This window comes from Coptis chinensis, chromosome 3 (assembly GCF_015680905.1).
Source record: "Coptis chinensis isolate HL-2020 chromosome 3, ASM1568090v1, whole genome shotgun sequence".
NCBI classification, from domain to species: Eukaryota; Viridiplantae; Streptophyta; class Magnoliopsida; order Ranunculales; family Ranunculaceae; genus Coptis; species Coptis chinensis.
Genome location: NC_141458.1, coordinates 89,613,662 through 89,685,750, shown reverse-complemented (window position 1 = coordinate 89,685,750; position 72,089 = coordinate 89,613,662). Strand labels below are relative to the sequence as shown.

At 36.9% G+C, this 72,089-nt stretch overlaps 2 protein-coding genes, 1 long non-coding RNA gene and 2 pseudogenes across 9 annotated transcripts; 3 read left to right on the top strand and 2 right to left on the bottom strand.

Annotated features, from left to right (window-relative positions):
• Positions 1–14,170: 14,170 nt before the first annotated feature.
• LOC147511522 (V-type proton ATPase subunit d2-like) lies at positions 14,171–14,956 on the bottom strand (annotated as a pseudogene).
• A 5,833-nt stretch (positions 14,957–20,789) lies between these two features.
• On the top strand, positions 20,790–32,595 carry LOC147511521 (uncharacterized; annotated as a pseudogene).
• Positions 32,594–34,688, top strand: LOC147511520 (uncharacterized). The gene is made up of 3 exons (XR_015219427.1): positions 32,594–32,656; positions 33,680–33,760; positions 34,452–34,688. It is a non-coding gene; the product is annotated as an uncharacterized LOC147511520 (long non-coding RNA).
• A 4,563-nt stretch (positions 34,689–39,251) lies between these two features.
• Positions 39,252–45,328, top strand: LOC147511519 (uncharacterized). Of its 7 annotated transcripts, none has more exons than XR_015219424.1 (7): positions 39,252–39,450; positions 40,131–41,782; positions 41,876–41,962; positions 42,727–42,808; positions 42,954–43,001; positions 43,938–44,635; positions 45,008–45,328. XR_015219424.1 is itself a non-coding variant. In XM_086603209.1 (6 exons), the coding sequence occupies exons 2-6, from the start codon at positions 41,898–41,900 to the stop codon at positions 45,057–45,059; spliced, it is 273 nt and encodes a 90-aa protein (XP_086459335.1). In that variant the 5' UTR covers positions 40,031–41,782; positions 41,876–41,897; the 3' UTR covers positions 45,060–45,328. The 7 variants fall into 7 exon arrangements, 4 of the variants coding, with proteins under 4 accessions (XP_086459335.1, XP_086459334.1, XP_086459332.1 ...); XR_015219425.1 differs by lacking the exon at positions 39,252–39,450 and having other exon boundaries at positions 40,031–40,317; positions 40,866–41,782; XR_015219426.1 differs by lacking the exon at positions 39,252–39,450 and having other exon boundaries at positions 40,031–41,782; positions 43,938–44,011; positions 44,528–44,635.
• A 17,655-nt stretch (positions 45,329–62,983) lies between these two features.
• Positions 62,984–66,224, bottom strand: LOC147511518 (uncharacterized). Its single transcript, XM_086603204.1, has 3 exons — positions 65,634–66,224; positions 64,672–65,087; positions 62,984–64,221 (listed from the first exon to the last, which is right to left on the bottom strand). Exons 1-3 carry the CDS (start codon positions 66,193–66,195, stop codon positions 63,292–63,294), a joined length of 1,908 nt encoding a protein of 635 aa, XP_086459330.1. The 5' UTR covers positions 66,196–66,224; the 3' UTR covers positions 62,984–63,291.
• Between the last annotated feature and the right edge of the window lie 5,865 nt (positions 66,225–72,089).

Below are 72,089 nucleotides of genomic sequence, written 5' to 3'. Positions count from 1 at the left end.
GTAGCAATGTCATCATGAGAAGGTAAGTCAACCTTGTTGTCAATCTTCAATCCTGATCTGAGAGTAGTAACTGAGCTGACATGATCATGGAGGTGATCAGTACTAGAAGTTGTCCCCGGCAGCGACGCCATTTGACACTCCTCTTTTTTGTGTGTAGATGGTATATGGATGATGTAGATAGATGATGGTCGTTGAACAAATAGAAGCGTATCAAAACCTAATTATCCCTCAGTAAGTAAAGGATGAGTAGGGTATCGTTCCACTTTTAAGTGTATGTTTATATCATGAAGGATAGGACTGGAAAGGGGGTTTGAGGGATTAAAAACTATAATTGTAGAGATTTTAGATTCTAATGCTAAACTAAACTAAACTAACCAAACTTATACTAAAGCTAAGAATTGGAAATAGGGAGAGAATATGAGAGAGATAGATTCAAGAGAATCAAATCCACCAATGCTTTTGATTCAATGACTTTTTGCTTCATGTTGTTCTCCAAGTAGACTACAATCGGGCAATCGAGCGAGTGCCAATGCCTTTTTGGGTGAAACATCGTTAAACAATTAACTCTACTTAAGGTTGTTCCTATGTTCATGTTACTAGTATCTTCTTTCCTTTTATGTGAGCTTGGGCAGCTATTCAATGAATCACCATCTAAGGCAAATACAAGGAATACTTCCCTTGCTCTAAAATACTACACAATTAGAAGAAAAGTAGAGAATAATAGTATAATATTCAATTATAATAAATAAAACTCTATTATAGCATTATATTCAATTGCAATAAATAAAAGCATGTTACTAGAAAATATTCAATTGCAATAAATAAAACCCTAAACTAGCATGATATTCAATTGTAATAAATAAAAACCTTAATCTATACTTCCATCCCCGCCATTTTACAAGCCTTCTTTTTGTGTGTGAGATGTGGTATATGGATGATGTTCGTTGAACAAAAAGAAGCGTATCAAAACCTAATTATCCCTCAATAAGTAAAGGATGAGTAGGGTATCGTTCCACTTTTAAGTGTATGTTTATATGAAGGACATGACTGGAAAAGGGGTTTGAGGGATTAAAAACTATAATTGTAGAGATTTTAGATTCTAATGCTAAACTAAACTAAACTAACTAAACTTATACTAAAACTAAGAATTGGAAATAGGGAGAGAATATGAGAGAGGTAGATTCAAGAGATTCAAATCCACCAATGCTTTTGATTCAATGACTTTTTGCTTCATGTTGTTCTCCAAGTAGACTACAATCGGGCAATCGAGCGAGTGCTGATGCCCTCTTGGATGAAACATCGTTAACAATTAACTCTACTCAAGGTTGTTCCTATGTTCATGTTACTAGTATCTTCTTTCCTTTTATGTGAGTTTGGGCAGCTATTCAATGAATCACAATCTAAGGCAAACACAAGGAATACTTCCCTTGCTCTAAAATACTACACAACTAGAAGAAAAGTAGAGAATAATAGTATAATATTCAATTACAATAAATAAAACACTATTATAGCATTATATTCAATTGCAATAAATAAAAGCATGTTACTAGAAAATATTCAATTGCAATAAATAAAACCCTAAACTAGCATGATATTCAATTGTAATAAATAAAAACCTTAATCTATACTTCCATCCCCTGGTGTGGGCAATGGAACTAATAACCAAAAACATAAAAACTAATCTGATTGAAGAACATCATGAACCAGAAGAATCATTAAACCTTAAGCACTGGCTTCATCTCCTCCCTTGAAGGAGAAGATTAGCCTTCCATATAGAAGGAAGAACACGAAGAACGAGAAGAAGAAGAGTCGAAGAACATAAGACTAGAAAGACTAATTTATTAAGACTCAGCTAGTTAAAATCGATATTTTATTATTAATCTCTCTCTGCCTCAAGTTCTGGAGACAAGAATATATGTGAATTGGCCCATTACATGAGGCACTTAAGTCCTCTATTTATAGGGGTTACAATGAGCTCTAGAAGCATTCCAAACCGTCATTTGTTTCCTAATACAAATAGACTTCTTCCAGAGTCCAACTTCATCTCCAAAACTGAGAAGGAATTGGCTACAGTGTCGATTCATGCGTCTGGACGCACTATTCATGCATCCCAGACTTAATCAATGCGTCTAGACGCTCGATCCATGCGTCCCAAATGCATGGATCGCGTCTGGACGCACGATAGTCGCGTCTCAAACGCGAGACTCTATTTTTCCACCTTTGGTCTATTTTCTTTCCTCTTTTGCGGGTTTTGGTCCAAGAAACGAATCCTTTTGCCTTGGGATTCTAAATAGGCTTTAAAATAGGTCCAAGTCGCATCTTTAATAGCTTCAATTCCTTGGCCTTCTCCATTATTGTCTACGGGCTTCCCATGTGATCCTTAATGCTCCGTATTGCTCTGTTTTACCCCTTTTTCTCTAATATTCTACAAAACTCTCTTTTTCACCTGTAGAATCTTAAAACATAACTTACAAACACTATTAGTCCACTAAGATGGCTAAACAAGAGGCATAATCGAGGGTTAAATTGCACTTTTTGAGCACTTATCAATGATATGATGTGGGTGAATGGTTCTCAGCTAGAGCTCTCAAGTCTATATCATCAGAAGTCTTGATATATGCAAGACATTCCTTAATAGGTGGGTAAAAAGGATCACTGGGGTAGAGATTAAAAAATTCATCTTCCGTCTTAGCGTCAAGGGATGAATGGTTGTTGACAAGGGGGGACTCGCGAAGTGGTAAAGAAGAGGTGCAGAAGAGTTGAAGGAAATTTTCCTCTATTTCCTCTACTACCAGGGAGTCATTGTTAAAGTCGAAATTTCCGAAGGAAAGAATTTTGTGCATTGGATCCTCAGGAAACATGTTTTTGAAATAATCTTGAGCTAAGCTCTCGATCATGCTAATCTCTCCATCGACAGTCGTATCTGGAAACTGCTCCATAGGTTTAAAAATATTTACGTCAACAGAAAGATGGCCAAAAGACATGGATATCAAACCATCGCGGTAGTTTATGAGCGCGTTGGCAGTAGCCAAGAAGGGACGCCCTAAAATGATAGGTACAGAGTCGTTAGTGACTTCTGTGTCGAGGATAACAAAATCGGCTGGGTAGTAAAATTTTTAGACTTTAACCAGCATGTTTTCAACCACACCCTTAGGATACTTAATAGACCGATCAGCTAATTGCAACGTCATTTTAGTGGGTTGCATCTCTTGTAGACCTATTTGTTTGTATAGATAATATGGGAGTAAGTTAACACTCGCCCCCAGGTCTAATAATGTGGTCGTCGTGTGGGAATCTCCTAAGGTGCATTGTACAGTAGGACAACCAGGGTCCTTGTACTTAACAATTCCGTTATGTTCAGATAGAGTTGGGAATTGTTCAGTTAAGAAGGCGTCTCTTGGTATATTGGTCTTACGCCTAGTAGTACACAACTCCTTAAGAAACTTAGCATGGTGTGGTAGCTTTTTAATAGCTTCGAGAAAAGGAAGGTTTATCGTCAGATTTTTAAAACCATCCCTAATCTCTTCATAATTTGTATCCTTGGTCACATAGCTAATCTCTGGGGAAACGGTAATCTCTGGGGAAACGGTGGTTTCTCTCTATATTTTGCATATGGATCAACAGGGTGGTTCACCTTGGCTTTCTGTTTCTTTGGTTATGGTTTAACTGGTACCTCTACCGGGGTAGGATATTCAGTTACTACTTCAATATTTAGTAAAATATCTTGTGTAGGGACTACTGGTGGGGTAACTACAGGCATAGTTACTTTGTTATCAACCACTCTACCTGAACGGAGAGTGGTGATGGCATTTAGCTCACCAACGTTTTCATTTTTATTACTAGTATTACTGTTTACCTCAAAGGTGTGTTTGTTGTTTTAGGATTAGGTATCGCTTGGCACGAAACACACCTTTGGGTTAGGTTTATCTTGGGTTAATTGTTGGCTTAAATTAGTAATGGATTGTAAAAGCTGTTTGTTAGATTGAGCCATGGTTTGGAAAAGTTGTTGGCTCACTTGTATGAAGGTGTCAAGATGATCCGGTTGTGTGGGTGTAGTGGTCACGGGTGGTGTGACTGGAACTATCGCACGTTGATTATTAACAGGTGGGCTGTGATAGTTACTATTTACCGGAACGATGCCTCTATTAACATTATAATTATTATTGTTATAATTATTATAATGACCTTGTCCTTGTCTTTGTCCTTGTCTCTGGGGAGCTTGGTCGTAATTAGGCGGTGGCCTAACATTTTGATTATTATACCCTGGAGGTGTGACTTGTTGATTATTTCTCCAACCGAAGTTGGGATTTTGCCCCCAAGGGGCGTTAGGTTCGCTATTAATGGAACAAGCATGTTCATAGGCTAGAGGACAGTAGGAGTCGGGATGCTCAGGACTCAAACAGAAATTACATGGATTGGAATTGACATTCATGATGGGGGCAGGCTTTTGTTGAACAGAAATAGCCTGTACCTTTTTAGTGAGAGATTCGATTAAAGTTTTTAACTTCGGGATCGGGTTTCATCTCAAACATACCGGCAGCTTTAACGTGGAAGGCGAACTAGCGGAGCGGGGATATATCATCACTACCCCCAGTTTGTTGTTAGCTTTAGTTTGGTCTTCTAAAAATTTATAAGCCTCCGAGGCTCCTTTTACTTAGGAAACTACCCCATTCATTATGTCTAGGACTTCTTTATGGTGATGTAGAAGTCCTTTGAAAAAGGCACGAACTAACGTGTCTTTCGCAAGATAGTGGTGTGGACACTCTATAAGCAGATCGGTGAAACGATTCCAAGCCTCAGAAAATGATTCATGAAGATTCTGTCGAAAGAAATGAATCTTGGAAAGCATTTCATCCGTCTTCACGGGTGGGTAAAAATGTTCCATAAATAGTTGAACAAGTTTAGCCCACGAGTCCACGTAATTAAAGCGGCTTAGGCGCTTAACCAAGATGTCCTTATCGGCTAAAGTGAAGGGAAATACCCTCAGTTTAATTTGTTCAGCACCCACCGTAGGATGGTGGAATGTTGTAAGGACTTGTTCAATCCTACGCATGTGCTGATAAGGTTTTTCATGATCTAGACCATGAAAAACGGGCAATAAATTAAATATATTTGGGGGGATTCGGAAATCCCCCACTGGGTTTGCAAGAATGATGCAAGATTTAGGGCTATCGCTCAAGGCTTTATAAAAGTTAGAGAGAGGAGTCTCTCCTTCTTTGCCCATTATTTCAGGTGTTGTGTGTGGTATGCTAGTTAGAGGTGTAGTGAGTGGTATACTAGAGAGGCGTGTTTGTTGACGTTGCCATTTAATTACGTTAGGTGTTTTTCTTCGGCCTGACCGTAATCTCATACAAGGCTAAGACCAATCTTAACGAAACACAACAACACTCCAAACAATCCTGATATGCTAGTATAAACCACTAACAGAAGATGCGAGGAATGGAAGAAAAGAGTACCTGAATGCCTCATTGCTTCGCTTATAAATAGCGTCTTGTTTACGCGTGTTCAGTGTATATAACAAGTTAGAACACTGAAAAACTTGAAGAAATGGAAAGTTTGAAACAAACCTGAGGAAATCGGACAATTTCAGCAGAGGGCGCAGGTCGCGCTTTGTATGGGAGCAGGTGCGCTCAGTGTAACTTCGAATTACAGTGTTTTGAGCGCGGGTTGCGCTGGTTTGAAGCCGCGTGTCGCTCGGGGTTCAGTGTTTGCGCAGTCGCGCTCTGTTTGAAGCGCGAGTTAAGCTCCGTAAATTTTTCGAGGAACTTTTAAATGATGAAACGGACAACCACAGTTAGAATCCAACAAGGGTGGGTGGGTGTAATGGGACTTAGAAAAGACTAATTATACTAGGAAACAATGTTAAAAGGGAACTAAGATGGCAGCGGCGCCATTTGATAATTCGAAAAACGCTATTTGATGATACTCTAAAACGCTAGTTTTACCAATGAATAAAGCTCGCGAGAACTCTAACCGCTAGTAAAACTAAAATAAAACTGTTTGCTATTAAGTTTTATCAAAGATTTTACTCTCAATCCTATTGAGATATAGTGGAGTAGATGATTCGTTCCACTCCTAGTTCTTTAGCATGAGATGTTTCATAACCTAATCAGTCTTATCTAAAGTCTATGAGAGTGAGAGATTTACAACTTATACTACGATGCAAATACGCATAACAAGATACTAACTATAATTGATTCAAACTACAGAAATACTACGTTGATTCTATAATAAGGAATTAAGAGGGATTGATTCCACCTTAATTCAACTTAATTTACTAACGACGAATCGTCGTAATCCGAATTAAACTGCTTTGCAGAACAATTGGTTCATCCTAATCCCTAATTATACATGACATTTCTACCAATTCATAACTAGCATGTGAACGATCAAACCCATTCTCATGGTGAGCTAATCGTTTCTAGAGTGGAAAGGAATTTACGATTACTCTACGCTAATCGAGAATCAAGCTTTCATCAAGGCTTCTCAACCCCCTCTAATGGAGGTTTAGCCAAGAATCATTACACTATCCTTTCCGTATGAAATTGAATACGACATAATAGAAAGATTCTAACTTTATGCAATTTAACTAAACAATAATCCAACCCAAAATCAATAACTACGAAATGAATAACAAACAATAAATGAAATTAGATCTAACAAATTTAACTGACAAAATCGAATTTGATCAATAATAAACTATTTTATTTATCTAATAAAGCAATAACAATATTCAATACTCTAATTAAAACAAGAAGAATAACTAAGAGTAAATTTAACTTCGATATTGATGCTAAGGGTAAAACTTCGAAATGGCTACTCTAATTAAAACTAGATCTAGAAGCTATTCTAATGGCTACTTTTTATCCTAAGCTACTCTATATCCTCAGAGTTAAGTCTTCTTTGTTGATATGGAGGAAATCAGATCCAAAATCATGCATGGGCTCGGAGCCATGTTTTGGGCAGGAAAATCGGGCCCAAAACCCAATTTCTTCAGTCTAGAAAGGGCTCTTCAGCTGGATTTGGCTTCAAAAGACTTTTAGTCCACTTTTGCTCCTCTGATTGGGCCAAAGCTTGGTCCATTGGAAAGCTCTTTCCGAGCCGGTCGTTTTGACATAAGGTAGGCCCAATTCCAAGGTCTGAGTCCAAAGATACGGTATTCGGAAGTTTTACTAACTTTGTGCACTGTTTCTGCCCGCGTGGACTTTGAATTTCAACTTTTGACCGGGTTTTACAAAGGCTTTTTCTCTTTGAATCTCGGCCTTTAATCATAGAACTTCTTAGCAACCAACCCTTGCTCCTTTATCTCGCCAAAGTGGCACAGTTCTGCACATAATTGACTTTACTGCCTGAAATACATAAAAACACGTAATCAGCATTAACTCTTATTTATTACTCGAATAATTGGTCTAAAAGTATGATTGTTAAGGGTTAAAACTACAGTTTTGGGCTCTTATCACTGTCCAAGTCCCTACATCGGAATTGTAAGTAGAAAATCTTTTGCATGTTTTAACTGTAAGCATCCAATGACTGCTTTCTGACGAGCAGATAACTAAAACTCCCGCTCAAGACTGACAACCATCTTACCGTAGAAAGCTTCCGCCAAAACTTTTTGTGGTTTTGAGGGGACGGTAGCATTCACAGCCAGAGAATCAAGGTCAAAATCGGAAAGACAGAGACGCAATGCACTGGTAGCATCATCAAAGATCTCACCCATAGGCACTGGACCATAACTCCTAAGAATATGGTTTTGAAGCTCTAAAGTCTGAAAACGGGAGGCCACAAAAGCAAAAGCAGATACATTAAATGCATAATAGATACCTAACCCACCAAGGCGTAATGGAAGCATTGCTAAACGCCACTGCAAATCTCCGAAGCCAGGACCATCAGAAACTATAATATCCTGCAGAACCATGCGAAAGTGCTGATCAAAAGTCTTAGCTACATCCCTAAAAAAAGATGGTGGACAAGTACGAATCGCAAAGACCAACTTGGAGAGCCCAACATAAGCTCGTAAGAGTGCTAACTCACACTATGGATCCTCCAATATAGCTAAATGGTCCATTGAAGTCATAGCCTTTTCAACATGTTTGCGAGCAAGGCTCATGACAAAAGAAGAATCAGTGCTGACTGCCCCTCCAAGCAACCTGACCCCCATCTGAGGTCGGGATAAATCTGAAGGAAAGAGACCGGGACTGAAGCGATGTGGATCCAGTGATGGCCAAAATATCTCAGTCTTAGCCACATTAAGAACCAACCCATATGAAGGTCCTTCTTCCTGAATCATACGCAGAGTTGTCGCCACCTGTTCTGTATCCCTTATCAGAGTCCCATCATTTAAGTACCAAGCCTGGAGCACTAATTGACAACTGGACTATATCTGTAGGATCAGAGGGTGGAACACAAGTGCAAAGAGAAGGGGACCCAAAGGATCACCTTGCTAAACCCCAGAAGTAGACCAAATATAATCATCCCCCAAGTATAATCTCGCAGGCTGACAATACAAATACTCGACCCAAGGAGCAATAGCGGGGCAACGAATGCGAACCTCTTTCAACGTAGTAGTCCGATCAACCATGTTAATAACATTTTGAAAATCTACTAGCAACATAGAAAGAGATGTACTGTCACCGTTAGCATATACCATGCGATTGACAACATACAAAATCGCCTCTGCTCCACCAGGGACACCGACCCCATACTGAAAATTCTGCAAGTTCCCCACCACATCTTTGGAAACACCTTTCATTGCAATCTTGGAAACAAGGCATCGCCAAACTATACCCATGGCTATCGGACGAATGTTATTATCCGGCTTAAGGAGTGGGGTAAGCGGAGCACTCGCTACAAATTCCGTTAATGGCTGTGGATATCGTCCCTGTAACCAAAGATTCACCACATGAGTCAAGACATCTAACATGCCAGACGATATAGCTGCTGTAGCACCACTGATAAGAGCCCAAAATTGTAGTTTAAACCCTTTAATAGTATTTTTATTTATCCAATTATATTATTAATAATATAGATTTATCACTAATTACATGCTTTTGAGTATTTCAGGCTTCAGAGTTGAATAAATGTCAATTCGTTACTAATTAGGCGCTAAAAAGAGCTAAAGTGATTGCTAGAGAAGTTCCATGAATAAAGCCCAAGTTTGATGGAGAAAAAGTCCTTAAAAAGCCCAAGTCAACACTGTGAAGTGAAAGTCAAACCGGATTAGAGAGCTGAAGAAAAGTCAACAGAACTTTAAAATGCCATATCTTTGGACTCAAGCCTCAGAATTAGGCCCATTTTATATCAAAATGACCGGCTCAAAAAGGTCTTTCTAATGGTCTAGACCTTGACTCGATCAGAGCAGTATAAGTTAGTGAAATCGCGTTCTACAGTAACACGACCAGAATTAGATTTACCAAATTGGGTTATGGACTTGATTTATGGGTCCATAACCTAGCCTAAAAGCCCATGCACAAAATTGTAACCTAACCCTCTCCTATATAAAGAGGGTTAAAGCTAAAACAAAGATTGGCTACTCCCCTATTTAGTTTAGTTTTAAAGAGGTTTAGATTAGATTTAGAGGGTTAAAGCTAAAACAAAGATTGGCTACTCCCCTATTTAGTTTAGTTTTAAATTAGGGCTCTCTCTCTCTCTCTCTCTCTCTCTCTACAGTTTAGTTTAGATTAGATTTAGTTTATAGCCTCCATTAAACCTTTCAATAAAAAACTTTAGTTGTCATATCTAATTCTCCTCTTACTTCAAGTTCTTTTATTATGCTTTCCCTTTATTGTTTAAGTAATTTCAGTCCAATGAATCAAGACTAAAACTCCCATTAGGGGGAGTTTTAATGAAACCTGTGTGAGGATTATTTATGATTTTGTTGGTTATTTGTGTTTATGCGTTTAAAGTTTGAAGCTTTCATATTTTTAGAGATAGAAATTGTTAGTTTTGAACTAGAGTTTAGTAATTATATACAAGAGATTGATACAAGTACTATTTTTTCATACTAATTAATTATTAACTAGAGAAAGAAATAGTTGATTAGGGATCTTACAAAGTATGAATCTTTATTTCATTGCATTACGAAATTTGATAGAGATGATGACTAATTAATACATGACCTAAATGAATTATGAATAAACTTGCGTATGTGGATTTATTACTTCCTCTATATTATTCTTTTCCATCAAAACCTTATTTATATTAGTTTAGTTTATTTAGTTTACATTTTAATTAATATATAACATAATCATAATTAGTTTATTATCAATATAATTATTACTCTCATCACTTTCTTCTTGATTTAATTAGTTGAATCTTATTGAGTCTTGGTAGTTTAAGAGTGGAATGAATCCATACTCTTATCTATATTGCTTCATTATTATTTGAGAGAGTAAGGAAATATAATTGATAACATAAAAATAGTAATATTACGTATTAGTGTTGTTAACATTAATATTAGTGTTTAACTATTTTTATGTTTATCAACCACTCATGGCATCTAACAAGCGCTGAGCACGGAGACCATCCCGGCCACAAGAAGTGCCTTTCGGGAACGACTTAATGCATGACAATAATGTGTCTCTCTCTACCAATAAAGGGGGCTCATCAAGAGGAATAGTTGGTCTCACAAGTGGTTGTTGCATTAGGTGTTTCTCCTTTAATGCATTTACAGTATCCGCAGTATTGGAGGCAACCCCTGATGATGATCGCACTACAAGAAAAATGACTTTTGGCCACAGGTACAGATGAGCGTTAGCCACGGTCATAGGCTGTTGCATAATGCTCACGGGCTTTAGCCGTGGCTAAAACTTTTGACAGGTGTGGCCAAAATTCTGTGCGGTTTAAGTTTAATTGGGTTTTTGGTCACGGTCATGTTTCTATCTCTATTAACCGTTGATGTACAACAGAAGAGGTTTTTTGCAGCGCCATATACTGTCGCTAAAAGTCCTAAAAAGCGTTGCAATTGACCAATTGCAACGCCAAACAGGGCGTCGCAAAGGCGCTGCTAAAAAGTGGGTCACAAAAGATAAATTGCGACAATGTATGGCGTTGCAAAAGCTCCCAATCTTTTGCAACGCCATTGGTCGTTGCTACTTCTATTTTTCAAATTTAATTGATATTGAAAATATTTTAAATTTTTAGCAACTCCTAGTGTTGCAAAAGATAACTTGTAACAACACTATCAAGCATGGCAAAAAGTGTACTTTTACCTACGCCTTTGAGGCATCGCAAATGGCAATCTTTTAGCCACACTTTGTTTGTTGCAAAAGGTTTAAGTTATCTGCTGCATCTAGAGCGTTGCAAAAAAGGTGTTTATAGCTACTCAAGCTTGCCATGGCAAAATAATGCTTTTTTATTTGCACAATTTTGAATCTTTTTTATTTGCAGATTGTACCTAATGCAACTTACGTAGATAAACACAACAACCCCATATCAATTCGCAATGATCATAGCAAAATATATTAATTTCATTCAATCAAATCATACACTGTAAAAATATTTCACACCACCATACAAGTCTTTGCCAATACACCGTCTTACAAAATTTCCACAAATATCAACCTATTTAGGCAAATTTCTTAAAAACTAACTTAGCAAAATCAACAAAAGTCTATAAACTTCTAATTTGAAGAGCATCCACCCAAGTATTCTTCATTAATCATAATAGCATCTGATCGCCCAACTGGTACAAAAAATTTCAAAAAAAGACACAAGTAAGTAACTGAATAAAGACAATAAAGCTAAAATGCACTCATATAGCATTCCTAAATTCTAATACTCTAAACTTAGTTGCTACCAAATTATCTAAAATAAATTATTTTTTTATTTGTTTTTTAAGATAATAATTGGATCCAGATCAAGTGATTCGAACCATCACTCCTAATTTAATGAGTGCTCCTTCCATTCAGAGCTTATGGAACCATGCATTGCAAAACCATACATACTAAATACTTTAGACTAACTAAACAAAAACAAAGAATCTAAGTAACAAATTCACACAATAAAGGAGAAGACAAAATTCCGTAGTAGATAATAATCACATAATGCTTTCGAACACATAAAATTGATGTTCTAAACTAGTTCTTAGTAGATCTAAGTACCTTAAATATCTTGCATCCAATCATATATCTGTCCCATTAACATAGTAAAGCCTGATCACCTATGAGCACTAACACAAAAAGAATTCATAACTCAATTAGCTATAAGCACAATCAAATGAAGTTGGATATAAAAAATTAATTTGAATAACTCATATCACCACCGCACCTGCTTGAGGCCCCATTGTATGAAACCATCGGGTTACCAATATGTTGTAAAGGCAACCATGAAAGAACAGACAAATCACTTGGGTGAAATTTTCATTTACTTCAGCTAAGAAAATAATTGTATTATGATACATAAAAACTTAGAAGTCCTTTAATTTTAGCTTTCAATAATACAACATAAATGTATATTCTCAATGGCCCAGCAAAGGCTTTAATCAGAATGAAAAGCCTATTGCCATGAATAACAGCCGAATTCGAACATAAACATCTTGACTGGATCTCAATATTTGCAATTTTTCAACTTAAAAATATAGGCATTCTTACACAACAGTTAAACTTAGATTACATAACTTTTATTACCCAATGCAACTCTCAAAGAGTTGCATGAAGGCAGGAGCACCAAATCTCTGCAACTTGCAACAATCAAGAAAAGAAAGGAGAGATTTACACAGAGAACCAAAAAAACAAAGGAAATCAATCTTTTCTTCTTTCCCCATCTGCGAAATCACCTAGAAGATGAAAACAACACTGCCATGAACTCTAGACTTTTGGTTTTATGCCACACATTCAGAGATCCACATAAGATTCCTTATTTCTTGCTCCCTCATGTAATGCAAAAGAAAACCCCATAATGGAACTACATTTGAAAATGAACAAGCTTCTGATTATTAGTTGATCCATGGATATAATAGTTGCAGAGCATAAGCTCATTTATCAAGATCACTGAGGAGTCGGGAAAGCCAAGACAGATCTACAACTCATACTCATCAGATCATGCATTTAAGATCGAAGATTGACAAAAAGAAGAAAACTACAAGGAATGTACATGTCCTTGTGGTCTGTAAGACTCCATACCAACCATACAAGCTCTTACATATGACCCCTTCACAAAATTATCGCCCAAAAACTTATCCCGATTTTAGGCCATAACAAGATAAATCAAGTCTACCTTATCCAGGCCATAATATTTGTGATGTTGTTGATAAATATGTCGCCTTATTGATATTTGACTAGAAGAACCAAAAGATCTACATACCTGTTGTTCAAATGCTAAGCATTCCCTTTTAACCTCCTCTTCATAGAATGCCTTGTCCAACATCCGCTCTCCATATGACATTTTGGAAAATATAGATTGATATGGGGGTACTTCTCCATAACAAAGACGAACCTACAAAGTAAACCAATGCACATATATGAGCCACAATCACCATAAAATTTGCACAAGATTGTCCATCCAATACTGAAAAGCATATATCACACAACTAAATCATGAGAAGACTAAATTTGGTTTTAGCTTATTGTCTATAAATTTTGATAGATTTTCGTTGATCCAACAATTAGCTTTCATTCAATAACTGTGCACTTTCAAAGATTAGTAGAGCACCCACTCCAGCTTCCTATTGCTACATACCACATTTTAATTCTTCCAAATTCCCCGGAGAGTTAGGGGACTCAAGTTTCATTCTTATAATGGTGAGAATGTGAGATAACAAAATAGTAATAACATAAACTACAAATGTTTTTTTACCAAATAAACTGCCCAAACTAGCTCAACTACAATCTCAACCTAAAACGAACATAATATAACCAAAGATGGAAAGAATGATACAAGCATAGACTTTGATCTTATCAATAGACCCTCTACAATTTGAGTGAAAGAGTGGGCTTTTGAGTCAAAATTCATAGAGAACTCACTTGATCTATGTCTTCACAAACAGCCGGGCCTTGTGGCCATAAGGATGATCAAGAAAAATATGATACACCTATCAAATACATAAACAAACAAATAGAAATATGCTTGAGGAGCCACTTACAGTAGGGCCAAAAACTAGAATAGAGCTTCCTGCATCTTAAGTTCATTACAATGCTGAAAAAAATAGAAAGCACACTAGGTTTAGGTAAATGAATTAACGGAGAAAGCATTTAGAGAAGTATGGTGCCAAAGGTGTGAACAACAAGCACTGAGCGGTAAAGATCACGTATATTTTGAGCAACTGCAAGGCTAGCAATATATATTGAAAGAAAGAAAGTAGAAGATGAGTATTCATCCAAAAAGTTGAAGCATCAAAAGCTATATAAACACGTGGAACATAGACATTACCTATCAAACATACCCAATGGATGGCATTTCTCTAAAAATTCATTCACATCTCGCTCATGCAGTGTACCAGTAACAATGAGGACAACATTATCAATCATGTGACCATACCTATAAGAGTCAACGAAAAACCTTAATTATATTTTACATATACCGAATTTAAATATACCGATTGAGTAGAATAAACATACGTGATATACTCTAGGAATGTCTACAAGGGCTCTGTGGCTTGGCATAACATGTGCTTATACTCATCAACCAGTTTAAGAGTACATTTCTCCACAATCGTAGTTTTATGCAATGAGGAAGGCTTTGTAAACCATTAAGTTGTATACAATTGGTTATAATAAACAAGAATTAAGGTAAAATTATATAAAAAAAAGAGAAATTGAATACCGTTTTGTAGATAAGGGCCATATTCAGTAGCAGAGAGATGCATCTTAATATCATCAAGAGTTTCACAATCGACATAAATTGTTATAATCACCGTTAAAAAGACCAGATCTATGTCCACGTACTATTGCTTCTAAATAACCTCCGTGTATGTTAAACGTCATAGCCTCGAATCCATACATCCTTTTTTACTATTTGGAAAATAATTGTTCAACCCATAAATTTATTTTCCGGTGGTGGAGGATTAACCCAAAACCGTACCAAAACCAAAATTAATCCGGTGGTGGAGGATTAACCCAAAACCGTACCAAAACCAAAATTAAAATTAAAGGTTTAAACTTTAACACGCAGAGAGAGAGAGAGAGAGAGAGAGAGAGAGAGAGAGAGAGAGAGAGAGAGAGAGAGAGAGAGAGAGAGAGAGAGAGAGAGAGAGAGAGAGAGAGAGAGAGAGAGAGAGAGAGAGAGAGAGAGAGAGAGAGAGAGAGAGAGCTTACCATAGGTTTGTGGTGGTGGAGGAAGGAGGGTTAAGGGATGCGAAACTTTGAGTGAAGAAAAAAGAAAAGGGGGCGGACGGAGAGAGAAATGTTTTCTAATTTTGTCATTTTTTTTTAATTTTTTAGCCGCCCAATAAATTTGGTAGAGAAATCAAATATCCCACACCTGAAAATCGTATATGCGACACTTGTTGCTACGGAAAACGTGTTGCTACTGAATACTTCTATGTGTAACCACTACAACTGCGTTGCAAAAAGTTAATTTAATTAAAAAATATATATTTATTCTTATTTTAAAACAAATAATTAAACCATTTGTCACTTTTCAAGCGCTGCTATAGTAAATCTAGTTAACGGCAAACCTGATAGAACGACAAACATTTAGTGACACTGGGAGGCATGGCAATTGATGTCTTTTACCAACAATTTTGTGGCGTTGCAAAAGGGGGTGTTGCAAAAGACCCCTTTTGTTGTAGTAGACCTGTGTTTTTCTTATCCGTTGATCTAATGCAAAATTAGATGGAGCGCGAAATGAACCGGCCCAAAAATTCTCCCTAATGTAAACCGCTACAAATACTCTCTGGTTTATCGAAAAATAAAAAAACAAAAACAAAACAAATACTCTCTCTGTCTCTGTTTTCTTCCCCTCTCCTCTCTCACGGCAGTGACACAAACACGCCACTCCCCTCTCTCTCTCAGGTAACCCTTTCTCTATTTTTTTTTCTTCTTCTGCTAATCTCACTTCAAACATCCCTAAATCATTATCTTTTCGAGAAAAACTTCATCTTTAATCACTAGGTAATTGTTTTTCGTTTTTCCCCTCATGTCTCTCTATCCCCTCACAATTCTTGCTTTTTAAGAGTTAGTGTTTTCCAATTTTGATGAAAAAGTAGTGTTTGTAAGGTTTGTTTTGTTAAAATTTAGTTTAAATGAAATATATCACTCATGGTTTATGATATTTGTTGTGAACAGGTCCGGATTATTGTTTTTTTTTCATTTACATCAGGTGAGTTTTTCTCCCATCTCTGGTTTGGTGTTAACTTGAAATGGGTTTTTTCTAGAAAAGTTGAAATTTGTTTTGTTTTACTTCTCTTGGTTATAGATACTGTTAGTACTATTTCTATCACCAAATGAGGTTGTGTTATTGTTATATGTTAGTCCTGATTCTAAGTTAAAATGGGGGTTTGTGTTGGTTGTTTGAGTTTTTTAGGTATAACTAAGTTCAATAAAATCACATTTGTTTGGTATATGACTTACTAGATGATAGATATTTGCTACTTGTTGACGTGATGTACTTGCATTATGTTCTCTATTTATTATATCTGTCAGCCGAAGGTGCAGTTCAGAATGTTAATTGTAGTAAGTTGTAGTGTTGATTAGCTAAGTGTTAGGCATTTTTATGGAATTCAAATCAATGTTTTGTAAGGTCAAATATACCCATTTGTTATTTATTTTAGAAGAAATAATTTAATATATTTAATAATTTATTATATTGTAAGTGAGAGTGTCTCACATACAAATTCATCATGATTCTAAGCACCTTAAGAATCCATTTGTCGATACCAAGATTAGTAACTTGGATGCTATTATTGTTATTGATACTTCTTCTAAACCAAAGCCTAATGTTCGCGGTAGTCTCAAGAAGTAATTGTTTTAATATTGAGGCTATTGTTAAAGTGTGTGGTAGTTGGTAGAAGTGAGTAGGAGAACCCTTTTTTGCTTCTTTTTATTTTTATGCTCCTACTCTATATTATACTGAATGCAAGTTAAGATATTGCTACTGGGTTAACTAAAATATACTGCTAATATGGGCGGTAATTATATTTCTTCTAGATAATATCCTACTTGGTTGCATATGATATCATCTTTGTTGTTGCTGTTCTTTATCTAGTTTCAATTTATTTTTTTAAGTGAGAATGTAGTTTGTTTTTTTTGTGTGCATGCCTCAATCGATCCATTTTTTTGTGTGCTTCTAATTTATTTGAATTTATGGGTGCAACTAGGATAGATTGATTGTTGGATGTAGTACTTGTGCTATTTTAGTCTCTCCCAACGTGGAGTTCGTTATTTACTTATGTGGTGGTCTATTATGTGTATGGTTTACCTGCCATCGTATTTTCAGCTCTAACTATTTTTGATTTATTCGTATTGCAAGAACTACAATATGGAGGGGTTTAGGGTGATAGATAAAAGTTGGATTGATCTACCAAAAGAGGACGATCGTTTTATTCATGGTGTTAATCAATTTGTACAATTTGCAAGGGATAACTATCACCACAAGGATGTGATCCCATGTCCATGTGATAACTATAGAAATAGGGGTCGAGCACTAACCCATGAGGTGGTCACATTGCATTGTTACCAAAAGGGCTTCTACAAACAGTATACATTTTGGAAAATGTATGGAGAAATAAGTCAGCCACCAAGTGTGGCATTTGAAAGGGGTGGAAGGTCAAATTCCACTAATTTTGAGGTGGGAGGGGACTTCCCCTTTTTTGAGGAGAATGTTGCATTCAGTACTGTCGTACAAGAACTTGACGGTGATAACTTGGATGCTGTTATTGAACAATGTTCAATAGATGGTGCTCAAGGAATAGTTGAGGAAGATCCTATAGTTGAGGAAGAGCCTGACATAATTGAGTCCGATAATTTTCGTGAGGCTTTGAGTCCCTTATATCCTGATTGTGAGGACTTTTCACAGTTTTGAAATTTGTTGTCAAGTTGTTTCGGTTAAAGGTTACACATGGGTGGACAGACAAGAGTTTTACGGGACTCCTCGGATTACTTTGTGTGGCTTTTCCTCATGACAACAAGACTTCGGAGAATACTTATAGGGCAGAAAAATTAATAAAAGAGTTGGGCCTTAAATATGAGAAAATTGATGCTTGCCCGAATGATTGCATGCTATTTTGGAGAGGTGATGATTGGAGGGATACTTGTACTACGTGTGGAGCGTCGAGGTACAAATATGCTGATATCGAACAAAGGAAGAAACATATTAGGATTCCAGCAAAGATACTCCGATACTTTCCAATTACGGTGAGGTTAAAGAGGTTGTATAATGTACCATGGGTGGCAAAGGAGATGTGTTGGCACTCGGAAAATCGATTGAAAGGTGGAGAAATGGGGCATCCAAATGACTCATCTAATTGGAAATTAATTGATCGGAAGTATAAAGACTTTTCAATTTGAAGCTCGTAATGTTCGATTAGGACTAGCGACAGATGGTTTCAATCCTTTTTGGAACTTGTGGCACATTATACAGCTCTTGGCCTGTAATGTGTGTTGCCTATAACCTTCCTCCATGGCTTTGCATGAAACCCAAATTTACCATGCTCTCTTTACTCATCGAAGGGCCACGACTACCAGGAAAGGATATCGACATATATTTACAGCCTCTTGTTCGTGAATTGCAATCTTTGTGGAATACCGGGGTGACTGTGAAGGACGTAAATAGAGGCAAGATGTTCAATATGCGCGCAGTTTTGTTATGGACTATCCATGACTTTCCTGCGTTAGGTAAAATATCTGGTTGTAGAACCCATGGCAAATATGCTTGTCCCATTTGTGGTCCAAATACCTCCTCATTAAGACTCCAACATAGCCAAAAATTTGCTTACATGGATAGTAGACGATTCTTGCCCTCGTCGGATGCTAGTAGGATGGACACTAGACCAAGCACCTTTAACAAGACTGAAGAGCTTAGAGAACAGCCTTTGAGATTGACCGAACTGCAAGTTGAATAAATGACACAGAATCTGAAAGTGCAATGGGGTAAGGGCAAAGAGAAGGAAAAGGGGAATGGAAAAAGGAAAAAAAGGGAAGGGCAGTAGAAAACAAAAAGAGGACAATGGGGATGGGACATGTTTTTCAAACAAATAATATTATTTAGGCTTCCATATTGGGCAGAGCTTCTTATCCGTCACAACTTGGACATTATGCACATTGAAAAAAATGTTTGTGAACTCCTGATTGCTATGATGTTGAACACAAAAGGAAAAACAAAAGATAACGCCAATGCACGCAAAGATTTGCAACTTTTTAGGATTAAAAGGAAGTATTGGTTGAGTGATCAAAATGGTAAGAAGGTTATGAAGCCTGGGGTGTTTTGGCTTCGAGCGGAGGAGAAAAAGTTGTTCCTTATGAGCTTAAGAGATCTCAAAGTACCTGTTGGGTTTAGTAGTAACTGGAAGAATATTGTCCAAGGCGGTGCGAAGGATTTGAGTGGAATGAAGTCTCATGATTATCACATTTTGATGCAACATTTGCTTCCAATGCTGATCCAACATGCATATCGAGATAGGAAGGAAGTCCGACATGTGATCTTGAGTATTTGCACATTTTTTCGTGCGTTATGTTCGAGGAGACTTGATGTTGACACTTTACATGCACTTGAGAGGGGTATGGTCAGGACTTTATGTGAGCTTGAAAAAATTTGTCCTCCATCGGTATTTGTAATAATGATGCATCTACCTATTCACTTAGCGTATGAGGCTCGTATGTGTGGACCAGTATTCTATTGTTGGATGTATTTGTTTGAGAGGTAATTCTAACTAATAAGATTGTTTACTTAGCTTCATGGTTGGTTTGTGTTAAGTTATTCTGTTATAAAATTCTTAATTTTGTGAAGGATGATGAAGGTCTACAAGGATTACGTTACAAACAAGGCACGTCCTGAAGGTTGTATCGCAGAGCGATACTTGAAAGAGGAAACCATGAACTATTGCACTGGTTACAAATGAGGGAATAGTCTTCTCCAGAAGCTTGAGTGAAAGTCTAGTGGTGAAGAAGTAATACCATCAGATGTGTTTGATAGTGAATTTGATGGGGCTGATGAAGTTGGCCCAGTTGGTTTGGGTTATACTTATCATTTGGTAGGTGTTGAATATGAGCAAGCACGCAATTGGGTACTGAAAAGCCATCCAAGATATGATTGGTGGTACACATATGTATTTCTAAATTTTAAAAGTTGAAATTATAACTTCTATATACTTAAACAGACTATTGCTTTAACTAATACATATATTTATAAACGTAATATCTTATTTAGGGAGTACACTGCAGATTTGGAAGCTCATAGGCAGTGTGCAGGGAGGAAGGCATGCCAATATAGGGTGTCCATGGACAACGAGTTCATTCCTTGGTTGAGAAGACAGCCTGAGTTTGAAGACATAGAGGAAGATTCTTTCAAACATATAGTGGCGGACCAAATGAGTCGTGCCATGGCGCATAAAGTAGTATTGTGTCAATGGTTTCCTCTTTATTACAAAAGACTATTAGGAGAATAAGAGGAACCAAAAGAGTGGTGTTTGCATAGAGTGTCTAACTACATTCCGGGCTAGCGCGAAGGATAAGAACCCAGTAGAAGATGTTGCAGAATATTACGGTGTTCTTACGAATATCATTCAGTTGAAGTATCGAGATGGGTACCAGCCTGTTTTGTTCAAGTGTGAATAGGTTAAACTTAGACATGGTGTGAAGCTAGATGTAGAAGCGAACCTTAAATTGGTAAATTTGTCAAATCAAATTAGTTCGGATAATATGAGTGACGAACCATTCATTCTTGCAGATAAAGCTTCTCAGGTTTTCTACTCTAAAGATCCAAAAGATCCCGACTGGCATGTGGTTTTGGAAGTCCCAAGAAAGGTGTATTGTGATCAAGATGAAACATGTCTTATATTTGATGACCCAATTTAAGTTGATCCTTCTTATGCGGAGCCTAGTAACCTTGAACCATCCACATATGATCTGATTTTTAACGATCCAGACGATATGTTTGTGGTTTTTAACGAGCCTACTACAGAATGACACATATACCACGGTCAATAAGAACGTTTATACCACGGTTCCTCAAAAAACCGTGGGAAATACTTATATACCACGGCGGAAATTTCTTTGGTCATTGGTTTACTAGTATATGTCACAGTTACATGAAAACCGTGGGATAAGTTGGGCCATATACCATGGTTAGTTTTTTTTTCAGCATGAGAGTACTCCACATCCCCACTACCTTAAACATAAACAGTGGTATATAAATTTTCCACTTTCTACCGTGGTTTATGACTTTATGCCAAATAGTCAAATACGCGAAAAAAAAATACACAGTACAAAACTCATTCAAATTGAATTCCCGCTATTCTCTCGGTCTCTCCCCACAACTTCTACAGTTCTACGACTCTTAGGATTCCCGCAACAGTGAGAAAACCCACCGTCACTACAGACGTCCGTGGTCTTCCTCTCTCTCGTTCAAATTGTGTTACCTCAAATTGCAAAGAAGAGAGAGAGAGAGAGAGAGAGAGAGAGAGAGAGAGAGAGAGAGAGAGAGGAAGGGAGAGAAGGGGATTGGGAGTGTGGAAGCTGCACAAACAGAAACTACGCGTTCAGATCCTTTTGCAACCGTTCACTAGTACAAAAAAGGGCTTTTGTGATTGTTTTAAAATGTTATTTGTGACTGTTATGTTTGAAACGATCACAAATAGCAGAAAAGGGTTTTTGTGATTGTTTCAAAATGTTTTTGATTACGTGTGTTTTCGAAATAGTCACAAATGTTATTTTTCTAAAGAACATGCATAGTGACCCAGACCACAATTTGTCACTGTTTGTATAGACCAGAAATTACTAGTGGTGGTATTTCTCATTTTCTCATCATTGTTACAACTTCTAGTGTAGTAAAGGCGTTAAAGCGCACCTAAGGTGTAACACCCTCTTGTGCCTTAGGCGCAAGGCGCGAGGCGTGGCGCGCGCCTGATTAAAGTGAGGCGCGTAGTAATAAAAAATAAAATAAATATTAAATATGGCATGAATTATCACTGATTTGCTTAGCCAAACTTTAAAATTAATTTTATGTGATTGTAAACATAAAACCATTGTAGTCATTTAAAAGAAAAATCTTAAGCAATAAGTAGAGAGCAAAATAAAACTCGTATCTCTCAATACAATCTAGCTCAACTTCAATAAACTAAAATAATGAACCGATCGAATTGAGCCAAATGAGCTCTTCATAAAATAGAACACATGATTCAATTTTAGAATCCCGTAAAACTTCATTTAAAATTTAATCCATCTTTGTGTCTTCTCTCAATCCATACAACTTAACAAAAACTAGTCAAAATTAAGTTTAAAGTGTACTCCACAATGAAACTTACTAAATTTGTACAATTTCTTATATCATACAACAATTGGATCGAGTGTAAATGTGTTACGTATAGCAAAAATTGTAAAAAAAAATGAAAAAACTGTAAAAGTTGATAAGGCGCGCGCCTTGACAAAAAGCACAAAACAACACAAAAAGCGCACGCCTTATATTACCTCTCGTGCCTTAGTCAAGGCGAGGCACTACAAGTGCGCCTTGCGCTTTAAGCGTGCCTAGGCGCGCGCCTTGACTACACTTACAAGGGTAGTGAAGTTATTTTGCCAAAAAAAAAAAAGAAAGTAGGCCGTGAAAATCAGAGTGCGTTTGTTCTGAAGGAAAGACTATGGAAAGGAAGGGAAAATAGGTGTGGTCCACCTTTTCCATAGTTTTTTGGCTGTTTGTTTGTCCCATGGAAAGGAATAGCCCATTCTGTATGGAAACAAAACTAGGGAAACAGAAATGGTTTTGTGTCCGTGCCCTACCCCTAAAAAAATCGCTGAAAGGAAAAGAAACAAAAAAAAAAAAAAAAAAAAGAGGGCGAACCACTTCAAAAAAAAAAAAAAAAAAAAAACGACAGCTCAAGCCACCACACCTTTCTTCTTCTCTTCTCATTACACCACTCAAACTTCATACTCTATCTCAGGTACTTTCTTCCTCTCTTGTCTTTCTCTTTGTGGGATAAACATATTTTTTAAATATACAATTTTTTTCTTATTATGTTATATAGGCATAGTATTTATTTATGTCAAATAATTTGAATAAAAAAAGAAACGCGAAAATACCTGTGCTTAAGCAAAGAGAGCCAATTAATCTGGATAGTCGTCATTGAATTAGGTATTATATATAAACAATCACGGGTTGAAAGACTGTTTATTAAACTTTCTGACAAGGGGAGCTGCTCGATCAAGTTAAGTTTAACTATATCGAGATCTACTACAATTTCTTATCTGTTGAAGTCTAAACATGTAACTGGCGTGTTCTTAGTTTCAATTCTGGCGATGTTATTAATTACATTTTTTTTCCTAATGAACGTTCATTTCTATTTAGATCGATTTTAGATCTGTAATGATTATGCCGAATTAATTGTTATGTTATTGTTATACTTTTTAGATTAAAAGTTTGCTGTTTCCACGGTTATCATCAATATGACAGAAGCAAAATCAAATTGTAAACATAAACAAGTTTGCTTTAATAAGGAACACTTTACCCTTTTTTTTTGGGTAATATAGATGAGATAAGCGAATTTGGGAGTAAATTTGGAAAATATAACGTGAATTTTTTTTAGCCAAACTTGTTGAACCAAAAACCGATTTTTTGTGGGGAGTTAAACTTTTTTATTAGAATAGATTAGTAATTAATTAACTTGATAGGACCAACATACTATAATTCCTTGATAATATACAAGATCGGATATCGCAAACATTTTCATGTTAGTTAATATTATATATGTTGTTCTTAATATTTATCTGTTAATTAATTGTATTAATATTAACTCCTTGATAATATTATATGTTTATCTGTTAATTAATTGTAACTCTGTTGATCAATAATGACTGTCTTAGGAATATGGATGACTACGAAATAGTTGCAGTCTTTTGTGTAATTGCTGCATATTTTGTAATGTCACGTATGCTTGAGAACATGCCTATTGAGAGGGTGCCACGTAGAAATCGGGACTACGAGAGACATCTAGCTCTAGAGAGGCTGTATTCAGAAGTTGATAATAATTGTCATAAAATGCTCCGGTTGAATAGAGTATGTTTTAATACCTTATGTGAACGACTTCAAGAAAGAGGTTTGACTGCTAGTAGGTGGGTTTCTGTGAAAGAACAAGTTGCAATGTTTCTTTACATTTTAGGCCACGATACACGTATGGGGCCTACTGCTTGGACTATGATAAGGTCACAAGAAACTATCCACCGACATTTTCATAGAGTTTTGCAATCTGTATTGAGGCTTGGTAGGGAATACATAAGACATGCACGTCAAACGAACTCCCCAGCAACAGGAAGTAATATGAAGCCTTGGGCCATGAGATATTTTAAGGTAAACCGAGTAAAATACTTACTCTTAAACCTAGCTAGCATTTGCCTTAAAGGTATAAAGTTAGTCGTAATTTTTTTTTTTTATTTCCTCGTTTTATAGGATTGTGTTGGTGCAATTGATGGTACTTTCATACCGGCAATGGTACCTATAGCAGACCAACCACGGTATCGCAACCGGAAGGGGAATTTAGCGCATAACGTTCTAATGGCTTGTACATTTGATATGAAAATATCATATGTATTGGCCGGATGGGAGGGTTCTGCTCATGATAGTCGGATATTGAGAGCTGCTCTAAACCATCCAAGGGAGAGCTTGTTTGTTCCACCTGGTAAATATTACTTAGTTGATGCCGGTTACCCACTTGCCCCAGGCTTCTTAGTTCCGTACCGGGCAACAAGGTATCATTTATCTGAAATTGGAGAAATGGCAGCACGGAATGAGAAAGAGTTATTTAACTTTAGACATTCTTCACTGCGTAATGTAGTCGAGCGTACTTTTGGACTTCTGAAAAAACGGTTCGCTTATTTGAGGACAACTCCTTTTTACAATGTGGATATACAAGTTGATTTAATCATAGCTTGTTGTATACTACATAATTTCATACGAGAGGTTGATCCTGTCGATGTTGGTGGATGGCCGGATGAACCGGATGTGGAGGAACCTAGAGATATGGGTAGCCAAGCTCAGGATTATAGTGCACTGAGGCCAACTAATGAGTGGAAGTTGTTCAGGACCAACCTAACTGAGAGCATGTGGAATGAGCGTCATATGTTTCAAACACAAAGAGAGTGATCGACTACTTTTATGTTTTTTAGTTATTTATATGTTGTATTTGTTTTTGGGTGGTAAGAATATGTACTTGCATCTGACATTTATGCAAAGTGTGAATTGCAAATGCTATGGTTTGATTATATGTTGTTGATTAAAAAGATGAAATCTAAATTTTATGGATATTTTCAATTCCTATGTACTATATTTTTTAATAATTTATATTGTGGAAATAGATGTGTTATGATCATATAATAATTTTAATAGGGATGACAACACAAGCAACACCTCAAACACCACAAGCACCAAGACGCGATCGATCGAAAGGGAGACTAGTTTGGACTCAATCTATGGATGATGTCATGTTAGAAGTTTTCTTGGAACATCTTGCGAAAGGTTTAAGGGGAACCGGTGGATGGAAGAAAGAAATCACATTCTTCGCTGTCACTGAGGCAATGAGAGATCAGTTGGGTTTTGCTATCGATATTGAACACGTTGAAAACCGAATCAAGACAAAGAGGGCTGCGGTTAAATCATTCAAAGATTTGAGATCTTTTTCTCATAGTGGTTTTGGTTGGAATCCGGATACAATGATGATAGAAAGTGATGCTTCAGTATGGGCAGATGCAATTAAGGTAAGAATGTTTATGCGAACAAGTTTTGTTAGTTATTGTAGTATAGTGAGTACTTTAATTATTTGATTTTTTGATAACATAGTTATTAGTGCCCAAGCTAAGATTTTATGTTCCTTTAATTTTGTGACAAATAATATATTGTGTAAGCAGTTTTTGTTGGTTTAATTTTTGGTGTTGGTTAAGAAGATTCTTGAAAAATTGTGCTTGAGAATTTGGTCTCGGGGCTTGAATAAGATTTTTAGATCTGTGAGTCTGCTTTCCAATACAATTGGATTCATCTTGTTTCGATATTTGCACAGTAAGTTACGACTGTTTTAGTACATAATGGTCAGCTTGGATTTTTCTGACGAAGTTCTGTGTTTGGTGGCGTTCTGTGCATTTTCTATTGGGAACCTCATTTCATGGCCTGAAAGTTAGCTGTAGACAATCTAGTGTAGTTTCATACCCAATTTACCTTGTACTAATCCGAGTTATACAAATAAAGTTATGACAGTTTTAGTGCAGATAGGTCAACCAGGATTTTTTTGACGAAATTCTGTGTTTGGTTGCGTTCTGTGCATTTTTTGTTGGGAACCTCCTTTTATGGCCTGAAAGTTAGTTGTAGACAATTTAGTATAGTTTCATACCCAATTTACCTTGTACTAATCCGAGTTATACAAATAAAGTTATGACAGTTTTAGTGCAGATAGGTCAACCAGGATTTTTTTGACGAAGTTCTGTGTTTGGTGGCGTTCTGTGCATTTTCTGTTGGGAACCTCCTTTCATGGCCTGAAAGTTAGTTGTAGACAATTTAGTATAGTTTCATACCCAATTTACCTTGTACTAATCCGAGTTATACAAATAAAGTTATGACAGTTTTAGTGCAGATTGGTTCAATATTTTTTTCTTGAAATCCAACAAATATTTTTTTATGTCGCAGGCAAACCTGAAAAAGAAGACCTATAAAGGTAAGCAAATACCTAGGTTGTTGGAGTGGGTTGAAGTGCTTGGAGACAATATTGCTTGTGGTGACATACAAAAAACTGGTCTTACGGTGGATGAGGACGCTACAGTGGCAAGTGAGATGGACATGTCATCACAGGTTCAGTATTCAGATACTTTTCTTAGGGAAGGCATGCGTATCCATGTGGATAACTTCCCACCAACTAATAACGAAGGTGGAGGCTCCCACACTGCTACTTCCCAACCATCAAGTCAGTCTGCCCGTCCAAACAAATTGCCTCAGAAGAAGCGCAAGAGCATGGAAGGTGAAAGGCAATGATGTTAATGTTATAGAAGGCATGAGGCTTGTTATGCAGAATGTGACAGATTCTTTGCGTGTGAGGAGTGAAATTGAACGTGAGAGGATTGCAGTTGAGGCTAGTAAGAACAATGCTCTTGCCCTCACTTGGGACCAAATTTGTTTAGCCATTGATGAAATTGATGTGTTGGATGAGGAACAAAAGATTGCAGCTATGGAGTTGTTTTCACAAGATGGTGTTGAAAACCTAAAAATGTTTTTTCTCAAGATGAATACCAACAAGCGTGCTAGTTGGTTATTGAAGAAGCTTGGTGATAATTGAGTGGATGGGTTCTCAAGTCTTTTGTGGTTGTTTTAGATACACTTTGGATATGCTTTCATGTGTTCTTTTTCTTTTTATGATGGAGTGTTAAAATCTTTTGTAGTATTTCAGATCCATTAACTATTTTGGATGTTTTCAAGATTATTGTAGTATTTTATTATTGTTTTAGTGAATGCAACAATAGTTTATGTGTTTGAGGGAGTTCTCTATTATTATTGTTAGACAATATTATATATGAGTTTGCAGGTGTCATACAAGTGTTCATACTCCTAAAATAGGATAGTTTTTGTCTTTTTTTTTTGTTCTATATGCTAAATTCATTTTAATTTACAAGTTTCATGTATATATATGCAAAATGAAAAAGGTCATGCCATTTGTTTTTTATTTTATTTTTCCGAGAGCAATGAGTTTTGGAGAAAAATGATAAGTAGTTTGGAGAAAAATGATAAGTATGATGAAGTATTCATGTTTCCAGCTTTCTTTTCCTTTCCACAGCTTTTGCATAACAAACAGGATTATTCCTTTCCTCAGTTTTACTTTCCTTTCCACAGTTTACCAGACACATATTTAAAACTCTTTCCATTCCATTCCATTCCATTCCATTCCTTTCCACAGTGGACCACTTTCTTTATTTCCTTTCCTTTCCATTAGTAAAATTTTAACAAACACACCCTCAGTTTCTTTATCTAAAGTCTAAACTGACCACTCTCTCACAGTTCTCATTTTCTTCATTCAAAACTCAAAAGACAAAGCTTTCTCTTCTCTATCTTCACTTCCACTTCGTTAAAAAAAAAGCTCTCCCTCTTTCCTGCTATTACGGGTTCGAATTATCAGTATCTATCAAAGTCGATTGTGATTTGAGCTTCGAATATCGGGGTGGGGCTTCAAATTTCGGTGGTAATTGAACTCATGCTCTTCATCAGGGCCAGATGTTGAGGAATAATCAACCCGATGTCCCGATACGTCTTACAGTTTAATTTCATCTCCTTCATTTGTTCTGTTCCTGGATCTCCCATCCATCTTCACATATCTTCTTATCGATCCTCTCCTCTTCGTTTTCTTATTTTCTGTAACTTCTTCTTTCAAAACACTCAAACTCGAATTGAAGACGACTATTCAGAAGAAAGACTCGAGAAATACTGCGAGGAAAACATATTCAGAAGGTAATTTCCTATTTCTTGTTGATTTGCTGCACAAAGTTTGCTCCTTTAGCAACAGAAAGTTTGCTGCCCAAATTGTTATACTATTTGGGCCATTCAAACAATAGTTCCTGAGTTGAGTATAATCAAATGTAATATACAATTATAATTGGGTGTGTATGTGTTTTAAGTGGAAGGGTATTTTGATACATTGTTCTCTGATTTTTATCTATACTCCTTTGTAGCTAATGGGTTTGTGTGTATTAAATATTTGATCAAATGCTCACATGTGGTTTTTGGTATTCTGTTTTCAGTTCAAGTAGACCCACCATTCTATATATGTTGCTATTCAGATTTACTGATCACTATTGTCAATAGATGTACTGGCTATAGTGTGTACCCCTATAAGGAATCAAAATTAAGTCAGATTTACACAAGTCTTCACTTAATTAATATCCATTAATCTGTTAGTGTGAACTGTGAAACCCCCAATCCAAATTTGTCATCCTTCAAGTCTTCACTCTTCCAAAATATTATTCACTTCAATATTTGTCACACGTTTGGCATCGTTCGACCTTTTCTGCTTTGAGTGTATTGATTCTCTTATTTTTTTCATTGATTTCGTAATGTAGCATTCTTTGCATGTTGGAGGCCAAACATTATGTCAAGCTGAAACTCCATCAGCTCAGAAACTTGAGTCTGCTACCCAAAACTCCATCACCATTTCAGTCTTGTTACTTTACTTACTCGTGAATTTGGCTTCTGCGCATTCTCTAATGTCCAGACCTTATTACTTTGCATACATCTCAGATATGCGAGGCACACCTTATGTGTAAGAGTGTTTTAAAATTTGAGGTATGTTTTTCTTTCTCTAGGTTAATTTGATTTTTTTTTTTTTTATTTATTTGTTTGTTTTTGCTTCTAAAAGCTCAACTGCATTACTTGTTAATGAGAACTGTGTTGAGAAAGAAGATAAAGAAGTAGTAAAATGTGGAACTGAAATTATCTCTCGGGATCGGATAGAGAAGGTTAGTCATTATTAACACCGATCTCATCTTTTCACTCCAAACAATTGTGGTCATGATACTTGTTCAATATGTCCACTTATTAACACTTGTCTGTATTATTAACCTTACTTGTTGAGGGTCAACATTTAGCATGTTAGTTTTAAAAGGAGAGATAACCTAACACTACATTATGACATGCAATGTTTGATTAGAGTCTTCCAATTAATCCCCCTCCCCCTCCTCTTCCTAACTCTCTTTCTCTCTCGTTGGGTGTTGCATACATGGTGTCTATGGGTGTGCACATGGGGGCACATACACTGATCTTCTAAACAATGTTATCTTGAAGGTGAATTTATGCTGCCATAGTACATCTATTTTGTGAAGGCTGACTTTTAGTTTAGTAGCTATTCAAATAAGTTGATCTTATGTTTTGTACGACACGAAAGGTAGGATTAAATGTACTATTGCAGTTCATTATAGTATTATATGAAATTTGTTTATTCTAGTCATAGTTGGAATCAATATGTTTACATAAGGTGGAAAATGTCACATGGAGAGTGTGAGGAATACTCCTTAGACTTACTATAAAAGTTGGTGCTCTCAATAAGGGGAAAACTTTGTACGTGAAAAGGGAGAAACAATGTCATGGGTGGGACAAAGTGGTTGATATTCTTAGGTCTGTTCGGTGATCTTCAAGACTGCATACAATGTTGCAACCCAATTGATGAACAAATTCTAAGATACCCCTTGGATAGTTGAATTTGAAAAAAGTAACTTAGGCTACTTATGTCCAAGTTTGCAAGGTTAGTGGTGCTCCTCTTGGTTTGCTATTCTTTGAATATTGAGGCCGATCGATCATATCTATATACTTTGTTGAGTTGTATTGTAGTGCCAGTATATTACAAGGTCCACTAGGCAGCCTCAAAGACATCTTCTTTGCAAAGTCTTAATGCCTTATTAGTCAGTATTTGCTTTGATTACTTAATTATATTATTTATTTTGGTTTTCTTGCATAATTTAGGACTGTATTATTTGGTTGGTGAGATGCAAGGATACGATTTTGTTGGCTTCGTCCAAGAACGTGTTGCAGACTACGCTCAAAACGAACGATAAATGTGTTTAAATTCACATGACGACTCCGGCGGGCTGGGATGATTTATTTTTTTTAACTCTTGAGATGTTTCATTTTGATTTTGATTTAAATACATGTAATAGTTATCTAAGTCTAGCATGGATTCCATTGGTTCAATGGAATTAGTGTTTATGAATGCTATTTGGAAATTTAATGGATTATGTTTGTTAAAAAATTTCTTTAAGGTGTACAGGCATTCAGTAAAGATATGGAGTGCAAAACCAATTCAGTGAATGTTTTTGTTTTTATTTATTTTTTTGTAAAAATTATAACCATTTGTCACGGTTTTGTGAAAACAGATATAAAAGTGTTACTTTTGGTGACTGTTATGGATAACATTTATCACTATTTCAGGAAAACACGTCACTAAAAGATGGTTGTATTCTGATGGTTTTTAACTATTTGTGATTGTTCTTCAAAGAATATTTGGGACGGTTTTGGGGGAAAAAAATGACCCCCACTCCGTCACGGTTTTGGAAAAAAAAAAAACAGTGACAAAAAACTTTTTTGTCACTGTTTTTAACAGTGATATAAAGCATTTTTTTTTTATAGTGGTTGTAAGCAACCTCGAATTCTAGTCGACAACAAAACCCCTGCTGATTCGAAATGGCTACCTCGCATTGGTGATTGGATCTGCTCAGGTGACACATCATTCATCCTTACCTTAATATATAATCGAATGAGATGCTATGTCTAGTTCATGTTGTTGTTGTTTTACTTATCAATTTTTGGGAACTTGTAAACAATTGGGTTGAGTGGTGTGTGTGTTTTTTTGTGGTTTGGGTGTGCGTATTTCTGGCTGGATGTGCGTTGTTGGGTTTGTTTTTGCCAATGGGATCAATAGGTTGCAGTAACAACAATTATGCGTCAAGAGAAAAGTGCAAAAAGTGCGGTCAACCCAAGGAGGTAGCAGCAATGCCCGCAATTGCAATGCCCGGAGCTTCTCTTCAATCTTATGCACATTATTTTGCGGGGCACAAGGAGCACCACGGTGGGAGGATTAAGGATGAACATGGGAATGTCACCTAATTCTGCTTTTCAGCAGTCACTTCCATTGAATTCTACTTGGTTGCTTGGAGGTGTTGATCGGTATGGACTTCAAACTGGTGCAACCTGGCCGTTAGGTGGTGGAAGCAGTAGTTCAGGATTTTCTCATATAAACAATACTAATTCGCTTGCGATTCCTAGCGGATGGCGCACTGGCGATTGGATATGCAATTGTGGTTTCCACAACTATTACCTCGCATTGGCGATTGGTAATATTTTCCACATAAACATATTAGAATTCTAAACAACACTTGTTCATCTTATTCCAAGTTGTACCAAATTCCACAAGGTGCTCTCTTCAGATTTATATTTTCTTATACCATCTTGTTATTTTGGCCAGTGTAAAAAATGCGATGCTTCTTTACCGTCCGTCATGACCTCTTCCATGATGAACACAAACCGCCACAGAATGTTTCCAAGTAAGTGCAATACATCCCATTCTTTTTCGTCTCTTATGTTTTTAATGATATTTCTAGTTTTATATCACAAAACTGTTGTGTAGATACCTGAACGAAACCACTATACTTCCAATATACAATTCTCTCATGGAATTTATTTATATTGTTTTTTTCATGTTGTAAAGGTCATGGGACAAAGCGATTAGCATCAGAGGAATTTTATGGTGAATGGGAAAACAAGAGGTTGAATGCAGGAGATATAAACAATCATTTTCTGGTATGTAGTGTACAAGATAATCATTTACCAATGCACGTTAAACTATATACTATGGAATTAGACTGTTTCTCTTACATACTTTATTTCTAGAAGTATAGACAAATCAACGACCTTCATACCGGGGCTATGAGCATATTGGCCCCCGGCAATGATCGACATCCCGGACCTTACCCATATCGCAATGGAAGCTCCATAACACCTTGAACTCACAAGGTCAAGTGCAGTTACCACAGCTCACACCAGTGCCTACACTTCTTGGAAAAGGGTAATATTGGTTTTGTTTCTTTGTTTTGGCTTTTCACTCATTTTTACCAATCAACACAAGAAAAAGAAACAAACATCTAGGAATCTCTTTTTTCACTTTTTATTTTCATGCGACCAATTTATTGGACGTGCTATCCAAAGAGTAATTATAAAATTTTTAACTTCGATCAATACTTTAACTTTTAAGTTTGTGGGAGCCACGTAAAGTTATGCTCATCTATCTTACTTTGCTTTTATATCTAATTGCATTAAGTTTATTCAAATTCAATGGCTGTAGTAAAAGGTGGTGACATCATTAGTAGAATGGATATGACTCGTGAGTCTGTGAGGCTCTCTGGGAGCAATCATGAACTTCAATCGCCCAAATAAGCCATCTGGAAGGCTACTATATGTACTGGTTTATGTTTTAGGGATAAATGCTATATTTTCAGATGGTTCTCTTTCGTCGGAAAGGTGGGCTTAGGTTATTTGAAATTGTTGTTAGTTTGTCACTTGCTTATATGAGAACTTCGCACCTTTTAGTATCAGAAAGGAGTCGCTAGCTCACTGCTCTAAACTCCGCCAATGAAACTTTTTGGCTTTATGTTAACTTGGATTACCAATTATCAGCACCACAGTTCCACAAACAACACCATAATTAAGGAGAAGAAAATCAATCAAATGTGAAGGAATAAGTGCACGCGAGTCCTGAGAAGTTAGCTGTAGAGGATCTAAATGTTGTCAATAATCAATAGTCTTATCACATTACTGATAGCTAAATCTCTTGCTTGATTATTACATGTGCGTAAACCGGCTCAAAAATAATCGTTCAATCATTTGAATTACCTAGGCTCCAGTGTTGCAGTGCATGAAACAATTTCCATTATGCAGCCTTCCCAATTTGTTAAAGTTTTACACAATTGTATTGTTTGTAGACTCATATAGAAGAAGTGTGATAGGTATTTTACGTTTAATTTCTAAATATGTGTCTGGGCATGTATATTTCAAAATTTTGATTTTGTGATGCATCTTTTCTCTGTGTTAGAGCAAAGCAATGGCGTGATGGAGATTGGATGTGCACAAACTGCAGCAACCACAACTATGCATCATGGTCGCAGTGTAATAGGTATGTGTCCGTTCTTCTCTATTTGTCCTCTGGGTCTTTACAACTAAGTTACTCTATCATCTCTCTATGACTCCATGATTATCTGAGGTTTTGTCAAGGGAAAATGTCTGCCTTTAGCAAAGTTGAATGTTACGTGTTGTTCTCTCAAACTCATAGACGAATCTCTACTAACGTATATATGATATGTAAGGCTGCGTTTGGTAAGCTGAGGACAAAACTTATGGTCCTTTGCCGCTCTGTGTTTCTGAAAAAAGGAAAACCCCCTGCTTCTAAGTTTTCTTAAAATGCTCCAATAAGCGTACACAAATTTCATGCCACGTGGTGAAAATATATACTTCTCCATCCTGATAAACTCGCCATGAATATGGCAGATGAAGTTATGGAGGCGTAAAAATACTGCTGATTGAAAAAAATACATTGAGATTTTCCGAAGAAATCTTTACTTTTCCAATCAAAGTCAAGCTAAACTTTTGGTTCAGTATCAACCTCTGGATTTACCATCAATATCACATCATGTTCGTGATTGTGCCTGACTGAGCCATAGTTTTGTATGTTTTGCTCTTTCTAAGTATGTGTTCTTTTCGAAATATTTATTCCTAAATCTTTTTGGTTCCTTCCCAGTTCCCTCTAGATTACAATTACAATTTAGAATTAGGTAGTAGCTGATTGTTTAATGCATTCCACTCTGTAGGTGTAAGACTGAGAAAGATGCGGTCAATCAATCTGTTAGTGTTGTGCTTTGACTCATCCAGATAACAAATTTAGAACTGAAGGAGACATACATGCAAGATGAACTTGACGGTGTTCGACTCGATATTATTTAGTTCATCCAGGAAAATGGGGTGTTTCAGTCGGAAGCGAATGAGGATGAGTTTTAGCTATGTTCGGACCCTTCCAGTTTAATTTATGAGTCTTACCTTTTTAATTTATGAAAAGGAATTTGATATTTGTTTTATTAGTGCACTCAAAAAATTAATGGAAGTTTTTTTTTTTATTATTATTATCTTTTTTTGCAATGTTTGATAGTTTATTGTACATTTTGGAATTTGTTGGGAAGATGGAAATGTTGTATGTAGGCAGTCAGATAAAATTTTGTTATGCAGGGTTCGGTTTTTAAGTGGAAGACTGTTGCTAGCATTATTATTAAATTATATATATATATATATATATATATATATATATATATATATATATATATATATATATATATATATTTACACCACGGTAAACCGTAGTGTTTAGTATAACTATATACCACGGTATTATAACACATACACTAATATAAACCACGGTTTCAATAGCTTATATGCCATGGTTCTGTTGACAATCGTGGTATATAATGGGCATACAAACCACGGTTCTTTGAAAAACCGTGGTATCCGTTAAACATATATACCACAGTTTTGCTATTATTATATACCACACCACCTATTGTCACGGTTGTATAACAGTGGTAAATATATTTATACCACACTTAAAAACAGTGGTATAAGTGTCATTCTGTAGTAAATTTCCTCTTTATTACAAAAGACTATCAGGAGAATAAGAGGAACCAAAAGAGTGGTGTTTGCACAGAGTGTCCAACTACATTCCGGGCTAGCGCGAAGGATAAGAACCCAGTAGAAGATGTTGCAGAATATTACGGTGTTCTTACGAATATCATTAAGTGGAAGTATCGAGATGGGTACCAGCCTATTTTGTTCAAGTGTGAATAGGTTAAACTTAGACATGGTGTGAAGCTAGATGTAGAAGCGAACCTTAAATTGATAAATTTGTCAAATCAAATTAGTTCGGATAATATGAGTGACGAACCATTCATTCTTGCAGATAAAGCTTCTCAGGTTTTCTACTCCAAAGATCCAAAAGATCCCGACTGGCATGTGGTTTTGGAAGTCCCAAGAAAGGTGTATTGTGATCAAGATGAAACATGTCTTATATCTGATGACCCAATTGAAGTTGGTCCTTCTTATGCGGAGCCTAGTAACCTTGAACCATCCACAGATGATCTGATTTTTAACGATCCAGACGATATGTTTGTGGTTGTTGAAGATACTAGGAGGAAGAAAAGACAAAAAAGTAATTAGTTCACTTTAACTAAATGCTTATCTACATTAACTATGTTTGAATTTTGAATCTATGTTTAAAATTTGAATACCTGTGTTTGAATTTTGAATACCTGTGTTTGATTTTTCAGGTTACATAATTATAAATGGATATCATGTTTTCTGATTTGTTTTGATAGATTAAATGTTATGCAATATCTATGTTTTGATACATCATGTTTTAGATACTTGAAAAATGCATGTTTTGAATATTAAGAGTTTATGGGACTTGTTACAATATGTCATGGGAACTCCATCTCAAAACAACTTGAACTTGTCCGAAAGTGACTCAGAGGACGACATGGAGCAGACTAATTATGGTAAGAATTTTGAATTTTGTCTAGTTATGTGTTTTACTGGGTTACCCTCAAGACCACCCCCTCGCTCCAAATATCCTAGCCTCTGCATTGCATCATTTATTGCTGCAGGAGATAAAACTTCAGGTGGTTATACCTAGGTCGCTACTTCGGTCTGTACTTATGCCCATACGCATTACTACCCGGTGGTTATACCTATAGCGACTAATTGCCTTTCACAACAGATCTGGTGATCCACGTTAGAGCGGCGGTAGATCGAATGCACCCTTATTTCTAGTCATAGCCCCCAACAAATGAGTTGTCATTGATCCACCAAGAGATAGCACAACGGCGGTTCCTGGAGCTGCAATCGGTTCAAAGATAAGAAGATGAAGCGGCAGTTTGAGATCCCTTATATCTTCATCTGCTTTTCTCCATAGTCTTTCATTCCTCTTACCCGACTATGAACCAGGCTTTGTTTGCACCAGCCATCCCTTTCACTAGCACCACAAATGGCAGGGGAAGTTTCTTCGATTTATTAGCCATTTATCAAAAGTGAGAAGGTGAAATGTCTTCCACGAATAATAAAGGAAGTCGCCCGGGTGATATAGATATATAGAAATAGATCGGCAGATCCAAACGGATCGATTCTGAGTCTCATTATCGTTTAGACATTCAGAAAGGCTATATGGCTTCACACTCATTCAGTTATTGCTTTTTGAAGGATTTCTTGTTTACCGTATATGAATGCATGTGGAATTAGATTACTGTACTGGTTCTTAGATTGTAATTCATTTTTTCTTTGATCTTAATATTTTCTTTAGTTATTACAGGAATTGCATCTGAACTTTAATGTATACTAATTGACAAGTTTACTATGTACTTATAGATATGACTCCATCTACTCCAGAATCATCCAATGCTCCTAAGGAGACTAGAGGTAAGGCAAACGGAATGTCGGATACGCCAAATATGAAGAAAAAAGTTTGGTTAACATTGAACCATCTTGAACAACCATGTCACCCTTTAGCAGAGGTAAGTAGGTTTTCCTCTGAATGTGGTGTACTTGTATGGCGTGACGTCCGGATATGTTATGATACTTTTCCAACCATGTTGAAACATACATTAGTAGACGTCTTTGAAACATTGGAAACCAGCTTTGGGTTTGTGGGACGTCCTAGCATCAATACGATATACACTAAAAAAGTCATGGGTGAGGCATGGAGGCGTCATAAGAGCACCTTGTATAAAAACTTAGTCAAGGGAAAATCTCCTGTTATTGTTAAACAAGGTCCAGCTCCAGAAGGTGTCAATCTTGAAGATTGGCGGGTTTTTGTTGATATCTGCAACACTGAAAAATTTCAGGTTATCTAGTCATTAGTTTATTAGTTGTGAATCTTATATGTAGATTCTCTTATATATTGTTTTGTATATAGGCTGCTAGTGAAAGGAACACTATAAACCGGTCAAAACAAACAACTCCTGCTTGCGTTGGGAGGACACCCACCCAAATTATTCGACAGTAGATTGCTAAGGAACAGAACAAGCTAGTCCATATGGTTGCTAGGCCTGAATCTTATATCTGGATACACAAGAGGAAAGCTCCATGCACAGAACCAGTTGAGTGGGAGGTAAGTGTCATTTTCTTGGTGGGAGGATTGTTGGTAGTAAGTTATTTAAGTTGTATCAAGGTTTGATTGCAGCCTTGAGCTTTAGTGTAATACTTTACTTGGTAAGACTGTATTATGGTTTCACTCCCGTTGTGTTGAATAGGAGAGGATTAATGAGGACATGTCTACAAATTCAAGATCTCCAATGACAATCATCGATGATGCCGTGACAAGGGTATACAAATTAGGATGTCAGTAGTGCATTAAATGTTTGTGCTATATTATAGGTAAAATGAAATGTGTTTGGATACAGGTGGTTGGTAAAGATAGCAGGGGCCGATGTCGGGCTATGGGTCCAGGGGTTAACAAAACAACAATGAAGAGCATGGAGCCTATTTTGGATCAAAACTATCACTTGGCAGAAGAAAACTCCAAGCTATGGAAGGAGACTCAAACAAACCAAATGAATTTTACTATGCAATTAGAAGAGATTAGGTCAACGATGTTGAGGCAACAAGAACCATCCACGACCAACTCTTTTGGAACTTCCAATAGTATACCTCGCTGCAACCTCGGTATGCGATTGTCTCTTTTAATGCTTTACTTAAGCCTTTGTAAGTTGTTTGATCTTTTTATATCCAACACCTTTGTTTTTCAGCCGGAAACCTCAAAGATTGGCAAAGAAGTTAACTTACTTGGTGGTTGGCCTCTTGACATTGTGGCAACTGGATGTGTTAAAGAAGTTGACCCCACCTACAAGTTCCATGAAAGGTGCTTGGGAGAGAGATCTTACTTAGTTTACGTTGATGAAGTACATGCACAATCTTTGCTCTACCATGCCCTCATGATGCATGGTGTAAGAATCTAGGAGAGAGTTGCCCAGGAAATGTTATATGGCCCAAGTCATGTGTTGAATTTCTGTCATCTACATCGCGGTCTTGAATAAGTTTACTATCTTTTTTTTGTTTATGATACATGCCTATGGGCATGTTTGACTATGTTATCTCTTTTGCTATTTTGAAACGCGTTTCTATGTTTATGTCCAAGCTACTACCAAACTGGTATCATTTTTTTTTTATTCAATGTAATACTTGTCTTATTTTGCTAATATCAATGTATTGAATGTTTGCTTTCTCTGTTTTTGCTAACCCATTTTTAACTCCGCCAATGCAAGTAAACTTTACGTTTGCATTTGCATTGTCGGTCCCAAGCCCGGAAAAAGGAAGAAGAAGAAGTGGTGTATAATATGTTTCTCTTTGTATTTAATTCTGTTTATTTTTCTCTGGGCTACAGGGAAGAGCTACCAAGAGGTACAAGGGCAACCAATATCACTGTTATCCCTTCGCTAATGGCAGGTCCATCTATCACTCCAAATGTCCCCAGTAGCATCTGCCTAACCATGTCATTGATCACAGGTCTGCATTCCAATCCAGTAGACTTGTGTGCTCATATATGATTTCCTTTTTGCAGTTTAACTCTATCAAATGCACAAATACGAATATCTAACAAATGATATACTTGGGAATCTTTTTCTTATTATTGTATATGGTTACTTGATGTTTCTTGCTGCTAGTTATCTATCAACTGGAGTGAACTTTTTCTTGAGATTCTTGGTCCTGGTATTGTTGGTGGTCTTTATCTTCCTATGCTTCGTGCTCTTCCTGATGCTCTGCTTATTCTTGGTCAGTGTCTCACTTTTCATTTTGATTTGCTCATTTTTTTAAATTGTAGTAGGTAAGAATGAAAGTACTAGTGTGATTTTGCATTGTAGCAGAAATTTGAAAACTTGGATTAGTCTGATGGTTGGTTGTTTAAGGTGGGGATTTGATCGATTTCACAACGATTTACTGATGTCAATTGAGAAATATCATTGATCTCTATTATTGATGCAAAAGGGATAATGTTTTAAGCAATGGAAAGTGTAGTTCTTTAGAGCTGATTGGTGAATTGTTGTGTCTCAGTCTCTCAGCTAGGTTGGATTAAAGTATTAGAAAATCACTATACTATAATATATATGATGATGTTGACTCTCTTTGTGTTTTGTCCCATGTTTTCATCCCATCCTTGATTATATGAAAATTTTCAATACTGAATAAGCAGTCGTTTCCTTTCACATCAAGTAACATTATTGCCAATATGCAACTGTTGCTTGCAAGCTTTGAGCAGTTTTAGACAAACATATTGTGATGAGGTGGGCTCTTCTAAAAGCCCAAAGCAAACACATTCAAGTTAACTATTCTCTATCTTCCCATTGAGGTCCTTAGCTTATCAAGTATCTCATATTTCTTATCTTATTATGTGAGGGACTTACATACATATTGCTAAAAATATTTCTCCTAACGTTCTGGTTCTTTTTGTCTAGTATCTGGACTGTCGGGGAGTAAAGAAACTACTCAAAGTCAGGTCTTGGTTGAAATGGGATTGCTAGCTGGATCTACTGTCATGCTTTTGACATTATTATGGGGATCGTGTGTTCTTAATTGGGAAGACTGATATCGAAAATTCAAGAGTAATAGATTCACAAGATACTAAAAAACTCAGTTTAACAGGTAACCTTCTTTGTATTATTATCTTCAGTTGTATGCTCCGACATGATATCATCAACAAAACATTCTAGTGCTGTCGCATTCAAGGTTAATAATGAGGAGTTTACATTGTTGTCAAGCTTAGAAAACATTACACTCATAACTTCAACACCTTTATATAGATGGCATTAACAATATGCTTTAAAACTTGAGAGTCAACCAACAGAGTACTAGTTTCTCACATTTTTCAATCTAGGAGAGACCTTAGTTCAAACATTCTTTGTATAGGCACTTCATTTTTTTAATCTGTAAATGCATGGATCTACTAATGTATATTTAAAGATTTGCTCATTAATGCTATAGTTGTGATTGGTATATAAATTGCTGAATGGTGAATTCGAAAGGGCCATCATGTGTAAAGGTGTCCGTTTATAGTATTTTAGATTTATATCCAATTACCCCAATGACTGAATTATTTTAAACACCCTTTATTATCAGACCTTTATAAGAACTTCGGCATAGGCTTTGAAAATTTTGACAACGGCTAATTCAGATATACTTCAATACACAAGGGTCTAGTATTGGTGTTGATATACGGACCAGTTATGCTGCAAGAATCATGGTTATATCTGTGATTCCATTTATTATTGTCCAGTTACCACAAATTCTTCATACCTCCTTTGGAAGATGCTTAGCAGTTTTGATTGCGCTCATTGTTTCTGTTGCTTTACTTGTCTCTTACTGTCTTTATCAGGTACTGATTTCATTAGATATTATTCAAACTGTATGTGTTGTTCTTCCTTTATAGTCAGCTAATGATAATTTAACTACAGAGAAGATGAGACAGTGTTTGTCAGTGTCTTAGTTATGGCAATTTCTTTTTTCTGTTCTTTCTTTAATTAAATTAGAGTTACAATACATTCTTTTTGCATTTAGATTGTAGAGCTAGAATACCTCATTCGAATTTTTGCGGTTTAGTCCTATTTCTTAAAGCATTTCCCCCAAATTACTATTTGGGACAGTACATTTCCTTTGCATTCTTTTAGTACTCTGGCATCTTTGCCAAGGAGCATAACCTCAGAGCTTATGGAACACACTAACAATATATTGACACAATGTTTTGCAAGACATTTAGATAGTAAAGAATGTAATAACTTTCTAAAAGCACTATATTTTAATCACCTATTTTCTTTGGTATAAAGAAAGGTTCAAGCAGAGTTACAGTAATTAATGTTCATAGGATTATTGATTATGTATATGTAGTTTGCCCTTGCGAGTTTTGAATCTCACTGCTTACAGAGCCCATTTTTTCAGTAACTTTTATTTTTAACAGTTATACTTATTTTACTCCCCCCCCTCCAATCTACTTGTTCTATCCAAGCATTATCTGTTGGACCTAATGAGGGCAACTCCACGTGATGCCAACTATACTGGACCACAGTCTCGGTTTTGTGTTTTAAGACCTGAACTTGTTAAAGCCTTTTGTGAGGTAGGTCTCATGTTTTGTTATGAAATTAAGTAATGTTCTACTAGTGAATATTTTATTCTGTTACTAATTTTAGCGTGCTTTGATGTGCACAAGGCTGAAGCAATAGAGAGGTCAAATGGTAAATCTAAACTGGGTGAATCACCTCCAACCACCGACTCTTCCAGTAATGTTGATACAGAAGTGAGTGCTGAGGCAACTGGTGTAGCTTTGAATTCTGAGGTAAAGGGAAGATGATATCTTTCACTTTCACATTGAATTGTTTAGATGGTGGCAGTAGTGCGTTATGTCAGCATATTTATGGTGTACATCCAGTGTTTAACATCATAGCCTGGAATAGAGCAATCCTTGTTGACTATAAGTTGCAAATAGTTTTTTCACATATGCTTATCCTTTACTGTTTTGTGGGCTACAGTCTCTACAACTTTTACGGTGGTATGTTCTCTGAGAATATTCTAAATTCACCAAGGGTAACATAAAATATGTAGGATAGGAAGACCTTAATTTTCCATAAACTGGAGGGAGGGGTTGTTCTTATTAGCTTTTTTCATTAATTTCCTGTGTGAGACAGCACTTAAATGTATTTCAAGTGCAAGTTTCTAGGTTCTTGTATTTTAGCATAAAATTTTGTTCTATTTCAATATTTAGTCAAGCTATGAACAAATAGATTCAGACTTGGAAGGTGGAGTCGTTCTAGTCAATTCTTGCACCCTCTGTGACATGCATGCATATTTCATCTATTTATTTATGTATTTATTTTCCTACCCTTTGCATGCTTTATGTTTCGTGGAGTATTACGTGAGTGGAGTGCATTTCAGTTGCAAATCAGATGGTAACATAGAATTTCAAGAATTTTGATTCCAAATTGGAGATCCAAAACTAGATCCCATCCATATTTCCCTTGCGTTTTATCTTTCAACTAAAGCTATTATGGGTACTTGATGCAGATGGCCTGCTAGACTGGATGTAACAAAGCACACAGATTTTCAGCATGTGAAGTCAACATTTACAAACACTCCGCCACATAAAGTGAGTTACTACTAAAGTACAGTATAGTCCACTGTGCTTATCCCTTGAAAGGGATGAACTATATTTGATTTTTTATTTTGATTTTTGACTTTTTTGAATGGCTCCCATTATCTGTTTTGCCCTAATTTTTCAACGTGGAATGTAGAGAGAGGTCTGTCGGCTGCTCCCTTCTACCTCAGGGGATCTTAAAGGGGTAAGTTTACATTTTCTCAGGTTGAAATTTACCTTTGTTGGGTCCAACTTATGGAGATTTATAGCTGCTGATATTGGCGACTATTGTCGTTTAGGGTTAATGGCCTGCTCGCTTTCTCACATTACTCTTATATGCAGTTTCAAGATTTCATATCATACTTAAAGCAGAGGGTCCATGTGGGCAAGACTATTGTTTATTCTTCCCTATTCTCATGATACTTGCTCTATGCTGGCCATTACTCCTCATCCATCGAGTGCCTTATTGCTTTAGTTTTGCCGAAGGAAACAAGTTTCGAATGGGTATAAAAGTCATAACATATGGTAGTTTATCATCAGTTCTTACTAGAGAATGCTTAATGCTGTAGAACTTAGCTTGGTTACAAAAATGACCTATTTGTGGCACTAAAATACGAAAACTGTACTTTGGAAAATGAAGGTCAAAACTTCACCCCAAGTGTATAGCGAAATCCCATTAGTAACCTGCAATGTAAAGTAGTGTTTTATTGTATCAAATGACTTGTGATTACTTGATTACAAAAATACAACAATGGCCCTTTTCCAGTCTGTAAATGTGTTGTTAACTGTTAGTTTCGGTTTTTATGTGATAATTATTTAAAATACTAGCATTGTTGAGCTGATTTTGTTGCTTGCATAATATGTACATTTGTTCACTGAGAATACTTTCCTTTGTAGGCTTTGTTTTTTTTTTGTTAAGCACAAAACAACATTGTGTTCATTAACATGGAATGTAGAGAGAGGTTTGTCGACTGCTCCCTTCTACCTCAGGGGATCTTAAAGGGGTAAGTTTACATTTTCTCAGGTTGAAATTTACCTTTGTTGGGTCCAACTTATGGAGATTTATAGCTGCTGATATTGGCGACTATTGTCGTTTAGGGTTAATGGCCTGCTCACTTTCTCACATTACTCTTATATGCAGTTTCAAGATTTCATATCATACTTAAAGCAGAGGGAATGCACAGGAGTGATCAAGATCCCAGCAGTAAACTCCATGTGGGCAAGACTATTGTTTATTCTTCCCTATTCTCATGATACTTGCTCTATCTTTGCCATTACTCCTCATCCATCGAGTGCCTTATTGCTTTAGTTTTGCCAAAGGAAACAAGTTTCAATGGGTATAAAAAGTCATAACATATGGTAGTTTATCATCAGTTCTTACTAGAGAATGCTTAATGCTGTAGAACTTAGCTTGGTTACAAAAATGACCTATTTGTGGCACTAAAATACGAAAACTGTACTTTGGAAAATGAAGGTCAAAACTTCACCCCAAGTGTATAGCGAAATCCCATTAGTAACCTGCAATGTAAAGTAGTGTTTTATTGTATCAAATGACTTGTGATTACTTGATTGCAAAAATACAACAATGGCCCTTTTGCAGTCTGTAAATGTGTTGTTAACTGTTAGTTTCGGTTTTTATGTGATAATTATTTAAAATACTAGCATTGTTGAGCTGATTTTGTTGCTTGCATAATATGTACATTTGTTCACTGAGAATACTTTCCTTTGTAGGCTTTGTTTTCTTTTTTGTTAAGCACAAAACAACATTGTGTTCATTAACATGGAATGTAGAGAGAGGTTTGTCGGCTGCTCCCTTCTACCTCAGGGGATCTTAAAGGGGTAATTTTTCATTTTCTCAGGTTGAAATTTAACTTTGTTGGGTCCAACTTATTGAGATTTATAGCTGCTGATATTGGTGACTATTGTCATTCAGGGGACCCTTCACTGGTTTTCACTTAGGTGTCTGCTCAGCATAGATATGTTTGACCTCAAGTTCATCCAATATAAGCACTTGATGCTCTTTTACCATTTTTTGTCCAATGCACTTGGAATTACATAAGTTAGTTTCGTGGTCGGGGACTTCTTCACTTAATTCACGCGACATCCTAATATTTATGTTATGGCATGAAGTTGCCTTAGTACACTAATGAGATATGCATCATCAGGATTCTCTTTTGATCTCATTGTTATTTTGTTTGCCTCTCTTACCAGGTTCTTGCTGGTAGCTACTTCTCGGTGGCAAGAGCTCTTGTGGGTCTATTGAAACTTGGTACGATGAGCATGTTTGGGACACTTCTTGTCATATGGGGCCTTGTCAAGGAAGGGCTTCTTGGGAAACCCGTGAATACAGATCCTGCAAAAGCGTGTTGATTGCGCTAGTATGTGCTTTCACTTGTATAAAGTATGATGTCAATAAAATTGTTAAAAGTAGTCCGGCTCTACTCTTGGCGAAACCCCTGCAAAGATTCTTGTGGGTTTGATTGAAATGATAGAATTTTGTATGACCTGCAGGTGTGATGCGAATTGCATGAATTTAGTATGGCATCATAATCAATTTTTTTTTATCAAATTCAATACATTTTCCACGGCCATAAACCGTGGCTAACCATTAGATACAGTCCAATAAAAGACATTTGCCACGGCCTAGACCTGTGGCCAAATTATAGATCCATTCCACAAAAGGCAGGGGCACGGGGGTCGTGTGAGCATTAGCCACGGTTTAATGCTGTGGCAAAAGGGAAAATTCACCGCGGCCCATGTAACGGATTATAACCGTGGCATAAAATGAAACTTTACCCACGGTCTTTAGCCGTGGCAAAAGATTAGCCACATGCGCATTGGCAACGGTCGTGCAACGGCTTATAACCGTGGCAAAAGGTCTTTAGCCACGGTCTATGACCGTGGCAAATGCTCAGTATTCTTGTAGTGACAACACTTTTACTGCTGTAGCAAAATGTCCGTCAATAACTTTCTGTAAGCATCGACGCACATTCTGAGTGGGGACAGATTTCCTAGTTGACTGGATTGAAGGAGGTTATATTACAGATTCTAATAGAAGAAACACCCCACCAGGCTCATTCCATGTCGTCAAAACATGGAGGATCTGTTTCTGCTGAAGGTTTTTTTGAGTACCAGAACGACGTTCCTGACGATTCTATGGTTGAAAAACTTACAGAGTGCAGCATGGCAGAAGAAGGAGATGAACCCAAGGCATAACTGAACTAGGGTCAGCCGTAATATCCCAGAGAGCAGATTTCAGTGCACCAGAAAAAGCCAAACGACAAGCATGTGGTATACTTTTCACAGTACGAAAAGGTATATGAAATGCGCTATCAAGTAATGTCTCATCAAGATGCGAAGTAACACCAAGCGGATTAGGGGTATGACCGTTACCCCTGTGTGTCATGACTGTAAGATCCGTAGTGTTGGGCTTAGGCGGCGGCTGTGGTATGCCAACAATGACACATGTGAGTTCTCCACTCTCCATCAAAGCAGGTGGTTCTATGGTATCATCTATATGACGACACGGTATACCAAGTGCGTGGATGCAAAGACAAATGTCACATATCCATTTGTCTAATGACCTTAAGGAGTTCTCTAGTGACAAATATAGATCACGGTCATCCTTAATTTCATCTCGTACCCTTTCGATACTCAACTGACAATCCAAGTGTTGTTTATCGAAATGTGTGAAAAGGTAGGGAACAGTAAACCTATTACCGTTCACCCCATTGGTGCATCCATGGCGAACCCGGAAAAGACAATGAATACGTTTCTTAGGAGGTGGGGCAAGAAACCTCGAAGAAGTAATTGAGAGGGCGAGATCTTTGTTCCCTCTCATAGCCAAACCCAGACGAAAACTCAACAAATGCCAAAACAAACAAATCCCTAAACATACAAATACCAAACTCCAAAACAAACAGATACCAAATCCAAAACTTGTCGAACAGAACACAAAACACAATACAAACAAATCTCAAAACCCGTCAAACAAATCCAAAATCATCCAAAATTGAATCTCGTCGATAGTTTAGTAAAGGTTGAGAGATGGTGGTAGAGAGACAATGGAGGATAGGTGGTGGGGGTGGCAGCAACAATTAAGTGCTGGAGGAAGGAGGCGGCAGTAGAGTGAGGTGTTTTTTTTTTTTAAGAAATGTTGTTGGGTGCTACAAGGGTGGAAGGGCTCGGGTGGTGGGTGAAGTGGGCAGTGTTGTTGCTGTTAAATGGTGGTGAAGAAAAAGCGGGATGCAATAATTTAAATCTCGCTCTGGGTTATGTTGTGGCGTGTCTGTAGTGTAAGTGGGATGGTAACTGAAGGTGTGTTGGTGGCAATGGAATTACTTCTTGTTCAAAAAAGAAAGGGTGGTGGTGGTGTTGCACGAGTGGTGCGGTAAATGTGGCGTTAGTGGTCGATGGGAGATGATGGATGGGGATGATATTTTGGATTGACGTGGTGGAGATTATGAAGGGCAGTGGTGGTAATGGGGGTACAAGATGAAGGATGATGGTGTATGGTGGTGCTGGCAATCGATGGTAGTGGTGGTGGTAAAGGGGTGGGTTTTGAAAAGTGGGGTATAAAGAGAACGAAATTGATAAGTGGGGAGTGGGTTAATGGAAATTGGGTGATGGCTTAAGGAGTTGGTGAAGGTTGTTGACTGGTGATGACGGGACAAGGTGGTGCTAGTGGTGGCTACCGGTGCTGCACGAGAAGTGCACCATGGATGGACTGGTGTGATGACATTTTTTTTTCCCGTTGTTTGTGTAATAATCTTTAATCAATCTTAAAAATTTACATGAATAGTTTTTTTTTTGGTAATAATCTTAAAAATTTACGTGAATAGTGTGTGTGTGTGTTTTTTGTTTTTTTTAAAGAATTAATTTTTAAGTTTTGACCTCAGTTCATTGAGTTTTTGTCCACCCGATTTTGACCTCAGTTCTATGGCTATGAATGCTACCGTCCCCTCAAAACCACAAAAAGTTTTGACAGAAGCGTTATATGGTAAGATTGTTGCTGGTCTTGAGAGGGAGTTTATGTTATCTGCTTGTCAGAAAGCAGTCATTGGATGCTTGCGCGAAATGTAACACGAAAAGATTTTCTACTTGCTATTCCGATGGAGGGACTTGGACAGCGTATGTCGCCGGTGGAGTATCGTTCTATTCTCCAGTACCGTCTCATGATTCCTTTGTACTTTGATGGTGGTCTATGCCCTGTTTGCAAAAATAGTAGACTAGATGCTTTCGGGGACCATGCAGCACATTGTAGACATTTTCCAGGTTTCAAATACCGACATGATCATGTTAGAGATATTTTATGTGATGCATTTTAGAGGGCTGGGGTACAAGTGAAGAAGGAGGCTCCCGTGAATTTTCTCACTGATTCGAATGAAGGAAGATCTACACTTCGGCCTGTGGATGTATTGATCTACAGTTGGTCTGAGGGGAGACATGCATGTGTTGATGTAACTGGAGCCTCTCCGTTGGTAAGGTTTGGGAATGGAGTCTTTGAGGTGGGAGAAGCAGCTAAGATAGCAGCGACAGGAAAGATGGAGAAGCATGAGGAAGCTTGCACGGCTAACTAACATTGTTTCATTCCATTTAGTTTTGACACTTTCGGTTTCTTGTAACAACAGTCTGTTGAGCTTCTCAAAAGACTTCAGAAAGTTATGGACGAACGTTATGACAAATTTGTTCTAACGAAGTTTGTTTTAGAAGAATAGGATTTGCTATTCAGAAAGGACTTGCGGCGCAGCTTGTTGCACGCTTGTCCTAATTATTTGTAAAATTCCTTATCAGTATCAATAAAATTTCCACTTTTTTTAAAAAAAACACTATTCACGTAAAATTTTAAGATTGATTAAAGATTATTACAAAAAAAAAAAAAAAAAAAAACACACACACACACACACACACACTATTCACGTAAATTTTTAAGATTGATTAAAGATTATTACAAAAAACAAATAAAAAAAAAAAAAAAAAACTGTTCACGTTAGCTCGCTAACGCCATTAGCGAAACTGTTAATCAAATTGGACGGAAAAGAGACTGAGGTACTAAATTGAAACAAATCGAGAGTTTGTGGTACGAATAGGGGAGAAAAAAAATACAGGTACCATTTAGGAAAAAAAGTAAAAGTACGTGGTACTAAATAGTCATAAACTCTTATAAAAACTAAGTTGAGGGACTTTAGTAAAATAAGGCTTCAGCACCTCAATAGAAATGAAAACAGGCATGCAGACGCCCTAGCTTATGTGGTAGCGATGCTAGAAAACACGGAGGGTCGCACTTTGCACATCGGCGTCCAAGAGAGGCCAAACATCAATGTCGACGAACCAGAGGTTATGGAAATCGACACACTGGGGGTTTCATGGATGGAAGCATATATATCATACTTACTTGAGGGTAAAGTACCTTAGGACAAAAATGAAGCCAAAAGAATCAAGTCTGGAGTGCAAAGATATGTATTGATTGATAATGAGCTATATATAAAGAATCTAGGAGGTCCGCATCTGAAGTGTATATCACATGAGGATCCACATTTAATCATTGCAGAACTCCACGAAGGAGAATGTGAAAACCATTCAGCTGGAAGATCATTGGCAAATAAAATCATGAGGTAAGGACATTTTTGGCCCTAGATACGAAGAGATTGTCTTCGTTATGATAAAAAGTGCATGCAATGCCAAATACATGGAAAGCCTATATACACGTTCTAGCTGAGGAGTTGCACTGTGTATCGAACCCATGACCTTTTGTGCTATGGGGCATGGATATTGTCGGTCCTCTAGCACCTGGAAGAGGTAAAAGGCGATTCATGCTCGCGATCACAGACTATTTCACCAAGTGGGTAGAGGCCATATCCTTTCAACACATAAAGGAGCAAGATGTGATAAATTTTCTTTTCGAAAGAGTAATATGTCGATATGGGTTGCCATATGCCATTATATAAGATAATGGGCCACAGCTCGAGGGAGGAAAAGTAAAAGCTTTCTTGGAATCATACAAGGTGAAGCATTTCACATCTGCGCCATATTATGCTCAGGGTAACGGACAAGCAGAAGCAACAAATAAAGCCATTATGGATAATATCAAGAAAAAGCTGGAAGACAAGAAAGGTATTTTGGTGGATGAATTAAACATCATTCTATAAGCTTATAGAACAACACCTCAAATTGCCACAGGTGAATCTCCTTTTACATTAGCTTATGGCATGGAAGTAGTAACCCCATCAGAAATGGTGGTATAGACATCCAGAACCAAAGTCTTAATGAATGGCCAAAATAATGAAGTAATGGCAGCAGAAGTCCTCAATCTCGAGGAAACAAGAGATCAAGCAAGATTAAGGCTCGATACATACTATCGACAACTCATAAAAGCTTTCAACAAGAAAGTGGAGAAAAGACATTTTCAAGAAGGTGATTTGGTCTTGAAAATGATTACTCAAACAACTAAAGAGAAAGGGGATGGCAAACTAGCAGTAAGCTGGGATGGGCCTTACATCATTCACAAAGTGGGAATCAATGGAGCTTATTACTTAAAAATGTCTGAAGGTGTAATATTACCAAAGCCTTAAAATGTAAGCAATTTGAAAGCATTTTATCAATAAAGAATATTCTAAGTATCATGATGTATTTTTTTTGAAGTTATGCATTCAATAAAGAGATTGTTATTTCCAAAAGCAATATCTATACAAATGTCGCAGATCTTCGTATCTCTAGAATTATATGTTGATAACAGATCAAACAAAAATCTTGGTGATCTGTAGATCCTCATCTCGATACCAGGTCATACAAAAACCCTGGCGATCTGTAGATCCTCATCTCGATACTAGGTCAAACAAAAACCCTGGTGATCTGTAGATCCTCATCTCGATACCAGGTCAAAAAATCCAGTTCTTGGCAGCAATGTCGAGTTCGAGTAAAAAAATCCAATTCTTGGCAGTAATGTCGAGTTCGGGTAAAAAAATCTAGTTCTCGGTAGCAATGTTGAGTTCGGGTAAAAAAATCCAGTTCTTGGCAGGAATGTCGAGTTCGGGTAAAAAAATTCAGTTCTTGACAACAATGTCGAGTTCGGGTAAAAAAATCCTAGTATTGGCAGAAATGTCAATATGAGGTCAAGATCTTGATGAAAATCCTGGTATTGGCAGAAATGTCGATATCAGGTCAAGATCGTGATGAAAATCTTAGTAGATGGGGTATCGTCGTCTCGATACCAGGTCCAAGAAAAAGGAGGCGGACGCTTAAGGTATATAACAATAAGGGATATTTTCTTTCTTATTTTTCGGTTCCAAATATATCAGGGGAATAGTATCGAATTTCAAATTTGTTCTTTTTAAATAATTGCAAATGCCATTTGATAGAGTTGCACTGAAAATTTGGTGGTTAAGCAAAAGTAGTGCGATAATAATTCATTAAAAAGGGACACCATAAGCAAAATAGGGCTATTACACATTGAATATACAACTAAATAACATAAAGAAAACATTAGTCTTCATCTTCATTGTCATCCTCGTCTTCATCGTCATCTTCATTCTCATCATCACCATTGCCACCATCATCCTTGTTATCACTGTCAGTCAAAGACCCATCATTATTTTTTTCATAACAATATGGGTCTCGAAGTCATTCATTCTCATATTCTTCTTCTTTATCTTCTTCTATTATTGCTTCGTTTTTTTCTTCTTCTGGTTTTTCTTCATCATCGGAATGCTTGGTGGTAGGACAATTTGACCAGTGAGACCATTATGGAAGAACCATAAAAACAACAAGAATAGTAAGGAAGTTTGAAACGAGAGACATTTTTTGTTTTGGTTGGGTGTTTTCAGTAAGAGAATTACAAAAGATAGTTTAGAATCATGTAGATGAAGGTATTTTTATAGTAGTAATTTTTTTTTTAATAAAAATAAGGGAATTTAATGGTGATTAGCAAGAAAATGAGAAAATTTAATAGTGATTAGCAAGAAAACGAGGGAATTTAATAGTGCTTAGCAAGAAAACGAGAAAATTTAATGGTGATTAGCAAGAAAACAAGGAAATTTAATGGTGATTACTAAGAAAATGAGGAAAATTAATGAAAAAGTAATTCTTGGTTATCTGTGCGCGGGACAGTTTAAGGTTTAAATGATAATTCACTAAAGTTTAATGGCGTGGTTAATTCAGTGGATGTTGGGTTTTGAGCCAGTTGGTTGAATTTATTTATTATTGGTAAATATGAGTTTTTATATGGAGCAAATGTTACAAGGTCCATTACTAAATTTGTGTTCAAGCAAAATTACAAGTTCGAATCCTAGTATCGATACCAGATCAAATAAAAAATCCTGGTGATTTGTAGATCCTCATCTCGATACAAGGTAAAAAATTATGGATTAAAGACAACGTTATCTATAGAGATATATCGATCTCGAAGATATGATATCAATCGATACTGTTTTTAATTGGAGTGGTATCGAAAGTCGAATTTTCTTTTCAAAATATTACAAAGTATCAATTGATACTGCTTTTAATTGTAGTGGTATCGAAAGTCGAATTTTCTTTTTGAAATATTACTAAGTATCAATTGATACTGATTTTAATTGGAGTGGTATCGAAAGTCGAATTTTCTTTTCGAAATATTACTAAGTATCAATTGATACTGCTTTTAATTGGAGTGGTATCGAAAGTCGAATTTTCTTTTCGAAATATTACTAAGTATCAATTGATACTGCTTTTTAATTAGAGTGGTATCGAAAATCGAATTTTCTTTACAAAATATTACTAAGTATCAATTGACACTACTTTTAATTGGAGTGGTATCGAAAGTCGAATTTTCTTTTTGAAATATTACTAAGTATAAATTGATACTGCTTTTAATTGGAATGGTATTGAAAGTCGAATTTTCTTTTTAAAATATTACTAAGTATCAATTGATACTGCTTTTAATTGGAGTGGTATCGAAAGCCAAATTTTCGTTACAAAATATTACTAAGTATCAATTGATACTGCTTTTAATTGGAGTGGTATCGAAAGTAGAATTTTCTTTTCGAAATATTACTAAGTATCAATTGATACTGCTTTTAATTGGAGTGGTATTGAAAGTCGAATTTTCTTTACAAAATATTACTAAGTATCAATTGACACTGCTTTTAATTGGAGTGGTATTGTGTAACGCCCTAAATCTCAAACAATAACATACCTAAGATACGTGACTTTTATAGTAATTTTTTTGGCAGAGTCTCCTCTGTATTTTCAACATTTCATAAATATGATAACCTGTCATAACCTGAAAATTTAATAAGAATACATCCAAATCAAATATAAAACCTCATACCTCAGTCGTAAATTCAACTACTAAAAGATATACTGATTCGTAAAACCAGCCACTTAACCATCTCGACCAATGCTAGTTAAGTAAAGTAGCCAATCCTCGAATAAGAATAAAATTATAAATATACAAACATCCCAGAAACCCTAATACACGACCTATACAGTGCAACTAACATACATACATCTAAGTCCTATAACTATCAAAACAATAAGTACTTACTATAAAACTTTCTAAAATAGATACAAAAGAGAAAGATACTAAAGCGTCTTGACAAGTGCGAGATCACTTAAGTACCAAACTAATATCGGTTAAACAAACTAAACAAATAAAGATATCTCTAATATAGCAACTGGGTGGACACAAACACAACTAGAATTAATGACACTCATAGCGATAAATATCTAAGTTATAGTAAAACTTACTCTCAGTGCCATTGATGCATCTGTCTATTCATAACCGAATGACATATGTACAACATTAAACCTGAATAACTTAATATAAGTTCTTCCAAGCAAAATACGTGAGGACCCAATATTAAACATATCACACTAAGCACGCTCTAACATATATAGTTGTGACATAAAACAACGATCAAACATCGGAAACAAAAAACTCTACGGGGTGGGTATCTACCTACGGAAGCGGCTGTGCCAGGTGGCTGCCTACGTACTCTTTCAGGGATCAAGCCATACATAGTTCTTCCATCTCATACTAATATACAAGGCTACCAAACTCAAAGAATACTAGGTCCCATGCATATTCAACGCCAAGAATAAAATTTAACAATAGCCATGCACAAACTAAAACCTTAGCTATACAAGCCATAAACAACGAGCTATAATCTCCTGTACATACCATTAGAACATGAAAAACCAAACTATGAAATAATTAATACAACTAAATAAACAACTCATCACCTATACAACCACCATTCGACTTAAATAATTAGTCGTACCAATCAAATTGATTTTAGTGGTTAGCTACCTGTATTTCAAACATGCTACACACCATATTAATAATAAAAATTATGAATTTGATAGCAAGAGTTGTAAATCTATAAGTATGCAACAAACAATACTCACTACATATTTATACTCGTAGAAGTTTCAAATTCTAATTAATCTTAAGAGATTTGAGGGTATAGATAACTTACCTAAACTCCTTTTGAATTAGCTCCCAATTCACTACCCAATCAAAACCTTAATTAACTTGTATCTCATGTTTTCTAGGTACCCAAGAAACCGAATTCTATACCCCACCATTATTTGAACTCAATTGCGCCCTTAAGGGACAAATAGAGAGCAGTGGTGAAACCCTAGATAGAACGAGATTTTCTCGAGAGGGTTTCCTCAGAGAGAGAGAGCCTGAAAGAGATCGAGAGAGCATGTCAATTCCTTCTAGAGTAGGGGAGTCAAGCTAAAATGAGTCAAGAAGGAGAGTTGGGGAAGCCACAATCTCGGTGGGGTTAGTTTTTTCAACATCATCTTCATTGCTGGTTTTCTCAGTCGATCTCGAGGGCAGCTAAGACGACTTCTTTCTCCACATCGAGAGCAGCTTTAGACGGAATATCACTCTCATCATCAGACTCAAGGTTATATTGAGTAATAACGTTGGCAGGAAGGTATTGTTTGAAGCTTTTCATAGTGGAAACACAATAATTCATATTTTGATCAGCTTCAACCAGCTCGAGATTGGCCTTTCTTATTTCGGCCATGAGTTCAGCTTTTTCTTTCTCAAAATTTATCTTTTCTTGTTTGAGTTTTGCTTCCATATTGCCATAAGAGCGCCTTAATCCCTCAGTCAATTCTGTGTTCTAGTCAATAAATGCCTTCAGATCGACATTCGCAGTTTGATGAGCGGTTTCAGAAGCATTGAGTTTGGTGATGGTGAGAGCGTGTTTTTTATTTTCTTCTTCAAAAGAGTATTGAAGGTGTTTTTTTTTTTTTTTTTTTTTTTTTTTTTTTTTTCATTATCTTCCCTAAGAAGGCGGAAGGAAGTCATATCTTGCTCAAACTGACTGATTGCAGCAACTTTAGCCTAAAATTAAGAATACAACAGATGAATACATTATAAATAATGGGCAAACCGTTATAAGAGTAAGGCCAAAGGTATATACTTCCTTTTTCAAGGGAAGAACACAAAATGTGAAATCGTTAAATAATGGGAATTTTAGCCATCGCTGATCGATCTCGAGGAAGAATCGTGTTCATAACTAAAGCTTCTCCGAGTCCAGGTGCTGGAGGATCAGAAAAGAGAGAAGAAGATTTTAGAACCCTTTTGTTGTTAGGAAGGATAAAATCAACCACAAAAACTTCAGATGAAGAAGAAGATCCAGGAACAGTGGATGAAGCAGTGGGTTGAATAGTGGCTGGAACAGCTGAAGATTTCGAGGGCACAGAGGCAAATGCAGTAGTGGTGGTAGTTTTTGCAGTCTTAGATACCTTCGTAGGTGGTAACCTTCAGTGGTACAAGTTTCTTTTCTCTTCTTTTGATGAAGTCCAGTATCTATATGTTTTTCTTTGGAAGGAATTGAAGCATGGGAGGAACTACCACCTGTTGATTTTTTCGAGTTCAGAAATTTGTTGGTGGATTTGTCTTGATCACGAGGAATGCGAGATGCCATATCTGTGTACAATAAGCAGTGGTGATCAAATACATCTTGCAAAAGTGGATAATTATAGAAGTCTGGAATTTCTTATTTAATTTTGGGAAAAAGATCGTCAGTCATATTAAAACCATTAATCATATCATAGTACAAAATATCGCGATATATCTCGATATATCGCGATATATATCGAGATTTCAGAGATGGATATATAAATATCGCGATATTGATTTGGATAAATACCAGTGTAAATATCGACGATATTTGTAGATATATCGCGATATTTCAACGATATAAATTTTTTTTTGTTTTAATCACGATATGTTCGGATAAATTGGTGGTGGTGGTGGCGAGGGAAAGAAACTTGAGAGTTTAGCAAACCGACGAACAAACTAAAAAAAGGCTACTCCTACCCTCTCCCACGCGAAATTTTGATGACTATAAAAGCTCAGTTTGATGGAAAAGATACAGTTGTTGAGAAGATGGTTGGTTTTTTGAAAGAAATTGAAAGATTATCTACTGATGAGGCATGTAGTGAAGCAAAGGATTCTCCAACAAAACTTACTTTGGTCAAAACTTTCTTTTTCTTGTTCCGTGTTTTTTATACTTGCTTTTACTCAATGGCTTTGGTTATAAACAACTTTTTATTATGATTCCGATTTGGGAGGAGAACCGATGAACTTCCGCGATGTTTTTCTTCCTAGTCAAGCTTTAGAAGGCATAATAATGTCTATGGTGAGTTACGGATTAATAATTTTGATTTAGCTTGCAACTGTTAGTGTAGATTTTGATTTATCTTTTCCGTGTTTGATTCTTGAAGCACCGGATGAGGAAGAGGTTTCTATACTCACCGAGATATTTGGGTGAGTTCTTATAGACCTTGCATTTATTTGAACAACTCTTGCAACATTAAATTGCCTCTTCATTCAAAATCATTTATTAGCTCGAACTTGAACTTTACTATTCTCTTTATGGTTGCATGGGCTCTTTATCTTATATTATTGAACCCTACTCCTACCCTCTCGTTGACTGCAGAGTTTGCTTACTCGCCACATCCCAATCATCGAAAAGGTAATGCATTACTAGACTTTTCTGTTCAAATGCAATTCTCGTTAAATTCTTAGCTTGATCGAACTAGTTTAATGACTTTTGACCTCGGGGAGGATTAATAGGGACTCGCAATGACATTCTTGTTGGTTCGAGTGTGGAAGCCGCCAAAGATCTTGGGGTATGAGTTTAAGGAAACTAAACAATATTTTTAGTAGAAAAGTGAAACCGTGAAACGGTGGTTTCCTTCTTCATTTTTTTGCCCAAGTCTATGCCACCTGAAAAATGGACATTATATATGTAACTGAATTGTGTAATGCCCAGGAATTTTAACTAGCATTCGTATTGTCGCCGCGTTAGTTTTATCAGCTAAGAACTTTATTGGACCAACGTAGAGCCCCTTAGAGTATCGAATTTGCTCGAAATTTTATTTGACCAACATGGGATTGTACCGTGGACATTATGATTCTACAATGCGTGGTTTATCCCAGTCTGATGCAGGGTTTCATTTGGAATGAGCTATCTATATACAATACATGATCACTTGTTGATGCAGGTCTGGAGGCTAATTTTAAAGACGCACCGAAAGGAATCAGTCCTTGTGCAGGTAAGCTTGTTAAAAAGATTTTCTTTTAAGAAATCAAGTGGCTGATTTCACCATCTCGGCACATGTGAGTCTCTATTTCTGTATATTCTTTTTATGAAGGTAAAAATTGTGCTTACAGAAATTATAAGAAAATCACTTGGGGCCTAGATTACTTTCTATATATGTCAATGATCATGTCTATAATCTCAAAGAACCATTTAATGTTGTGATATATGCGAGAACCTTATTCATAAGTTGAATTTCATCATTAGTATTTTATGTGATCACAGTTTCATGACGGCATCGATGACTAGATTATGAGAACATTAATCTTACAAACCCAACCAACCCACTGATCTAACCCAATATGACTGGGCTTGCGATGCGTTTATTGGGTTGAGACTTAGGTTGAACTGACGTACATCCCTTTAACCTGCCCGAGTATTTTTATCTGGTAAAATATTTTCATTATTAAATGACCGAAGTCAGTTACGAGGGATTGTTGAGGTAGCCAGTTCAAGTTTTCCCAACAGTGTTTACCAAAAATAAAAATAAAAATCCTGTCTACACCTCGGGCTTTTTAGAGTCACTGAATTGGCATCAATCTTGTAATATGAGATATATTTATTAAGCTTTAAAAACCAAGGAGATCCAAGTACTTTTTAGAAGAGAAGACACGTAAAATGGTTTTGACAAAGTCATGAACTAACTCACTAAACACAATGGAAACACATTTTCTGACTTGACTAATAGAGGTGTATAACAATAATATAAGTGGAAATTATGTATATGTTGTTTTCATTTTAATTTTTGTATATAATTTATAGTATTATTTTGATCCGAGGATTGGTTACTTGACTTAACTGGCATTGGTCGAGATGGTTACGTAGCTTGTTCTACGAATCAATATATATTTAAGTAGTTGGGTACTTGGGTTTACGAGGTATGAGGTTTTAATATATGTTATGGAATTATATTATTTGATTTTCATGTTATGACAAGTTTTAAATTTATGAAATGTTGAAAATACGAAGGAAACTCTGCCGATTTTTTTTTAGAATGTGATATTAAGTGGTGGTTTTATATTTGAGTTATGTATATCATAAGATATTTTGTATTCGATCGTGAAGTCATCTAGAAGAGGATTGTACCCATCTTTGGTCCTTGTCTTTGAGGGTAGAGCAAATTCTTCCATGAACTGATATGTACCAAGCTACATCCAAAGTGGTAGATGTGAACATATTATAGGAATTGAGATGAAAAATTTATTGAAGAATAATGACCTCACATCGTTGTACCCAAATGATAATGACTCGATCGGCCTATTTTGATTGGATCGATGACAGAGAGAGAACCCCTGAGGCATTATTAGATGAAAGCGGTTGTCCTAATTCATACATTGCAGAGCAATCTGGTGTGCCAATAGATGGAAATTGGGAACCTGTTCCGAATCCCAATCCTGAGGATTACTTTGAAGTAGCTCAATCTCCTAATGACACTCAACTTGATGGTGAAACATATTATGATCCTGATGCATGGAGAATGCCTAGTTTTATTTATGCTTCCCCTATTGTCCCAAATAACAACCTCTATTGAAGGATGTAAAATCCTGGCTTCTACCAAAGGGCTGCAATATGTTGTAGATTGCCTGATCAAGATGATGGATGCGGTTTATGGCAGTGATGGGGAGGATACTAGTGGGAGCATGGTTTTGGCAAGTGATGTAATTGAACACGTCCTATTGACAACTAATGAAGTGGATTGAGTTGTGTTGGTCGCCTCTCTCAAGACGTTAGAGTGTTGGATAGACTCTATAAGCGAGGCATCTATGGACATCGGGGTTGTAGGCCTTCACGCTCTCATCATGGATTCAATCACAAATGTAGAATATCTAATAGATCGCTTATATGATTGAACGCCGGTGCAAGTGCAACAAGTATTGTAATATGTAGAAAAAAAATTCAAGATTCATTGTTAAAGAATGAAAAGTCAATGTAATATGTAGGGATTCTGAGGTGTATTTTTGAGTATTAGAGAGTAATTTATATTAAAAGTATGACTGTGAGGGAATAATATATTTATATATATTATGCACGTGTCCAACACGAATCAGGAAAACTCATGGAAGATCGTTACAACATAACACCTTGTCTAGAACGAGGTGATAACCTCTAGGGCTCGTGACAGATCGTTACAACATAACACCTCGTCCAGAACGAGGTGACAACCTGGCACATGCACGCAACGGGCAGTAACGCTCAACGTAGCTGTGTTAGTTAAAGTCGTAGCATCATCAATCTTTTATAAATACAATCGCCTAAAAAGCTCATTTATTCTCATCAAGATAGGGACTTGAGCTGACGGAGGAAAGGGGGGAAGCATTGGAGAGGAACAACGTCTGACTTGATTCAAGTTCATCACAAAATCTTGATATGTAGGCAGCTCGTTCCAAAGCGAGCTCAGTCAAAACTTGACCCATCACAATCTTCTCCATTATTCACACTTGTAAGGACTAATCAAATTCAACCTTTACAATGACCACATTCAAAGAAAATATAGATATTTATCGATATTTGTCGATATTTATAGATATTTGTCGATATATCGTGATATATCCATGATATTTACATTCAGAAATACCCACACATAGTCTGTGGATATTTGTCGATATTTGTCGATATTTATCGATATATCTCGATATATCCACGATATTTACAGATGCCCAAATGTAATATATCCCCACACGGGGGGATATATCCACGATACATATCCATAAATCAGAGGTCGATATTTTGCCATATCCCGATATTTTGTACTATGAATCATATAATCAAATAACATCGAGGAGTGTTATCAGGTAATTTAGAAGAAGCAAAAGTTTTTCTAAATCCTTTTTCATAAGAACAAGGCCGTAATGAACATGGAGTAGCTTGGGAAGGTACAACAGTTTGGGGAGGTGAAGGATCTTGACCTCTAAGCATATTACTTTTTAAGATATATAAAGGAGCGACATAATTGTCGACATCTTATAAGTCGACATTCGAGGCTAGATTTCCATATTGATCAGCGCCAATTCTAGTAGTTATTTCTTCATTAGTGCCTTTCAGAACCTCCATTACTCTAGTAGATTCTTCACGCCTTCTCGAAGTCGCAGGTTTTAGTACTGAAACAAGAGCATAAGGGTAGGCCAATAAGATAAAAGGTCTGAGATGGAGTATCAAAATTTTGTTTCAAGAGATGGGGTCATAGATAACGTACCTCTAAGATTAAAAACACGGTGTTCCAAGGAGAGAACAACGACAGAAGCAGATGACTCCCATTGACCAGATATAATGAGAGGATAGAGTGGCCATCTAAAGTCACTATCTCGATTCACTCTTATGATACCCTGTCGGTTACTTCGTTTCTTAGGATAAAAATAACCACTAGGCTCATTTAAACCGCCTTTGTTTTTTTTCGTACATTCGACAAAGGTATAGTGGGTTTGAATGTCGATGAGCCCATTTTTTTGGGATCTCCTCATATTAGGTTCAAGATGCCCATTATAATAGTTACAAATGTACATCAATCTCCAAAAATTGCCTGTGCCTTGGCCAGGAGAGATGGTCAAATGGTTTAGTACCTCTCAATCAAGGTCAGTCAAAGGGAGTCGCAAACCAGCAGCTAGTTGCCCAACAATGATGATGATTGACTGGGCATCACCACTTTGGCATTTGGTACCTCTCCTACATCCAACATAGTGTTGCAGAGTGATAGTATTGGGTATTTGATATGCAGCTCTAACTAATGCTAAGTTGGGTCTTTTATGGAAATGAGGATTTAAACCATCACTCTATATGCTGTTGTCCTCCATAATTTCACGCTCTGATTCTGAGGTCACAGTCTCGAAAGGATGGCATGCTGGGCCATCCGCAAGATACGTTGGGCGCCATGTTGGTTCATCAATTTCAGTCCTTTGTGATGTCGAGGCTGAGGAAGAAAACCTGGTTCTATTATCTTCAGACTCGATACCTTCATTTGGCATATTGGTATCACTAGAAACAATAAATTTTTTATTAGAATTATATCCTTCATCGATACTACTATCGATATACGCAGTACTATTGTATAATATATTATTTATTATACACGTATCGAGTTTTCGTGGTGATAGCGATGGGTTTCGAGATGATGATGTGTGTCTCAAAAGCATATGTTCTTGACGTCGAAGCCATGATTGTTTCGAGATTGTTCGCCTAAAATTAACACAAGTTTTTCTCCTAGACATACTAAAACAGATCAAAATATATAATTCAAAAATCTAGTTAGTATAGTGGTTGTACAGATAAAACGTTCAAGTACAAACCTTAACCCTAACCCTCTTAATTCAAGAAGAGGAACACACACGATATTAAGGATAAACAGGATAAAGGAAAAGCGATTATGATAGGATGTAAGCATATTAAAGTCTTATTCTAACTAACCTGTCAAGTTTGCAGGAAAATCTGATGAAGAGGACAACTAGTAATTCCAAATTGAAGCTTTTCAGGTTTGTTAATGGTGGTGGGGTTTGGAATGTTTTGAGCTTTTTGCGAATAAGTAAAGAGAGAGAAAGTGAAGGCGAGTTTTTATATTTGATATTTTGATGTGACTTTTCTGTTCCAACAGTAACCGCTTGATAATTTGAATTTTGAATTATTTCATCAGATTGAATTTTTGTTTTTTCCAGTTCTTTCTCGAAACATGCATTCAAATTTTTTAGATCGAAATTTGAAAGTTTCGAGAGGGAGCGATGTTGTGGGCAAATATCGTCAACCCGATATTCCAGCCCTAATATCGTAACTAACTCGAAATATTGACATGACTGTTGGTATTTTGCGCATAAGTTCATATATTACAGGAACAAGCAGGAAGAAAGAAGGAGAAGAATGGGAATGGACATGCGACATGATATGATTGGGCACCACTATAGCTGGAAGACTATATAAAGCGATGATCAAGAGAAAGAAGGGGATTGAATTCATTATAGAAATACTTGTAAAACTAGAGCGAAATAGAGAGAGAGAAAGAGAGAGCAACTTTGTAACCGCCATTGTTATTAAATACAAAAGCTCAGTTTTACATCATCTCAATCTTCAATATTCATTCAAGAACACTACAATAGGTAAAAACTAAAAACCACTTGATCGATTGTAACCAATCCGAACTTCTAATCCGACCTTGTTCTACTTCAACTAGGTTTGAAGACAGGTGCTCATGTAAATAAAAGTGAAACTAAACCAGGAAAATGGGGAAACACCTTGGTTCTTAAATCATCATAGTTTATAAAACGAAAAATGACTAAAAAGGGTATCGAACTTTACAAGTTTTGACAATATGGGGACTAAAGGTCAAATTGGGGACCAAACTTTTTAATTTTTACAATGTAAGGACATGTTTAACATGACATCTAAATTTCTCATACGGTGTTTCACAATTCGAATTAATTTCTATGTTCATGAGGTTGTAGCATGGATATACTTTGATAAGAAAGTGTATAACAATGTATGTAATTTGTGAATTATGAAACACCGTGTGAGAAATTTAGACTACATGTATTACTAATCCCCACATTGCAAAAATTAAAAAGTTTAGTCCTCAATTTTACAGAAAAAAAAATTTAGTCCCAACTTGTAAATTTCGATACCCTTTTTAATTAATCATTTTCCATTTATAAAAAAAACAAAAAGAATCGGTCCGTATCTGATATTTTTTCATGAAGGCACCTTTCATGAATGATTAGAAGAACAACATTCAAGATAAATAATAATGTTACACTTACCTCAATTATTCAACTATGACGTACCTAACGCTTACTGCATATATGTAGTAAGGCAAATCAATTGAATAGAGAATCTACCTTACAAGAAGTTAGAAAGATATACAAATCTAAGAGGTTTAATAGTCCTAGGTTCTTGAACATGTCACCATGCATACATCTAGTATGGGTGGATACCCTCCCTCTCTGAGCTTTCCAAATCAGAGTTGCTAGATTCACGTTTCTTCCTGATGGCGCGTAGCTCATCTTCAACTCGACTTACACTGCTCTTAGGAGTATCCTTCTGTAATTTCTCTTTCTTCCATTCCCACTTTCTGAGCCAGTGCCTAGCCAGCATTACACCAAGTCCGACAGCAAGGGACAATAAACACCCTCCTCCAATCGAAACTAAACACACAAGCATCCATCGAGTCCCTTGAACATGTCGTGTGATCACCCACGTACCTGCCATATAAGCCGCTGCCATAAAAGATATCGACGCCCACATGACCTTATGTGTCAAAAATAATAATTTCATCAATGGTTTACGCCGAAATGGAATGACACTGACAAGAACAATGACAATGCAGAGAGACAAGAACAATGCTAGATTGTTGCACACCATGAAGACCTTGAAAGGAGTAGTCCTCCCCATGATTGCCTTCCCAACTAATGAACCATCTTGGTAAATACCTCCAGGAGGGTTGATACCAGCAGCAAATGTAACAGCCGCTATCAAAACAGCGACAACTGTGATAGTGTTTCGAGCATTCCTTAGACCTTCATTGTGGAGCTCATGTTGCTTTTCTCTGCGACTATGGCGTCTTTGGCGTTGTAAATTAGATGGAGGATCATGGTTTTTCTTTGACCACCAAGAGTGTTCACTAATGTTATATTTGTTTACTCTCTCTGAAGCTACAATTCTTTGAATTTCAGGTGATTCAGGTGGTAGTTGACTGCTGTTCTTACCACCAGCTTCTTGCAATGTGGGTATAAGCAGGAGAGCGCCAGAGTTGCTTACGTCTGATTCAGCAACGTCAAGAGGTGTGAATCCTCTCCGATTAAGGGCATTAACAGCAACGCTCGTATTTTTCAGTAAGAAGATAACCATCTGTTTCCAAACAAAAGGAAAATGTTAATGACGACAATTCGTCTAAAAGATAAATCTTGTAGAGAGGACGGGCTTTCATAAATATCGAGAGTATGGATAAAGGTGGGCACACGAGCATAACTACTGCCTGACGGCCGTGCATATTAATCGCAATAGCAAGTAACCACGTCGTCAAGTTTATAGTCTTGTTTCAAAACATTTGATTGTGTCATGACTCATCAGTTAAGAGTATGGCATGAATCTGCCTATTAAGGTAAATATCATATCTAAGTATACAATTTAACTACTATATCAATACTTCAATCATTAATTGTAGATTGGATGCTAATTGCTAGATGGTTGATAAGCTACTGAACCCTTGTTGGTTTTATAATAACAGTCTTATATGCCTACAGAACGAAGCATTACATTTCAAAATGTAAGATTATATATGGTGGAAGAGATTCTTACTGTGGTGAGTTTTGAGGCAGTTGCAAGGTGCAAGATGGTGTTGCCATCAATGTCAGGTATGTTCACCAAATTTGTGACATTGAGTGAATCAACCAAGTACTTGATTGCGTCGTACTGGTTGTTCTTTACAGCTACATGTAAGGCAGTCTCGCCTAATTTTGTTACCATCTCAGCTGATTGAAGACTTGTGGAAAGGATCTCATCAAGAATATTAACCTTTCCTTTGATAGCTGCCCAATGAAGGGGTGTTCTGCCTTCATTGTCTTGCGAGGCTGAGAGGTCCGGGTCTAACTTTAACAGTTCCCTTGTTATATCTAAGTGCCCTTTGCTGCAGGCCAAGTGCAAAGGAGAGCATCCATGGCCATCCCTTCTCTGTGCAAAGTCTGGCCGCACTTCTAGTAAATCTTTGGCAATGTCTAAAAACACATGCAGAGTAAATTATGTCACTAAGAATCAATTAACGTAGCAATCGAGAACCTAGTTACCTTCTACTTCTAATATTTGGACCTAGTCAAAAGCCTCTTTGGTCAAGTCAACTTCCTCGACTAGGGAGTTAGTTCAAGTGAGTTGTTCGAGATTAAATATATATAATCTTCTACGACTTATAAAGAAATGTGTCACACTGTCACTATCTGTACCTTGAAGGAGGAGTAGACCTTGGTGAACAGATTGCATAGTTCTCCACAGAGTTTGATGGACTACTGCATTTCCAGTTTCCCTTAATCACTAGAGGGCTAAGTAGCCATCCCTGTTTTTATATATACATCTAGTAGGATTTTCTTCAGGCTGTTTACCTAGAAATGAATTGATGATATGATTATGAACTTACGGTCCACTTAATTCGGCTAAATTTAATCAAAATTCTTACAAATTTTAGTACGCAACTCTGTTTTGTTTACCTAATTAAGCTATTATTGTTAGACTTATATACCAATTGAACTAAAATGGTTTAAGTACTATACCTAAGTGCCCTCCAGAAGATGCAACATGAAGAGACGTCGTCAATCCATCCTCCTCCAACGTGAGCAACCATGTGTAATCCAGTAGTTGTTTCACCACATCAAACTTTCCAGCCTCACAAGCCACAAATAAAACACTCTCATTTTCACTGTTCAGCTTTGACAAAGCCCAGGAGTCAGCGTCTACTAACAGTTTCACAATTTCTACGTGCCCTCTGCGACATGCATCATGCAAAGGAGTTTCCATTTTTTCGTTTTCAGCTGACACCATCTCCGGACGTAATTTGATAAGCTCTGTTACCAATTCAAGGTGACCGAATTTTGAAGCTAAGTGCATGACAGTGTTCATTGATCGGAGAGTCGTTTGTTCAAGAATTTCTACATTTTCTCGAACTAGTTCTAGAAATGTAGGGACATTACCGACTAGAACTGCCGCATGCAACCTTCGATCCATTTTTGGAGAGCCAATGAGGAGGCGGTCGATGAAGGTGAGAAATGTGAGGTTGAGAGAGGGTGCTAGGAAGTAGGAACATATATAAATGTGATGTGATTGTGAGCAGACCATTATTTCCACAAAAGGTAGCCGCCATGAAACTTCTAAGTGTGAGATTGGAAATATGTCTGAACTCTGAACGCGTAAAACAGTGTCTTTTTGTATCCTTTTGTGGTTAAAGGTCGACAAATTTTAGAGGGGGGACCAATTGAAGATTCCATTCAGAAGAGTAGTCACTGGTCAGTATCACCATTTACTACTCCTACGCGGTGCACTACAGTGCATAGCGCAACGAATTCAACAGGTTACAGTCAATCCGGCCAGCGCAACCCAAACTCCAACCAAGTGGGCAATGAACCGCCTATTTAACCATATGTATTTTTTTTTGGTTGTTTTTGCGGTAAAGAGGAGAATTATATTGGTTGGTAGTTTGTTACAAACTTTTTTTTAATATATATATTAGCCATTTACCAGTGTTTAGAGCATTTGCAATGCAGGTGATAGTTTTCACCCCCTCTATCACCGCCACCTCCTCACTTTTCACCCCCTCTATCACCAACCCGGTGATAAACAAGGTGAAGCTGTGCAATGCAAAGGTGATAAAAAACATCTCGGACGGGATGTTAGATTCCGTCTGAGTTTTTTATATCTGAGGCCGAATGTAACATCCCGTCTGATATTTTATAACGAGACGGGATGTAACATCCCGTCTGATGGCTCAATACCAACAGACGTGAACATGCTCCATTTTCACTTCATTTCCAGCCAAAATTCCGATTTTGTAGCCTCCATTATTAACAACCTTTTAACACAAATTTCCATTCATAATGACTTCTCCACCCCCCAACCCATCCCCACCAACCTCACCACATGAAGAGCATTCCCGATGGTTTGGAAATGTTAAAATTTCCAAAAAAAAGGGGCAAAAAGGATCGTCGTCGAGAACGCGTAATGTGGGCGAGGAGGACGAAATTGAACTTGGGTTTAATTTTCCACCGCGTTGTGAAATCGAGGAACACCCACCATTAGCGTCAACATCGGTCCGACACGTAGCAAATCGAGTGGCGGAATCTCAAGTAAGTTTTTGATTTTTTTTTTATGTTAATTATTATTATTTATGTTAGTTTATATCAAGTTTGTTGTTGTGTAATTAGTTTGAATTTGTCGTATTATTTAAAAAAAAAAAAATAGTTGTAATTATATCGTATTGCGTGTTTGTTGAATGTAGGAAGTACACTTATGGAAAGTCGTTGTGCACTTTCAAATGTTGTGTCGTGGTGGCGTTGTATGAAATAAAAACGGATCCTAATTTTGTCACGGTTACCGATATTATATCCGCCACACCATTTGGGGAGTTTTTGAATTCTAATTTGGGACAAAATGATCGCGTTGTTGTTTGGGATAGTTGAGCGGTGGTGACCAACTACCCACACATTCCATTTCCCATGGGGTGAGCTTGGGATTACCCCTCTTGATTTCACAATGCTCACGGGTATCCCAATTGGTTATGGAGATGCCGTTCCTTTTGATGAAACTTTAGAGGTTTTTACTACGGCGATGAGTTTCTTTGAAGGTTTTGATTTGGTTGAAGATGATGAGGAAGACGAAGTTTTGAGATTATCGGCCGAAAGCAGTTTAAGGGAGGAGCTATAAATATGAGTTGGTTTACTTCGAGATATTTGAATAGACTCAAGGAGAAGCCGAAAGACTATCATATTGGTGAGGAGTCGATCCACGAGTATGTACGTGCCTTCCTCTTCTACTTTGTTGGTGCGGTATTATTTGGATATGCTGATAGTTATTTACGTATCGGGTGGATGGCCACCGCCTCGACGAGAGGATGATGTGGGATTATGACTGGGGTCAATCCATCTTGGCATACCTTTACCGCTGGCTAGACCTCGCAGTTGAGACGAAAGCCGCTAAAGGCAATTTGTGCGGCTTTGTTTGGATTATACCGGTAAGTCTTATTTATTAAGTTATTGTTTCATTTCATTTATTTATCTAATTATTAATGTTAAGATGTTTATATATATATTGATATTGTATTTTATCTATTGATGACAGTATTGGTGGTACGAGCATTTCCGTGTGATGCATCCTGTGTTGAAGAGGTTGGAAGAGGATGAGACTCATGACCTGATTCCACGTATTCAAGCATGGGGGCTTCATCGTAGGCAGAGGGGTTATGGGGACCTATCGCATAATATTCATAACACTCGTCAGCAGATTGAGCTTTTAGGAGCTAGTCGAATTGAGTGGCAACCCCGGGCCGAAGTCCTTCATCTTTCGGACCCTTTACGCGGATATTCCGGATGTTCCGAGAACACCGAAAACCGTAGACTATCATATATGTGTCATAGAGCAAGGTTTCTTTCTCGAGGGCTTAATGATACTTATAGGGTCGGGCCACGCATGGTACCTTGGGGACGGATGTTGGCGGCAAGTATCCGGAGAGATTGTTATACCTTACCCACCACCTATAGATATGATGACCTCGATATTCTTCCCCGCCGTTCTTTCACACTATAGAGCAAACCCAAATGAGTGGCGACGACGACTTTTCGGTTTTACGGCTTACTATGACTTATATTGGAAGAGGGTTGGTCGAGGTCTCTTGCTAGGTGCGTTATACCGGGCACCAATTTTGAAGGGGTTACTTCGAGCATTGAGGCCCGACATTCATTTCCCGTGAGGAGTGGAGTTGCCACAAACGATCCGCGACCAGGGGTGTTTCATGATATTCGATGCCGCAAAAGAACTCCACGGATATTTGATGATGATGACCTTTGGCATTGAGCATGATTACTTCGGGGGCAAGATATGAGAATACCTATTCCACCAAGAGATGCCGCAGTGGTAGCAGATTTGTCGTCTGATTCCGAAAGCGATTAGCCGAGGTTAGTATGATTTGAATTTATTTATGATTTGTTATTATTAGTATTCACTATAACCCCTAACTTGCATTTGTTTTGTTAAATAGGATGAAGTAAGGTCAGAGCTCCTTAACTACAGCTCTCTCAGTTATGCCATGCGTGAGTCCTTCATGGAGTCCTCTCGTCGTAGTTTTGAGTACTTACAAGAAGAACGTGTCGAACTTTGCGCCTTCCGTGAGACGTGTGCAAGAGTTGGAGAATGCTTTGGAAGTGGAGTACCTCAAGCTCAAGCTCAACCGAGGGCGACAATGACGTAGGGGAGAGCTCTTCGACCGAGCCTTCTCGTAGGGGAGGAGGTCTCGATAGATATTTTTTGTAGTTTGTAATAACCGTAGCCCATTACTATGTCTTATGGCGTTTGGGATTGTTGTTTGTAATGAATTTTTGATTAGCGTGTTTTTCTTTGATGAGTTTTGGATATGAATATGTCATTAAACAAAGGAGGTTATGTCCAATTTTTTTAGAAATTATAAGTTAGTTTTTTTACCGAAGCTACGTGTTAGACTTGGGTGTTGTTCATGATTGTTGTTTGTCTTATTTATTATTTTCAAAGTATATTAGCAGGTTTTTTATATGAATATGTCAATAAAACAAATGAGGTTATGGCAAAAAAAAAATTAAAAATTTATAAGTTCAGTATGTTTCCAAAAATGGAACATTCGTTTCGCTCGTTTCACATTCGTTTCACTCGTTTCACATTTGTTTCACTCATTTCCTGTCTTTGTTGAAACAGAAAATTTTTAGTTTGGAATATCACTCATTTTTGCACAAGGTGAAGTTCTGACAGGTTCTGACAGGAATAGTGTATGGGGATACCGAGACGGAATGTAACATCCCGTCTGGTTTTTAAGCCCTCCTCCCTGCACATTTTACTATTCCAAACAATGCAATTATGGATGGGGATGGTGGCCCATTTGGAATTATTGAGGGTACATTTGGATAGACATTTGGATACAATGTGTTGTCACTTGGAGAGTGAACAAAAATCTAATAAAATGTGTTGTCAATTGGTAAGTGGACCAAAATCGAAGTATCACATGTGACCTTATCATATGTGACCTTACCTTTCATATTTCGTTTTACTCTTCTTTCTTTTAGATCAAACAAACAACACAGCCATCTTCTTCCCCACAACCAAGCTAAAAATAGGAAAAATGTCTAGAGAAGAAAGAATTGCATATAACCAAAGGTTATGGGGAGGATCTAGTAGTAATAGTTCGTCTTCTGGTTTCACCGGGTCGTCTTCTGGTACTTCTCTGAAGATGACTACATGGAAAAGAGTAAGAGATGAGCATAATGATATGATGAGGCTAAGGAGGAGGAGGAGGTTGCAGTTATTATCCACTCTTTGGGGCATTAATGACTCAAGCAGCCATTGAAATTGAAGATGTGGATCTGCACAAACGCGGTGGATCCGTGAAGGCGGAGAGTACACGTTTAGAGATGGTGGTGATTTCAAGAAAACAAAAGATAATGAGGGATTACTTCACAACACCTTGTAGGTGGCCTCCTCATAAGTTTAGGCGAAGGTACGGGATGACAAGAGAGCTTTTATGTATATGTTGCATCTTGTTGCATCATTCGACGATTACTTTAAAGACAAGGTGGATGGATTGGGTCGGCAAGCAATTTACGGGTTACAAAGGGACTAGCTGCAGTTGCACAATTAGCAACCGGGTTGTTCTTCCGATTCAACGGATGAGTATTTACAAATTGGAGATTCCACAAAATGTATCTATGAAGCGTTGGTGCAAGGCAATTATCACGGGCGTTTGAGGAAGAGTACTTGAGACGACCAAGTGAAGGCGCATTAATCGCTAGGATATTAGCTGAAAATGCGGCAAGGGGTTTTCCAGAATGCTTGGATCAATCGACCGTATGCAATCGGTGTGGAAGAATTGCCCAAGTGGATGGGCTGGAACACATGTAGGGTACAAGAAGGAACCAACTTTGATACTTGAAGCCGTTCTTGCATAAAACATTGTTGGATCCGGCATTGCTTCTTCGCCTACCAGGTTTGCATAATGACATTAACGTGCTTCATCGTTCTCATGTTTTTGAATCATTAGAGCAAGGTGAGGCTCCTGCTGTTGCATTTAATGTCAATGGTAATGACTATGATATGGGATATTATCTTGCTGATGGTATTTACCCAAAATGGGGCACATTTGTTCAAGCCATTCGTTATCCAAGAAATAAGCATGAAAAGATCTTTACTCAACGTCAAGAAGCTGCAAGAAAGGATGTTGAAAGGATGTTTGGAGTTTTGCAAGCACGATGGCATATTGTTAAGGCTTCTGCGCGTTGTCATAGTGTTGTTGTTCTTGGAGATATAATGAAGGCATGCATTATAATGCATAATATGATTGTTGAGAATGAACGTGAAAGTGGAGTTTGGAATTGGAAAGGTCAGAGGAAAGAAACAATACCTGCGCTCTTTCAGGAAGATGATGGTTTTCATTTTGTCTATCAGATGATTGAAGCAAGAAATAAGATCAGAAATGAAGTTACACATACTAATCTTCAAAAGGACTTAGTTGAACATGTTTTTAATTGGACTGGCATTGAAGAAACAGCAGATCCGGTACCAATTTATGATCCAAATTGGTCGGATCCAGATGAGGGAGAAGGAGGCGAAAATTAAAATGGAAATGAAAGTGTATTTCCTATGTATTTCCTATGTATTTCCTAACGTGAACTATTAAGTTCCAACGTATTTCCTATGTATTTCCTAATGTATTTCCTATGTAGTTCCAACGTATTTAATGAGTTGTGTTTTAATGAACTATATTACAATGTATTTTAATTTTATTGGTAATTGTATTTCTATGAAAATAATTATATTGGACAGAACATACATAGTGCATTAATTAAAAAAAAGTTAGATAAAAATACATAGTTCATTAATTAAAAATACAATGAAATTAAAATACATAGTGCATTAATTAAAAAGACAGTGAAATTAAAATACATAGTGCATTAATTAAAATACATAGTGCTTTAATTAAAATAAAATACTAGATAATTAAA

Bases quoted from the DNA above. Each gene is read 5' to 3' on its own strand.
- LOC147511519 (XM_086603205.1), top strand. From the start codon at position 41,898: ATGGTAAATCTAAACTGGGTGAATCACCTCCAACCACCGACTCTTCCA. The intron at 42,809-42,953 runs GTGAGTTACTAC...CGTGGAATGTAG, and splicing joins CAAACACTCCGCCACATAAA to AGAGAGGTCTGTCGGCTGCT. The intron at 43,002-45,007 runs GTAAGTTTACAT...CTCTCTTACCAG, and splicing joins CCTCAGGGGATCTTAAAGGG to GTTCTTGCTGGTAGCTACTT.
- LOC147511518 (XM_086603204.1), bottom strand. From the start codon at position 66,195: ATGGTCTGCTCACAATCACATCACATTTATATATGTTCCTACTTCCTA. The intron at 65,088-65,633 runs GTATAGTACTTA...ATGTGTTTTTAG, and splicing joins ATCTTCTGGAGGGCACTTAG to ACATTGCCAAAGATTTACTA. The intron at 64,222-64,671 runs GTAAGAATCTCT...GTTTGGAAACAG, and splicing joins CTGCCTCAAAACTCACCACA to ATGGTTATCTTCTTACTGAA.